The sequence below is a fragment of the Mesocricetus auratus genome, unplaced genomic scaffold (genome assembly GCF_017639785.1).
Source record: "Mesocricetus auratus isolate SY011 unplaced genomic scaffold, BCM_Maur_2.0 Super-Scaffold_100026, whole genome shotgun sequence".
In the NCBI taxonomy this organism is placed as follows: Eukaryota; Metazoa; Chordata; class Mammalia; order Rodentia; family Cricetidae; genus Mesocricetus; species Mesocricetus auratus.
The window spans coordinates 28,314,537-28,373,507 of NW_024429207.1; the positions used below are offsets into that span (position 1 = coordinate 28,314,537).

The 58,971-nt window shown below is 47.3% G+C and overlaps 2 protein-coding genes and 2 long non-coding RNA genes across 9 annotated transcripts; 2 read left to right on the forward strand and 2 right to left on the reverse strand.

Annotated features, from left to right (window-relative positions):
- Positions 1 to 3,439: 3,439 nt before the first annotated feature.
- Positions 3,440 to 4,957, reverse strand: LOC121134140. The gene is made up of 2 exons (XR_005871173.1): positions 4,670 to 4,957; positions 3,440 to 4,370 (listed from the first exon to the last, which is right to left on the reverse strand). It is a non-coding gene; the product is annotated as an uncharacterized LOC121134140 (long non-coding RNA).
- Positions 4,903 to 24,559, forward strand: Ap3m2 (adaptor related protein complex 3 subunit mu 2). 4 transcript variants are annotated; one of them, XM_040731868.1, is made up of 10 exons: positions 4,903 to 5,018; positions 6,226 to 6,465; positions 7,984 to 8,327; positions 10,688 to 10,859; positions 13,321 to 13,458; positions 17,190 to 17,275; positions 17,502 to 17,635; positions 20,795 to 21,002; positions 21,224 to 21,368; positions 22,427 to 24,559. In XM_040731868.1, the coding sequence occupies exons 3-10, from the start codon at positions 8,055 to 8,057 to the stop codon at positions 22,525 to 22,527; spliced, it is 1,257 nt and encodes a 418-aa protein (XP_040587802.1). In that variant the 5' UTR covers positions 4,903 to 5,018; positions 6,226 to 6,465; positions 7,984 to 8,054; the 3' UTR covers positions 22,528 to 24,559. The 4 variants fall into 4 exon arrangements, with proteins under 4 accessions (XP_040587802.1, XP_005066597.1, XP_040587799.1 ...); XM_005066540.4 differs by having other exon boundaries at positions 4,927 to 5,018; positions 6,161 to 6,465; XM_040731865.1 differs by having other exon boundaries at positions 4,929 to 5,127.
- Positions 24,560 to 25,940: 1,381 nt separating this feature from the next.
- On the forward strand, positions 25,941 to 31,152 carry LOC121134128. Of its 2 annotated transcripts, XR_005871163.1 has the most exons (3): positions 25,941 to 26,490; positions 27,682 to 27,810; positions 30,994 to 31,152. It is a non-coding gene; the product is annotated as an uncharacterized LOC121134128 (long non-coding RNA). The 2 variants fall into 2 exon arrangements; XR_005871162.1 differs by lacking the exon at positions 30,994 to 31,152 and having other exon boundaries at positions 27,682 to 28,198.
- Plat (plasminogen activator, tissue type) lies at positions 29,098 to 55,320 on the reverse strand. Of its 2 annotated transcripts, XM_013110872.3 has the most exons (14): positions 55,134 to 55,320; positions 44,860 to 44,953; positions 42,690 to 42,732; positions 40,209 to 40,346; positions 39,759 to 39,869; positions 39,252 to 39,426; positions 38,333 to 38,424; positions 36,750 to 36,924; positions 35,441 to 35,526; positions 33,377 to 33,572; positions 33,114 to 33,250; positions 32,886 to 33,026; positions 31,068 to 31,231; positions 29,098 to 29,944 (listed from the first exon to the last, which is right to left on the reverse strand). In XM_013110872.3, exons 2-14 carry the CDS (start codon positions 44,932 to 44,934, stop codon positions 29,786 to 29,788), a joined length of 1,692 nt encoding a protein of 563 aa, XP_012966326.1. In that variant the 5' UTR covers positions 44,935 to 44,953; positions 55,134 to 55,320; the 3' UTR covers positions 29,098 to 29,785. The 2 variants fall into 2 exon arrangements, with proteins under 2 accessions (XP_012966326.1, XP_021080762.1); XM_021225103.2 differs by lacking the exon at positions 40,209 to 40,346.
- Between the last annotated feature and the right edge of the window lie 3,651 nt (positions 55,321 to 58,971).

Genomic DNA, 58,971 nt, shown 5'->3' on the forward strand with positions numbered 1-58,971 from the left:
TCTGTGTTCTAACTGGATTTTGATTGTTATTTTTAATTTTTTACCCTCACCCTGTTTCTGCAGATATCCTAGGCTTAACCTCTGAAATTTTTCTTAGTTCTTGCTATTCTTTTTTCATATTATCTGGTTCTCATCTGTAATGTTTTACCACATTTTAATGGATGATATTTAACCATATTTCCCATTTCTTGTTATAATGAGACATTCTGATTGCCTTTTTCTTGAGTCTCTATTTGTAATTTATGTCCTGCTTGGAAAAGATATTTATATTTATTTCGATAGAACCCTATGAAGAAAACATTTATTTTCAAATCTTTCGTATAGCTGTGTTTATATGATTCATATTAGTTTGGATGAATTTCAACTCTTGTTAGCTTCATTTTTCTCCTCTTCCATTTTTATTTCCTCTATTTTAGTGAATAAATACTTAGCTCCTTGTGCCCTTATCATGAGATTTTGGTGAAATATGGAGTTGGGGTAGGGGTGCTATATCAGTATATTACTATGAAAAATATTACTGAGCTAAGAATGTCATTAAAGGCTAATTAGCTAAGTACAAAATGTTCCTTAGTCACTTCCTACTTTCTTTTGTCTATTTATATATGTGCTGAAATGCAGAGTTGAAATCAGTGAGGAGTTGGCAGCCATGGCAGAGGTGAAAACATATTTATCAAGATAAAGGAATGAACGTGGCAGCTTCAGCACTGCCCTGATTGTGTGGTCGGGCTCTTCAGGGACGTCTGCCAGATGACAGTGTGCAAAGACTGATGTACAGGAACAATTAAGGAATGGACATTTGAAAAGGAGTGGAGGGGTACAGCATTACACTCTTACGCGCAACTGGTGTTACAGCCATTCACTGACGACACAGTAATAATACTGGGAATTGTTTTATTAGAAAATACTTCCCCCAAAGTGTCTTCAAGCTCCAAGAAAAGGCCACCAAGATGATCTCAGTTTCTGAAATCCCATCTTGCATTTTTATCATTTATAATGTCCCTGTGATCTTAATTAATGAATTTTTGAGGGGGTAAATTATATATATGTTTTAAACAACAAAAAAAATCTAACAGTTCTCTAAATTTCAACCTGGTGTTTCCTCATAAAATTTGAGAAAATAGAGACTTTGGATCAGAATCTGACTTTTCTCCTAACATGATTAGAAAAACAAATTCAAACGTTATCAAAACTGTGAAAGAAATATAGGTACCCATGTACTAACCACCTGAATTCTATACTCAGGATTTAGGCTTTATCAGCTAGAAGCCACACTTTCCTTAGCTTATGAGGGACATTGAGTGGAGTTAATGTTCCACCATAATTACACAGAAGAATTCTCTGTGCTTCAAGAGCGTTCTGTACTATGGCCAAGTCCACGAACGCTTTCAAACAAGTCAACACAAGCCAGCTATTAGCCGGGTGGAGGAGCTTCCTCCCAGAGTTCTTCCCAGCTTAAAGAAACAAAGTTTCAAAGTCACCTGGCTTGCTGCCTAAGCACACTACAGCGTTGACTCTCAGAAGCAGGTGATAGCCACAGCAGAAACTTAGAACCTTCTTGGCTGGGCAGCAAGGGAGCAACTGCTACTGCTTTGTCCCCAAAAAGGGACCTAGACTATGGGAAGAGGAAGGTGGGAACTGGTCCACTTCCTCTCAACATCAATTTTTCTACCCGGGGTTTACAGGTAACTGTCAGCCTGGATAACACATGTTCTCTCCAAGTTTGCAAGATCTTCTTTGCTTTCCTGAGCAGTAATGTGTTGTAAAGGCTAACACAATTCCTTTCTTTACAATATTTAAGTGTGTGTGTGTGTGTGTGTGTGTGTGTGTGTGTGTGTGCTAGAGTGCATTACAAGCATGCAGGAGCACACAGGAGTCGGAAAAGGGCATCCGATCCCCTAGAACTGGAGATACAGGCAGTGTGTACTGGGAATCATACTCCAGTCCTCTGCAAGAACAAAAAGTGCTCTTAAAAACTACACCACCACCCATCCCCAATTCTTTTAAATATAAGGAAAGCAGTGGCAGTCACCTCTGTAAGCTGGTTCCAGCTATGGTATGTGACGTCTGAGGGCTGACTACAGAGTTCAGGTTTTCAGATATGAATTCAAACCCACACTGTAGCTGCCTTAGGTATGTGAAGTTAGAGCCATTAGAGAATATGACAGTCTCTTCCCTTGTAAAATAGGAAAAGTTTTATAGATGAAATAATACCCATCAAATTCTTAATGTGTTGCTCAATGAGTGACAAGTGTTCAATCTATGAAACTCAAAATCACTATTCATTGCTAAGGATATTACTTTTAAATTCTCTGACTTCTTTTCAAGCTCTTGTACATTTATACATCTACATATTTGTATCTTGAGCCTATTCCTTCTACCCTCCCTTAGCTTGCCTCTTCGGCCTCCTATTGGTCACCCTCGTCACCCTAAGGAAATTGCTTTCATCTGTATAGAAAGGTCATCGGTGTCATTGGAATTCAAAAGTTTATTATTGGGGCTGGCAAGGCGGCTCAGTGGGTAGCAGTGCTGTGTGCAGACCTATGAGCTGAGTTTCACCCCCAAATCCCAGGAGTGAACTGACTCCTGAGCACTGTCCTCCAGCCTCTCGTGTGCTGTGGATGTGTGTGCATGCACACACAAAAATAGCCAAATATACTTTTACTTTGATTATTTTCATTTGGTTGGGTCCTCCCCCACGACTCCTCCCAAGTCCTCCCCACCTCCTTACCCACCCAACCTCATGTTCTCTCTCTCCTCGTGTTATTTCTCTCTTTCTGAGATTCTTTAAAAGTTAATTATTTCACTGATAGTACACCATTTTGTAGTGAGAAAAATTGCTTCCATGTAATGTCTATATCTGCGTAATTTAGGGTCCCTGTGGTTACTTTGCTGTTACAATAGACAGAGTTAAGACGAGACCCCCACACACACCCAGTTTGATTCTCAGTTCCCGATGTGTTAGAAGGTGACTGAGTCGGGAAGAGGGGCCTACTGGAAGGAAAGAGAACGGGGTGTTGGAAGGTAGACCCCACCCTATCCCTGTCTTTGCTTCCCACTCTAACGAGAATAGCAAAGTAGCAGTTTTTCCACCATACTGCCTGATAAGTTTGGCCACAAGCCCCCAACCCGAGACCGTGGACCCAAACCTTTGAGACAACCCTTCGCTGCTTACGAACTGCCTCTAGAACTTCCGTGGTGAAGGAAAGCTGTCGTGGCTGGATTACGCAATGTGCTGCTCAAATGATCGAGGTCTCCTTCCACACCCTACAAGGCGAGAAGACAGGCAGGCTTTGCTGCTTGGCTTGCCTTTATGCCTGCTACCTTTACCTGTCTGTGGGCTGATGCTATTAGCTTATGCCCGCACACTTTAAAACACATTAAAGTAACAAATAAAGGTTCAGCTGCCCTCGAGTGTTCCAAATCCCATAGAAAGCGAGTCTTCAAACAGACGCAGCTTTATTTTAAATTCCTTGTTTAAACTTTTGCTTTTGCTTCTACAGACAACGCCAGGCAAAACTGAAACCTGCAGGCTGTTCGGAGAGTTTTCATTTCCCGGACGACAACCGCTGGTCTCACAGCTGCGCAAGCAACCACTTCCTGAAATGCAAACACACACACACACACACACACACACACACACACACACACACACACACACTACCCCATACCGTACACACTGGTGACTGAGTACTCGGGAAATCTGCACACCTTCAGTGCGTCACCAGCGACCGGCTCCCTTTCTGCTTTTCTTCCAAAGACGTGATTCGGAGTGGCTTTCCTGAGCCCGCTCGCCCAGCCCTTAGCGAGAATCTGCCGAGTCGCTGATGGGAAGCAGGTGTCTGGCGCCACCGGAGGGCAGGCCAGCGTGGGAGCCGCTTGTCCCCGCAGCGCATCCCAGGTGACTCCGGCCCGACCCGTCTTCCCTGGACCGAGGGCGTTTTAGAAGTACCTTAGAAACCGCACCACCCGTCATCTGGCTTCAAAACAAAGAGTCCTTTCAGCCGCTTCAGATGCTGGCTCGTCGCCATGGCAACCGTCCTCCGCCTTCCTCCTTCCCCCTCCCCTCTGCCGGACGCCCCGCAGCTGCGTGAGTGGAGGCGCCGCTTTGTCCCCGGGGGCCGGCTTTATTTCCCGCCTTTGTAGTGGACTAGAGAGGAGTCACCCCAGGGGATTCACTGTAGAAATCCCAAGTTTCTTTTCAGCTATCCTGGTTGGGTCCAGGGAGAGTCAGTCCCAATCCGGCCCAGCAGCGCCACCTTCCGAGGCGAAGAGCGCACTGCCCAGTCCGCCGCTGAGCCAAAGCCACAGGGCTCTGGCCATTGTCACTCTTCTAGTGGCGCTCAGTATCTGAGCAGCTAGAGCTTTCCTGGCTGCAAAGACAGAATGGTTATGTAAACAACCAGGACGTGTTTCCTGGTTTTCCTTTTCCCCAGATGCTTCCTATTTTAAATGATTATGTACTTTCAAAACTTTTGTATTAACTTTGACGAATTCCTCAGTGTTTACTTTCTCTTTTCTAGGGAGGAATTTTTTTTTAACATTAAAAATTTAAGGGAGCCAGAAATCAGTCTTTGACTGCTATGTGAATTTGGGAGTTTGGGGGTCCATATAGGTACACGTGTCTATAAGCTGTCTGGGGAATTCTAGAATGGGAACAGATGGGCCTTACCAGATCTGTTTAGAAATTTAAAACAAAACACAGTACAGCCTGAGCAGAAGATCACGAGAGAGAAGGCAGAGCAGTGTGCAGAGAAAGGCAGGCTGGTGCCCGTGTGTAGACGAACACGGCGCTACACACAATGAGTTATATGAAGTCACATTTCCGCTTCCGTCACCGTTTTCCTAACGTTGTAGGTCATCAAGGTAGATGCTGGGAGAAGAGTCCCAGGCAGCTGCGTCACAGTTCATTGAGTCAGCTTTTAATGAAATTTGAAAACAATCATTGCCAGTAGGTGAAAAGGCCACCTGAAACACTCCGGGAATGCCGCGTGAGCCGAACTGGGAAAGAAGTGCCGCGGGTGACTGACAGGGGGATGTTTCTCTGCTCTTCACCACAAAAAAACCACATTTGATGAACAGGAAGCAGCCGGGTCTGGCACACAGTAGACATGTGTTTGCAAAGCAGAGGTTTGGGTTTTCCTCCTGAGAGCAATCTTTATCTAAATGACTACTTAGAAAATAGGATGTTACTTGAAAACCTTTTCCCCAGTCCAAGCTCTTTTCTTCCCCCTGGAAAAATTTTCATTTGATGGATATCCCTTCCCTAATTTCAAACGGGAGTTATGCAGCAGTGTCACAAATTGCTCTTCTTATTTTTAGCTTTGAAATCATTTTTATTTATTTTATTTTACACTCAGACCTCGGAGCCCCAAGGCAGGGTGGACAGCTCAAACCTTTAATTCCAGGGCATGGGGGTGGGGTGGGGGATTGGGGAGGGTGGCGGGCAGAAAGAAGCAGTTCAAATTCAAGGCTAGTCTGGTTTACATATTGACTTTCAGACTACCCAGAGAAACTCTGCCTCAAAACAAAAGGGGGAATCCTTTTTTGTATGTATGAATTCGTGCATGGAAACCCTGTAGGAGTCAGAAGACGACCTTGACAGTCGCTCCTTGCCTTTCACCTTGTTTAAGAAGGGGCCTCTGCTTTTGTTTGTTTGGGGCACTGCCAGAGACGACCTGGAGACTAGGTTGGCACTGCCATCATCACCACAACTCGCTATTTTATCTTGCAATGCGCACAGCTTTCCTGCAAACCCCTTTCACACCTCATCTTACTGAATGCCTTGTTTTCGTATAACTGAAGGTTAGTGTTTCCTCTGACCTCTGCTTCACATCTTTCCGAGTCACAGTGACCCTGATCACTTTAAATTTAAAGTCCTTTCAGAGACCCACCCAACACCTTTATTTTACGATCGGGGAACTCAGATTCTGAAAGGAGAAGTGTCGGTCTCTGTCTCTCCTCTTCTGCCTCTGCTATTCTCCTCTCTTTTTCCCCCTTCTTTCGGACTTGGCTCTCCCTGTGTAGCCCAGGCTGGCCTCCAACTCCTGGGTGCTGGGATTAAAGACCTGCTTTTTAAGTGTAATGGAGGGTAGTTATGTTAATTATCTATGACGCACTAAATTAGATAAGTCGTATCCCGGGAATCATTCTACTCTTCCAGTCCCTTTCTAGCTTCCTGGAGACCCTTAGTGACTGGAGGACCGACCGTCTCCATCCTCCAATCAGGGCTTGGAGCCACAGGGCTACACCAATAGAAGGTTGCCGGACCTTCAACAAAGACCAATCGGATGCTTAGAACCTAGCAAGCGACGGGCGATCAATCAGAGCGCAGGTGCGAGGCCACGGAGCGGCGGGCCAATCAGCGTGCGAGCGGTGAAGAAGGGGCGGAGCCTTCGCGCAAGATGCAGTGCGCTTCGCGACTGCGCTGCGAGATCCGGAGCGGAGCCTGAGACCAGGTCGCGGCTGGTAGGGCTGGGCGCGCGGGTGGGAAGGGCCGGTTTGGGCGTCGCCAGGGAGAGGTGCGGGAGGAGTCGCGGGCTGCAGACGCTGCTGCCATGGCAACACAGGTGCACAGTCCTGGGGCCAGGGTCCCCGCTTCTGGACAGTTTTCAGGCTGCAGCCCCTAGGCCCACAGGGCCTCCAATACCCCAGGCTTGCAGGCTGCCAAGCTGTCTCCTCCCCACTGCCTGCCTTGGCAGCCTGCACACCTGCGATCCGGACTCTTCCCCCTGGGGCACCGGGAAAACAAGGCTTAGCAACAGGACCACTTGTGCTGGCTCTCAGACAGTTCGCCTCAAGGCCACCCCGTGGGGTGCAGCGCGTCTGCCTTATCCTGGAGACTTGTCACTGTGAGACAAACTAGGGTGTCTCCAGAGATTTTTTTAAGACACCCAACGAAGTGCTTTGTGCACAAATAATTCAGAGAATAGGGTCTGAGTGAATACGATCACAATGGCAAAGACTCCAGGAGCCAACTCTGCTCAGTATAAATAGACAGCGCATCATACGTGTTATTTTGCATAGGAACCATGCATAGTAGGGTAACAATATGTTAAAATTTGATATATTTTATTTGACCCGAACATATTACCAGTGTTAGATTAATGGCAAGATATTTAAAATTGTGCCCTTTTTGTCCACCCAGAGCCTCCCGATCCCTTGGGTATCTTACAGTAATGCCAGTTCCACTAGCCTCGTTTCAACCGCTCAGTGCCCATTTAGGTAGTGGCTGCCATCTTTGTTTAGTTAGGTTTTTGCGGGGGGGGGATGAGACAGGATCATGCTATGTAACCCAGGCTGGCCTTAAACTTGTGATCCTCCTGTCTCAGTTCCCAAGCATTGAGATTATAGGTATATACTGTACTGTTATGCTGGGCAAATTATTTTAAAAGAAATTAAGTAGTTTTGTGTGTGTGTGTGTGTGTGTGTGTGTGTGTGTGTGTGTGTGTATACACAATATGTAGTCAGTTCACCCTGCAGGTCCTGAATTTGTGTCCTGAGGCTTGCTGCAAGCCTCACCTGCTGAACCACCTCAGTAACCTGGAACTGGTGTTTTAAATGGATATAATTCAGGCAATGGTAACGATAACTGAAAAGATGCAACCGAAAAAGAAGAAGTTATTGTAGGATTTCAAGGGAAGGAACCTTTGGGCTCATGTAGTAGCAGGTATGTTCAGTCCGTGGCCTGCAGGCCACATGTGGCCCAGGACAGCTATGAATGTTGTGTAAACGCCACTCCAACACCAAAGTGTAAACTTCCATTATGAGACTCGTTTTTCCCATTGTGTTTTGTAACTGACTTGTATGGTTATTGAGAATATGCTTTGTGGGCGACACTGTTGTGTTACAATGTCAAAAGGTTAGATGCGCCTGTGAGAGGAGGACTTGAGTCTGGCCTCGAAAGAGGGTAAGTCTTGGACCAATGGAAAATAAGAACGTTGTTAACTCAGTGAAACTGAAAGGAGCCTCTTTTTTTTTTTTTAGGATTTAAAATTAGCTGAATCCAGAGGTTTGTGGACTAAAAAGGTGTTCCTCTCCCACCGGCAAGCTTCGCCATGATTCATAGTCTTTTCTTGATCAACTCCTCTGGAGATATTTTCCTGGAGAAACACTGGAAAAGCGTGGTCAGCCGTTCTGTTTGTGACTACTTCTTTGAGGCCCAAGAGAGGGCCACTGAGGCAGAAAATGTGCCTCCTGTTATCCCCACCCCGCACCACTACCTCTTGAGTGTTTACCGACACAAGATCTTTTTCGTGGCTGTGATTCAGACAGAGGTCCCGCCTCTGTTTGTCATTGAATTCCTTCACCGAGTAGTGGACACATTTCAGGTTTGTAAACGCGGGGAGGTTTGTGTCTATAAGCTATAAACCACACAAGAGCCGTGTGCTTGTGTGCACATGCCCTCTACACACACACACACACACACACACTCACACACTCACACACACACTCTCACACACATACTCACACACTCACACACACACTCACACACACACTCACACACACAGAGTCCCTTTGACAGTCTGTAGCCTCATATGTGCAGCAGTCTTCCTGCGTCAGTCTAGGTTCTGGGATTATAGGAATATGGCACCATACCATCTTGCAAAAATATTTTTATAGTCCTGTCTCCATTGTTTGTAGCTTGGGTTAAGAGCATTTAAAAAAAATCAAAACTGAACATTGCTCATTTCCTGTCTGATCTAAGATTCTTGCCTCTGTTTTCTTAGTTGGCTGCAAAAGGACCAGTTGGATGCTTTTAAGCCTCTCACATGAGAGCCGTCTGCTCCGCATGAGTGTGTAGTCTTGGGTTTGCTCCTATTGCTCACAAATTAGGGTTCAGGTTTTTGTTTTTTTCTTCTTTTATTCTTTTGAGACAGGGTTTCTCTGTAGCTCTGGAGCCTGTCCTGGAACTCTCTCTGTAGGCCAGGCTGGCCTCGAACTCACAGAGATCCACCTGTCTCTGCTGAGTGCTGGGATCAGAAGCGTGCACCACCACTTCCAGGCTTCATCTGTGAAGTTTATGCTAACTATTGTTAGCTATGTTGCTTTGAGTTGTAATCAAAAGCAGTGAGTGTGAAGTTTTCTGAAAGAACAAACAAGAAAAGCTAAGTTTATTTTAAGTGCCCCTGGTGAGTTCAGCCTTCAAATATTTGAGTGTGCTGAGTACAGGTAGCACATTTGCTGATAGGCCTTCTTGTTACAGTTTTCCCTTCTCATGAGAATGTGAGATACAGCATGGTTTTCATTTTGATTTGTAGCTCTGAGGCCATGGTTCTCAACCTGGGGGTTTCAACCCCTTTAGGGGTCACGTCTAAGATATCCTGCATATCAGATATTTGCATTACGATTCATAACAGTAGTAAAATTAGTTATGAGGTAGCAACAAAAATTATCTTATGGTTGGGGGAGGTATGTCACCACACCAGGAGGAACTGTGCAAAAGGTCAAGGTTGAGAACCACTGCTCTAAGGGAAGGTCAAGGTTGAGAACCATTGCTCTAAGGGAGCACAGATGTAGAGATGTAAGCACAGATCTAGACAGTCTTTGTCCCAGTGATCTCTCAACTTTAGCTGTGCGGCCATTTGCATAACTTGGATGTGAGCTAAAGAGCAGGGAGGGCTCTTTAACTGTTCTGTCATGTGAGGTCTGGAGTTAGTCACGTGTATACAAGGAGGAGTTAGGAAAGGGGAGGAGTCCGTGATTGACAGCTTGACAGTGGCAGCAAGTCTGTTCTGTCCATAGTGCTCACTCCCACGCCCACGAGACTAGAACTGTTTTCATTGGAAAGAGAATTAAAATACATCTTTACCTCCAAATATTGTTCTGGAATTCTAGTCCCCATGCTGCGTGCTAGTCACTTTGGAGTGACTACCTAAGATTACAAGCCCAGAATATGGAGGAAATGGAAGGATCTGGTAGTTAGCTTAAGCTATTCTACTTGGGTTCTGCCGTGAGGTCTATGTACTTTACCCACACACAAATTAACAGTCTTATTATCATACCAGTTACTGTATAACTTACTATAAACCTGGAAGTGAGAAAGGCTGTCTACTTAAAACCATAGAGGTGAAGACTTGAGAGAGGGCTCATCAACTGAAAACACCAGCTGCTGTTCCGAGGACCCCGGTTCCATTGCCAACACCCACATACTGGCTCACCTCACCGCTGCCTGTAACTTCAGTTCCAGGCGATCTGACGCCCTCTTCTGACCTCTGTGAACACTGCATAAGCATGTAATACCTGTACCTATAAAAGAAAAATTAACAACAAAAAATTAAAACCACAGAGGGAGTTATGAAGATAGAATAAAGATCAGTGTTGAAGCTACAGGTAAAAGTGGACCAGTGTGGAGCTTAGCATCTAGCTTAATGTTTGTTCTCTTGCAGCATTTTTTTCCTAGTTCTTGAAGGTAATGGAGTCCCAGCAGCAGAATTGCAACTGCTTTTGCTGTGGCACCTTGCATTGTAAGGTCTCTTTCCACAGTGTGTTTGATTTATAGGACCCCCTGAAATGAGTGCTTGTTTTTAAAATAAAATCACTGTTGGGAAAGAAACATGGTATTTTCCTCCAACTATGCTCTCTTTTTGTTTTAGGAATGTATTCTTTATTCTTAGTGAATTTATCAGGAACATTGTTTTACCTTTTTCTGCAGTCTGGGTGATGAATACATTTGTTATGTCTTCACTAGGACTATTTTGGAGTCTGTTCAGAACCAGTGATCAAAGACAACGTGGTTGTGGTCTACGAGGTATTGGAGGAGATGCTGGACAACGGGTTCCCCCTGGCTACTGAGTCAAACATCCTCAAAGAACTGATAAAGCCCCCCACCATTCTCCGGACAGTGGTCAACACCATCACAGGTGTGAGAGGTTTGTGGGTGTGGGCGGGGCTGCAGGAGGCCCGTGCTCCCTGAAAGTCCTGGCATCTCTGAGTCCTTGGGAATCCCACTTTACCTTTCGTGTGCTGTGAATCTAAATGGAAACTATAGTTATATGTGGAAAGTACTTCCATTTTTATGTGGCTCCCGGTGGTAGAGCACTTAGCATGTCATCTCTGTTCTGAAAAAAAGAAACTCGTTTAACAGATTTTCTTCCGATAAAAGGGGAAAATATGATTAGTTTGGAACCCTCAGAAACACAGAGCACAAGAAGAACATGAAAATCTCCAAAGTTAACTACTCTTTTAATATTTTTACACATATATGGTATGTGTATATATTTCTCCCTTCTAGATAGGTGAATGATGAGTAGATAGAATACATTTTAATGTAAATTTTATGTATATTAAATTTATGTTTTGCCTGCATGAAAGTTTGTGCACCACTTGTGTGTGTGGTTCCCTGAGGAGGCCAGAGGAGGACACCTAATCCCCCGGAACTGGAGTTGCAGACACTTGTGGGATGCTAGGTGGATGCTGGGAATTGAATCCCTGTCCTCTAGAAAAGCAGCCGTCTCTCGGGCACTCAGATAGAATACTTGTAAATAATGTGGATTTATTTTTTTTAAATCGTACCTCTTATTAAAGTTTCATGGCCATCCAATTGTGATACACTGCCATGATTGTTAGTGACCAGTGTTCTACGTTAGGTGGACCCTGACATTTCTCTAGCCCCTTTTTCGATGTTCCTGGTATTTTAACCTTTCAAAGACAAAGGACTCTCATGTTTGAGTCTTGTCTACTTGGTTCTAGGGATGCAGGAGCCAGGCTGAGATTCCCACACACCAGAACAGAAAAGTCATGGCAGCCTTTGCTTCCCACTGAAGAACCCATCGCTGTCATCAACCCTACTGACTTTTGAGGATGTGAGCCACTAGATACACACTCACTTGTTACTAGGGAAGGTTTCCGACCCGTATGGACTTTTCCCTCTGTTGTGACTTTTTTTTAATTGAGATGTTTCTGTCTCTTTCAACACTGACTTGGAAGGATGCCTTCTGTTGCTGGTTACCTCTGCTGCGGAAGTGTGCCTCTCGGTTAGCAGGCTGTCTCCGTTGAAAGCTGCATCCTCCATGTTCCCACAGCCTGCTGCGTCCACTTAGCTCTGTCATGGCATTCGCCGACCCGCATGTGAAATGATTGATTTAGGGAAGCTCATCGCCCTGATTCATTGCACTTTCACATGCTTCGTCTTGTTTACTGATGGAAATGGGGGTTTCAGAGAACTTGACAAACAGCTTTGAGAGGGTGTTACAGCAGGGTTGTTTCGCCCTGTCAGCCATCGAGACGAATTAAGTTCATGTGGCTCATTCGACAGAAACTCAGGGTAGTCACATTGGAAGAGAGAAGACAGATCTGCAATGTTCTTTTAAAAAGGAAAGTGAGAGAAAATGTTGCACAAGGTACATGCAGTGATGTTTAATGATTTAAAACACAGTACAGACCCAGTAACAGTTTGCTGTGTTTTTCGAAATATTCTGAGTTTAGTTTAAACCTTGGAGTCTTTGTGAGTGCTGTGTTAGAAAGTTTTTAGAGCCTCAGTCTCAGCTGCAGAAGAAGTTCCTCAAAACCCCCGTTTTGAGAAGCTGGAATGTTTTATACATTGCTGACTATCCGTGTGTTTGGGAGCTCTTTTTTTTTTTTTTTTTTTTTTTTGGTTTTTACGAGACAGGGTTTCTCTGTATTGTTTCGGAGGCTGTCGGTCCAGCCCGGCCTCGAACTCACAGAGATCCGCCTGCCTCTGCCTCCCGAGTGCTGGGATTAAAGGCGAGTGCCACCACCGCCCGGCCTGGGAGCTCTTTCTTTAGAGTAAAAAGATACAGGCGATGGGAAAAGAAACTAGGACAGTCATCAGCCAACTCTAAAATAAGCTCTGATGTCTGTGGGAGCCGTAGCGAGGAAAAAATGGCACACCGCTGTAAGGGAGGGCGGGATCCGCTGCATTCTCTCAGAGTTGGAATAAGACAGACCCCGCTGGTGTAAACACTTCCACCTTCCATTACTGTGCCCGAGAACCTGCCCTAAACTGAGTCCTGTGTCACTGCTGGTGACTGTTGTGTCGGTGTGGAGGTGCCCTACAGAAACACGGTATACTATCCAAGCTGTTGTGGAATTTGAGATCCTCCTCAGTCCTCATCACTCTCCAAACCAAAATATGATATCCGCTTCTCAGGTGGCTTCCCTTAGACCTTTACTCGATGCAGCAGCCCAGATGGCGGCGAAGGATCTTAGAATTAGACCAGGCTGTGCTGCAGAGGAGACGCGGAAGGGTTATCTTTCACATGGTATCACACGAGTAACAAGGGTGCAGAAACGTCGAGGGGAATGTTTGAATTGGCATTAAAATACCAACTTGATTTTAGTCACCAGTGTCAATTGTCGCAGGAAGCACCAATGTGGGGGACCAGCTTCCAACCGGGCAGCTGTCGGTGGTGCCTTGGCGGCGGACGGGGGTGAAGTATACCAACAACGAGGCCTATTTCGATGTAGTCGAAGAGATAGACGCCATCATCGACAAGTCAGGTGGGTGCCGCGAAGTTGTGCCGAGTGTGGAGAGAGAGGGGCTGCTTTTCTGGAGTGCGTGCGATGATGCAGCCGCTGTGGAACTTCTCTTGCAGGACAAAGAGGAGTCTCGGGGCTGAGGATTGCAGTGAGGCAGGGTGTGGGGAAGGGGGAATCAGTAAGGAGACCGAGTAGGGCAGTGCATACCCCTCACTGAATTGAGGGCAAGGTTTCCAGGCCATTTGGGGCTGTGCAGCCAGACCCTATTTCAAGAGACCACGAATGAAGTGGGGGAGGGGAGGAAATACAAAGTGAACTCCTGCTGGTTAGATTTTCTGTCTTAACGTATTGGATTCCCAGGTCTGGAGGCAGAGCCAGAGTCATAATGACAAGGTTTCTTTTCTGTTTTTCTTGTTTTGTTTCAGTTAATTAGAGAGAAGCAGGGAGTCCTGGGGCTGAGGACTTGGGAGTGCTTGCATTTACCCACCCACTGCCTGCTGCTGGGAACTTAGGAGAAACTGAGGCAGGTGTTAGTCTGTGCCCCTGGGAAAGTGATCCCGGTGAAAAAAAGTGCCGGCAGGTGGGCCCGGCCTCGCGCAGAGGCAACTGCTCGGTCAGCAGAGCGAATTAATGATGTCCTAACTACCGCACTGCTTGGGGTTCACAGAAATGAACTGGATTGAGGATCGTGAAGGGAAAGTAAATAATGAGACTTTTAAACTAGGGCGTCGCAGCTTGTCTTCATATTAACACAAATGAGAAATAGTATCAACAACAAAAAAGTGACTAGTAAGTCTTGATATAGTCACCCCGATGGAGTACTATACAGCAGTAAAAAAGAATAAATTACTGATCTACCCATCAGCATGTCTCTTACCCTGTTGAGAAAAAAGACGTATATGTTACTATATGCAGTGGATTGCATTTAGTGACACCTGAAAGCAGGAGCAATTTAAGGCAACAGAAGTCAGAATGAGGGGGAAGTGGGTTGTCATTAGCTAGGAAGGAGCGGGGGAGCATGTGTGTCATGTTGGAAAGTTTCCACATTTTATGTGAATGCTATTTAAATAGGTGTATGTATGCTCAAAACTTCACTGAGCTATAGGTTTTTTTTTTAAGATTTACTTATTTATTACATATACAATGTTCGGCCTACATGCCAGAAGAGGGCACCAGATTGAATTGTAGGTGATTGTGAGCCACCATGTGGTTGCTGGGAATTGAACTCAGGACCCCTAGAAGAGCAGTCAGTGCTCTTAACCTCTGAGCCATCTCTCCAGCCCGAGCTATAGGGTTTTTACATCTTGATATTTTATATCACTGCAAAAGAATTTATTTAATTGACACTAGAGAGATGGTTCAGCAGTTAGGAGCCTGTTTGATCCTCTGTAATGGGTTCAATTCCCAGCACTGTCTTTAGCTCCAGTCCCTTGTCTGGCCACTGTAGGCACCGGGCACGCACAGGCAGTGCACAAACATACAAGCAAGCAATAAATACACCCATGCACATGGGGTAAAAATGCCAGAAAAGTATTTTTTAAATTTACTGGAGTGGCAATCTGTGTCAGGCTTGATGGCATATACCTTTAATTCCAGCACTCTAGGGAGGCAGAGGTAGGTGGCCCTCTGAATTCCAGGCCAGCCTGATCTATATTGTGAGTTCTGGGCCAGTCAAGGTTAGATAGTGAGACCCTGTCTTAAAAAACGAACAAATAAAAAATTACACTGGCCAGTCGTGTTGCATTGTGGGAGGCTGATCTGCAGCGAGGTGGACTGGAGAAGCTGTATCTGAAGTCCTGGCCCAAGGTATAGGTGAATGAGCGTTCCTGGAGAGGGAGCAGTTGGTTCCCACACAGACGTGCTGGTTTGCTATCCCAGACTAGGAAGTGGGCAGAAGAAGCCAGTGTGAGGCTAGCCTGAGCTACAGAAATAGCATTTAACTAGGCATGGCAAGAGAAGAGGAGGGAATGGGTCATTGCTCGGGCAGCTGAATGGATAGCGTCACCTCAAGCACAGAAGTGGGAGCCATCAGGGATCAGGGCAAATTTGCCACTGGAAACAAGCTTGCAGCATTGGTGACACCTGGAGAGTCACCCACCAGTCAGCATTAAGGCCAAACTTGAATATGTAGTGTGCCACGGGGCCTGCACAGGTGCCAGCCAGTGGGGTCCCAGTGTGCCAGGGGCCTGCACAGGTGCCAGCCAGCCGGGGTCTCAGTGTGCCACGGGGTCTGCACAGGTGCCAGCCAGCCCGGGTCCCATGCTGTGATGGGAACTGGACGTGGCTCCCACCCCAGACCAGAAGCTACCTGCAATTGACAGCGACTTGCTGAGGAAAAATTAGTCTTCCACAATAGAGTCTCTCTGGGAATATTAACCACACTTAGGGCAGACTCTGAGCCTAGCAGGAGATGGCCAGTACAAAGTGAACTAAATGGTATTTTTGTTTCTTTATTTTTTTTTTGAGACAGGGTTTTTCTGTATTGCTTTGGAGCCTGTTCTGGAACTCTGTATGTAGACTAGGCTGGCCTGGAACTCACACAGATCCGCCTGCCTCTGCCTCCTGAATGCTGGGATTAAAGGCATGTGCCACCAACAATATTTTTGTTGACCTTGTCTCATATAGCTCCATTTTGGGATGCTTTGTTTTATTGAACTTTTCCTATCTTGGTTTCCCATTTTGTGGGGGGGTTTTGCTTACACTTTGACTGGTTTTTGTTGTTGTTGTTGTTTTTTTAGTACATGTGCTTCGGAAGTGAGCACGCTTTGCTTGTTTTTTTAAAGGGAGAGGGGGGGCATAGAGTTGGGTGGGTAGGGAGGTAGGTAGAATTTGGGAGGTGTTGTAAACCGTGATCAGAATATATTGTGTGGAAACTATTTTTTTCCAATTACAAAGAAGATGCACAGTGCAAATAATTGGGTGTGTGATAGAGACTAGAGCCTTGGGCAAGGCTAAGAACTGCAAGGAGATACAAGAGGGGAAGTCAAGGCCTGAGTACACATGTGGAGGCGTGTTAAAACATGCAGAGAGAGACCTGCATGTGCTGGGGAGACCAGCTAGGGACAGAGGGAAGGATGGGGGGGGAGAGAAAGGAGGGGGAGGGGAAGAGGAGAGGAAGGGAGAGGGGAGAAGGAGAGAGGGAGGGAGGGGGAGAGAGAGGGAGGGAGGGAGAGAGAGGGAGAGAGAGGGAGGGAGGGGGAGAGAGAGGGAGGGAGGGAGGGGGAGAGAGAGGGAGGGAGGAAGGGGGAGAGAGAGGGAGGGAGGGGAGAGAGAGGGAGGGAGGGAGGGAGGGGGAGAGAGAGGGAGGGAGGGAGGGAGGGGGGGGAGAGGATTGTTTTAGGGGGGAAAAACTGAAGATGTGTGGACAGAGACCTGTAGGCTGAGAACCACAGGCCACCTCTGCCTTGGTGGCTGAGCTCCCGGAGGGCAGCTTCTGCTAACAGAACTTCTGAAGCAAAGGTTAAGCTGCTGGCGCCTGTGCCTCTGGCACTAGATGGAAACCCTGTTAGGACACCCAGGCTCTCACTGGCCTCTGTTTCCACGTTTTTATCAGAGTTCTTAGACTTTAGTTTGGATGATGGACAGATGGACTAGACAGATGAAATGAGTGGCTAGACAGAAGAGAGGTGAGCAGGAGGGAGGGAGGGAGAGAGGGAGGCAGGGAGGGAGGGAGAGAGGGAGGCAGGGAGAACGGAGAGAAGAGCAGGAGGGACCCTGGCTTCTGCAGTCTCCAGTGTCCCTTTTCCTCTTAGGTTCCACAGTCACCGCGGAGATCCAGGGGGTGATTGACGCCTGTGTTAAGCTGACTGGGATGCCAGACCTCACTCTGTCCTTCATGGTAAAGTCCAGAGCCATTGTTAACCTTTTGGCACGGGAAATGGGTGTGTGTGGAAAGAGTAGAGAGACTGAAATAGCGCGAGCAGTAATGAGGGCGGCCATGGAGCCTACTACACCGGGTTCGGAAAGCTTGTGTGTGCTTGGTGAAAACGTCACCCGAATGGCTTTTCAAAGGAGACCCGGGAGCTGACTCCCACTTCTTGTTCTTCCTCCGCCTGGTTCTGCAGAACCCCAGGTTGCTGGACGATGTTAGCTTCCATCCCTGTGTCCGTTTCAAGCGCTGGGAATCTGAGCGCATCCTCTCCTTCATCCCTCCTGATGGCAACTTCCGCCTGCTCTCCTACCACGTCAGTGCACAGAAGTAAGCAACGGCCGTCCGGGAGCAGACTCGGTGTCCGTGGAAGTTATGTCTGTAGTGATTAGCTCCCGGGGCTCCATCTGCCTGGGACCAGGAGCAAACTCCATGTCTGTGGAAGTTATGTCTGTAGCACTTAACCCCCAGCTCTATTTACCTGGGTTCAGGTTCCAGCTCCTGAGGTTGCTAACTGTGTGGGTGCAGTGAGCTGCTTTCCCTCTCCCTCTGTTGCTTCTCCGGGGACAGCTTGTCTTTCTGTGAGAACTGTGTGGACAGTGCTTCTCTTCAGAGCGAGGGGTCACAGAGGCTGCCATCACTAGCTTCTGTGGGGTATCTGCTGAGTCAGCCTTGCTCTCTTAGGCCAGCCTTGACTGACTTTGAACTCACAGCCCTCCCGCTGGGCTTGCAGGTGTGGGTCACTAGCACAGCAGCTGTTTTATATGATTTGCCTCAGAATATCAGCGTGTCAGTATCAATCCCTGGAACTCCAAAAGGCAGTTGAAAGGGTATCGAAGGCAGTTGAGTCTGGGTCTCACATGCTTCCATCTTTGGGGGCTCTGGTTTGCAATAGAGAAGGTGTGTGGACCAAGTGGAGTTGGGATCCTGGGGGACTTGGGGCCAGTGCCTCTTCCCTGGTGACTCAGGGTCACTCACTTAGGAAAATGTCTGCCTGCCTGAATCCATTTGCCCCAACTGAAACCTCTCCTTTCCCTATAGATATAGCCAGGCAAGTTATTCAACCTCAGAGAAGCAGAAGAACATTCACATTCATGTAAAATTAATGCCTAGGCAGAACACAGAGTGTAAATGCTAGGAACAATGGTTTCTTTGAGCCCGTTTAAATGTCCCACATTGTGACAACCTACCCTGTCTCTGGGGCTCCGTGCAGGTCATGAGGAAAATAGATAAATGCACTCTCACAAAGGGTCTGGGTGATAGCTCTCAGCTCCTGTCTAACACCTATGCAACTCTAGGTTTAGTCCACAGTCCTGCTATGTAAACGAGCCATAAAAGGTCTGTGAGGTATGAGTAGTGTTGTCCTATATCCTAAACACAGCCCAGAAATGCTATAGCCCATGTCCTAAACACAGCCTAGAAATGTTATAGCCCATGTCCTAAACACAGCCTAGAAATGCTATAGCCCATGTCCTAAACACAGCCTAGAAATGCTATAGCCCATGTCCTAAACACAGCCCAGAAATGCTATAGCCCATGTCCTAAACACAGCCTAGAAATGTTATAGCCCATGTCCTAAACACAGCCTAGAAATGCTGTAGCCCATGTCCTAAACACAGCCTAGAAATGCTATAGCCCATGTCCTAAACACAGCCTAGAAATGCTATAGCCCATGTCCTAAACATAGCCCAGAAATGCTATAGCCCATGTCCTAAACACAGCCTAGAAATGTTATAGCCCATGTCCTAAACACAGCCCAGAAATGCTATAGCCCATGCCCTAAACACAGCCTAGAAATGCTATAGCCCATGTCCTAAACACAGCCTAGAAATGCTATAGCCCATGTCCTAAACACAGCCCAGAAATGCTATAGCCCATGTCCTAAACACAGCCCAGAAATGCTATAGCCCATGTCCTAAACACAGCCCAGAAATGCTATAGCCCATGTCCTAAACACAGCCCAGAAATGCTATAGCCCATGTCCTAAACACAGCCCAGAAATGCTATAGCCCATGTCCTAAACACAGCCCAGAAATGCTATAGCCCATGTCCTAAACACAGCCTAGAAATGCTATAGCCCATGTCCTAAACACAGCCTAGAAATGCTATAGCCCATGTCCTAAACACAGCCTAGAAATGTTATAGCCCATGTCCTAAACACAGCCCAGAAATGCTATAGCCCTAGCCCATGCCCTAAGTACAGCCCAGAGTGACCTCTTGCTACTTACTGCCCCTGTTGCTTCTCTAAGCGACTTGGTGCATAGCTTAGTTTTCTTCATTGTTACCCAAAGGGGCATCAGGGGAAGAACTTCATTTTTTAGGCACCATTTTCATTTTTCAAAAACAAAACTAATACCATCATTTTCTGCATTTGTTGTAAGATAAGGAATTCATTTTAGGATAAGTTGTAGATGAGGAGGAGAAGGTGCTAGCAGGACAAGGGAAACATACTAGGAGAAAATGGTGGCAGTCTAGCTCCTTAGTGAAGTGGAAAGCATTAAAAATGCAAAAATTAAAATAAATGAAAGAGGAGCCCATGAGATGTCTTAGTGGCTTTAAAACACTTGCAGTGAAGGTTGACCGCTTTGAGTTCAATCCTTGGAGCCCACACAAAAGACGGAGAGAACCGAATCTCTCGAAATCATCCTCTGAACTCCACACACATAAGCATAAATATACAGCACACATATGTACACACACACACACACACACACACGCACGCACGCACGCACGCACACATGTGAGCACACACACAAATAATACCTTTAAAAAATTAAAATAATTTTAAATAAATGAGAAAAGATATAAAGAGAACAGTGAAGGGAGTATTTAGTTAGTTTTAAGATTTATATATTTAATTATGTATACAGTAAATATTTATTATGTATAAATGCGTGCCACAAGAGGGCACCAGATCTCATTACAAATGGCTGTGAGCCAACCATGTGATTGCTAGGATTGAACTCAGGACCTCTGGAAGAAGTCAGTGCTCCTAACCTCTTGAGTCATCTCTCTAACCCAGGAGTGTTTAATTTTTAAAGATTTCTTTGCCTGTTTTCTGTGCCTGTGGAGGCCAGAAGAGGGTGTCAGATCCCGTAGAATTGGAATTCCCATGAGCATCCATGTGGGTGCTGGGAACCAAACCTGAGTCCTCTGTAAGAGAACAGCAGGATGTTTTTAGCTGCTGCTCCAGCTCTCCAGTCCTCAGAGGTTGTTTTCTTTTTTCTGATTTCTTTATTTTATCTTATTGTATGAGTGTTTCATTTATGTGTATGTATATACATCACATGCATGCCTGGAGCCTGCAGAGGTCAGAAGAGGGTGTCTGATACACTGGAATTGGAGTTATGGACAGTTGTGAGCTATTACAAGGGTGCTAGGAACCAAACCTGAGTCCTTTGCAAGAACAACCAGTGCTCCTAATTGCTGAGCCATCTCTCCAGCCCCTGGTGTTTTCTTTTTGAAGAGGGTGTTTTGTTTCTCTTGCAGCCTAGTTGCGATTCCGGTCTATGTCAAACATAACATCAGCTTCCGGGACAGTAGTTCACTTGGACGCTTTGAAATCACAGTGGGACCCAAGCAGACTATGGGAAAGACAATAGAGGGTGTGATTGTCACCAGCCAGATGCCCAAAGGAGTCCTGAATATGAGCCTCACTCCATCCCAGGGGACACACACGTTTGACCCTGTGACAAAGGTAGGGGACCCTCAACACAGGCTGTATACCTACCTGACTGGAAGGCAAGATTAATCAAAGGGACATGGTTCTAAAGACCTTTGACAGAGGCTTCTCTATGGAACCCTCCCCTCAGCAGAGATGGCTTATAGTGTAGAAGGCAGATGCCTTGAGGCTCTGAGTTCAGATGAAAACATCACTGTGATTGTGTGGGAAAACCCCCTTCTCTGTTTTCTTCCAAGATGCTGTCTTGGGATGTAGGAAAAATAAACCCACAAAAGCTACCAAGTTTGAAGGGGACAATGAGTCTTCAGGTCGGAGCTTCTAAACCAGATGAGAACCCCACAATTAACCTACAGTTTAAGATCCAGCAGCTGGCCATTTCTGGTGAGTGACACATCTTGAGTGGTTTTGAAAGGAGTGGAAATGGTTATCTTCTGCCAGGGGCGGACCTCAGTGTCTTCTGGGGCTCTCTGACAATAAGTCACACTAGGTCTGGTTCATACCCAGTATGCAATCCTCAGTGAGATCTTTCCCAGTTCAGACTACTTAGAAGTTAGCATTAAGACCCTGAGTCATAATGTCTGGGACCAGTAAGAAGTATGTCAGGGGAGGTCTTCCCACACCATTGTTGAATCGTGCCTATGTCCTTGATTTGAGCTGTCCAAGGTTTTCACTATGAGGGTACACCTATAATCTTCACCAGGAATGGGAAGAAATAAGCCCCACAATTCTCCCGGCTTCAGCAGACTTTGCTGTTTGCTCGTGCTGTCTTTAGACGTTGCCAGTCTTGACCAGTTTGACCGCACTTAAGAGCGTAATAAGAGATACCATTTTTCTGGGTATTTGTTATGTCCCATCTATCCCTAAGCATTTTTAAAAATTCTTGTTAGACTTTTAGAATGGCCTTCTGAAAGCCTGAGAAAGAAATGGGCTTTATCTTTAGAGAACACTCTTGGGTTTCTTTACTAAAAGATCTTTAACTTAAGTGATTAAAGTTAAGTGATATGTTCTTTCTCCTAAACCACTTAATAGGCCATAAATCTATCGACAAAATAATTTCTGTTCAGTTTGGCAAGACTGTTTAGGATGCCTTCATTGATCAATTCCTTTCATTATTCATTAATGCTTTTATCATTCATTCAGTCCAATAACTTGGGCGAAACACATTGTTATTTTTGTCCTCACCCTCGTTGCAATCTGTTTGACTCTCTGCCCTTCCCACTGAGAGGAGGTCTTCTCCCAGGAGAGCTGTTTGCTGACATAATCTTTGCTGCAAATGTACATAACAAGATGGCAGGGCTGTCTGCCTCTGCTTTGCAGAATGGGCTCCTTAGAAAGTCTCTTCCACAGTCTCTTCTGTACTAGCACAAACCCAGACAGCTGCCTGCTGCTGCTCCTGAGGGATGCTCGCCCCTTACTCCTCTCTTCCTTCTTCCCTCCAGGACTCAAAGTGAACCGCCTGGATATGTACGGAGAGAAGTACAAGCCTTTTAAGGGCATAAAATACATGACCAAAGCCGGCAAGTTCCAAGTTCGAACCTGAAGGGCGTGTGTTACTGGAGGAGCAGTCATGAACACTTTTTCATTTCTTACTTGTCTAAAAGTAAAATGTCAGCCTGTTTCTTAGGTCAGTTCCCTCCAGGCTCCGTCTGCTCCCTTTTGTCTCCAGTCTGCAGTGCCATGTAACTGATCAAGGGAGAAAAGGTTCATCGGGGAAAAGGTGGCCAAACCCAGCACGGCACTGACTGAGTTCTAGGGAAATGTATGGTGGAGAGCAGTGATACGTCACATTGTATTTCACTGCTTTTAACACGGTTGCCTCAGGGGCCAAACAAAACAAAACAAAACAACAGCATTTGCTGTATGTTTGGTTTTAATTATCTAAATCCAATTGAAGATGTCTCTATTGAATTTTTTTTTTAAGATAGAAAGATTTGAAAGACAAAAAGGATAAGTGTGAATCCAAGAAAGACCAGTTGCTGACTTAACGTGTGGGTCGGATTGTGACTCAGTGGTGGAGTGCTGGGGTAGGTTGTGTGCAAGCCCCCCCTGCTCATTCCTAACACCACCAGCAATGCAAAGCAGATCTGCTCTATGAGGGACAAGACAGAGAAGCTGGTATGAAGAGAGTTGTGATGAGATGCTACCGTGAAGGATTGGCCGGGAAAGCAAGCAGTGCGTGTTTCCACAGGGGCTACGAGGAGCAGAGTGCAGGGGTTTCTTTCTGCCCCTTCTCATGTATAGAAAACATTTGCACGTCCAGGACTTTCAGAGCTCAAGACCATCCTTGATGTGAACTTGCAATGGGATCAGTTTCCCTTGGAGACTGGAGAGCTATGTCCTGGTTTTTGTTTCTCGCTTAGACTTGCTATTTGGGCTGGCCCATCATCTTGGTCGGAAGGCGATCTGCCAGAGCAGGCTACGGTCTTTTGCCGGTTATCTGACTCCTCAGTGGGAACTCCCCCCAAACAGTGGTGCAGCCAGATTTTATGAATTATGGTAGTGGACTTGAGATGGGAACTCAGGTCCCACAGACGTGGACCATGCCTATATATGGTGATCTCCACTCGTGTTTGTCAGGCTGGACTGGCCCTAGGCCTTGCCCTTCCTGTCTGAAGGTTCCCATCAGAAGCCCCGAGTGGGCACAGGCACACTGAGGACATGAGTTCCTGAAGCTCATTCCCACTTCCTGTACACTGTCATCTATCTATCTATTGACAGCTCCCAGTCCACTTTTAAGGAGGTGTCTTGAACCTTTGGATAAAATCAAATGCCATAGGAAGGCAGGCTGTATTAGCTCCAGTAACCCACCAGTTTCAACCATGGCAACCGAAGGAGCTTGGCTTTCCTGAAGAGTATTTCTCAATCTGTTCCAGTGTGTCCATTACTCATTGTAATATCTACATAGATGGTGGGCTCTGTTGTTACAGCCTAGGGAGCATCTTTGCTCTGTGTTGTTCGTGGAGGGAAGGAAGGCCCGTTTCCTTCAGTTCACACAACTCTCCCCTAAAGTCCTGTTTGTAAGTACCTGTGCTTTATTTTTTATTTTAGTTTTCTGGCTAGTTTTCTCTTGCTGACCAGTACTTATTTTTTGCTGCTGAGTGGAGTTTCCTTGTGGTTTTCTTGTGGGGTGATGTGTGCTGTGTACAATCAGCTGATTCTTACTGCTCCACTCCAGAATCCGGACTAGTAACTCCGCACACCCAGCATGGAGGGAGACACTCTGCAGATGGCTTCCAGGACGTGAAGTCACTTCCACAGGCTCCTCAGGATTTCAAGGTTTCTTGTGTCACAGGAAACTATTGATATTGGTCCTTGAATATGTTTAGGTTCATAAGTGTGGTTCCATTATTCCATCTAGCACTGTATAGCTTGTCTACCTAGAAAGAAACAGTGTTGGAATATGGGACCTGCAGGCCTAGACATCGTGGATATAGCCAGGCCTGACTGTCCCCACCCAGTGACTGTCAGTTAGTAGGGGGGTAGTTCAGGGTGTCTCAGTAACTCCTCACTCTTGTGTGGTCCATGTGTGGAAGTAGCATTTCTGTTTAAGTCTTAATAAAGCTTTACCAGTCCTCCGGTCTCTGTCTGATTACTGAGATTACCAGTAGCTCTCTACTATGTTTCTCTAAGTAGAAGGTGCTTATTTGTGACATCTAAAGCCATGTGTAGAGTGACTCTCCATCCAGTCACCCCTGGGAGACAGGTCATGTAGGCGGAGTTTTCCGGTCCCAACCATCTGATCCCAAATAACCAGTCTTCATATTAATTATAAATGCTGGGCCAATAGCTCAGGCTTGCTACTAGCTAATTCTTACATTTTAAATTAACTCATACTTCTTATATACCCTCTGTCATGTGGTTCATGGCTTGTTAATTCATTTTCTACACGTCCTGACTGTGTGTCTGCTGGCGGTTTCCTTTGACTCTGCCCTCCTCCTTCCCAGCCTCCTCTGTGTCTGGCTAATCCCACCTATACTTCCTGTCTAACTGCAAGCCAGTCAGCTTTTTATTAAACCAATCCAAGTGACAAATCTCCACATTGTGCAGAAGGATTATTCCGTAGCAGGTCATGCTGGTGCCGGTGCTGTTTGTGAAGTTGGTGACATCTGAGGTCCAGAGGAATCTGATAATTTTCCTAGAGCCTCAGTGTTTTCCATGTCCTTGCTTCAGGAAGCAGAGCTGCAAGTCACAGATGTTTCTTGTAGAGGCTTCTGGGGTAGGTGGGCATCAGGGGTGCCTGTGACAAAACCCCATGACCAAGGCAGCTTATAAAATGAAACGCTTCATTGGGCTTACGGTTTCAGAGGCTTAGAGTCCACGATAGCCAAGCAAAGGCAAGGCTGTAAGAACAGCTGAGAGCTCACGTCTTGATCCACGAGCAGGAGGCAGACAGCACACTGGAAATGGTGCTGGCCTTTGAAATCTCAAAGCCCACTGCCAGTGACACACCTCCTAGTCCTTTCCACACAATCTCACCAACTGGGCACCAAGTATCCAGACATATGAGCCTGTGGGGAGCAATTCTCATTTGAACCGGACTCGGGGTCTATTGCTGCCAGTCAACAACAACATGCAGGCACATTTCTAAACTGAATTTTGACAGATTTCTGTTGACTCCTTGGAAGTATATGGTGCTCATTACAAGTTCAGTTTCTGTGTCTCTGAGACATTAACCTTGCATATGTATGTCTGTGTCTGTGGAAGCCGATGGGGGTTATATAAGCCACAGCCTGTATATGGGAATAAAGGGAGAGTTTGTGGGAGTCAGTTCTCTCCTTCCATTGTCTGAGTCTGGAGGACTAAACTCAAGTCATTGGGCTTGGTTGTAAGCACCTTTACTGATGGAACCAGTTTGTGACCACTTCTCTGACATTCTCTAGTACAGTACCCCCCCCCCACACACACACACTTCCCTAGCAACTGCATTCTGAGAATACAAAATGGAAAATTCCAGGGAAAGGTAACATCCAAGTTGTGTACCATCCTGAGCAGTCTGATGAAGTCTTTAACTGACCTCCATCCCATCCTACCCTATCAGATGCTGTCTTTCCCTGGACACAGGTCGTGTCCAGTGCCTACACTGCTTGCTGCTCACTAAGAGCCTGTCTTCACTCTTAATCAGCTCTCTTGCTGTCACACTCTGTGTTCAAGGAACCTTCACTCACAGAGTAGGAGTGCCAAGGGAGTCTGGAGAGGTCAAAGGAAAGCCAAGAAAGCTGAAAGAGAATGCTTCTTCTCATTGAGAAATTCAAAGATCCCAGTAAGAAAAACAATCACATGTGAAGTTTGCTGAGCTCTCAGCAAGAACAACCTTTCTAACGGAAGTTTTAAGCAGGAGAAAATGCGTACAATTCGACGCTGACGCTGCAGTGCCTTGGAGGTGATCGGCAAAGGCATCAGTATCATTGGGGGAGATGTGAAGAAAACAGTCCCCTGACTGCTGCTGTCCCTCCATGCTGAGCTGAGTCTGAGACTTAGGGATTCCCTGGAACAAGAGACACCTGTGAGTCTAACTGGTTCTACTCTGCCATTAGTGTCACTAATGCCTTACTGTATCTGGTTGTAATATACAATGTGGATACAACGTAGAGGAGAATCAGACTTTGTAGGGGTAGGTGCTATCAGTCTCCAGACATCCACTGGGATCTTAGAGCATGCTCCCTTCGGATCAGGGCTGACTGTTGTATTCTTGCCTCAGTCTGGATGGTTGGGGGGGGCATTGGCAGCAGGAAATGTTATCTACTTATGTTTCCTTCTATGCCGGTAGGTGATAACTAGATGCCATCAATACTGTTTCTAATTGGTAATGGCTTTAAAAAGGAAAGAGAAAGCCAAGCAGGTCTCAAATATTAAGGATTGTGTGCTCATCTTTTGTATATGGAGTTGATGTACAGGGCGGGGCTCTGGGGGGGGGGGGGGGCCAAGACCAGGGCTCTGTGCTCTTTAACAACCAAAAGCAACCCATACAGTTACCTGGGGCCTCACTTGCTCCTCAGTTCTGTTGGCCTCTTATTAATCAGTCAGGAATAATGGGAAACATTTACTTTCCTTTGACTCATTCCCTTCCTCTGGTGAATTCCAGACATCGAACCCCACATTTCTTAACGAATACTGGGCAGGGAGGGATGTGCCACTCTGACCCTTTGGGGTGATTCACACGACTGTCTTGTTGGACACTGCTCCACTAGAGTCAGCAATTGTCTTCATTTGTGTCTGGTTTCCAGGACTCCACACAGGAATGTTGGGGCCTTTTGACTTTGTATTCCCAGGAGGCTCTTCGGCTTCAGTTTCATCTGAAGAAACTCTTGTCCAGTGGGGGAAGGGTGAAGCCAGCTGCGATGATCGGCAGGCCTGGGGTGAGAGCCTTGCTTATAGCTGGGCTCAAGCTGTGTTTTCAGGAAAGGGATGAGATGTATTTCTGCCTAAAATCTTAGATCAAACCCTGAAGGCAGACTTGTGTGAAGTTAAGAAATCTGTGACTTAGTCTCTGATTCAAATTGATGGAACTGCTCTGGGGACTTCATAGATTTTGGGAAACCTCCCAACACTCCCGACATCAAGTTCTTGGGCTATGGTGAATTGCTTTTGTGAGTTTAAACTATTTTTCTTCTAAGAGCCTCCAACAGGGCAGTACTGACAAACCCTCAAGAGATAAGAAAGACCTTTCTTCCAATTTTTTTTTTTTTTTACCCAGCCACACCCGAGAGCAAGCATTGCATCATGAGACAGATTCTTGGAACTAAGATGTGGTAAAGAAAGCAGGAGACAATGGAGAGAGGTTGTATTCCACGACTGGTAAGACGTGTCCAAGGACCAGCAAGAGGTCAGCTTCAAAGAGTGCCCACGGCACAGGTCTAACGCTTCATCCTCCAACCTATGGCAGAAGGGGAGAGATGACTTCTGAAAGTTGTCCCCTGACCTTTACATCTGCGCTGTGGGTGGACACACCCTCAGACCCACGTCACACACACTAAAGGAGTTACTAGAGCAGCAGGACGCAAGCAGCATACTTGTGTGCAATGGTCTGTGAGCTAATTGTTTCTGAGGAGCAAAAAACAAAACAGAATGGGGAGGGAAAAAGCAACCCAGATAGTAGCATCTCGTATGAGCCATCAGTTGAGCCGTTGCTATGTTAGTAAGAGACGCTTTGGGGTTTTTCTGCCCTGTGTTGCTGTAGTTACTGTCCACAGAATCATGCGACTGTCTACTCAGACCGTGGTCATAGTGTGGATGATTTCACAGATTTTCATTTATCACCTCTTGGAGCAAAACACTCATTTTGGCCTTCAGAGTCCCTAGCCTCCGATCTACAGTCCTGATCAAGTTCAGATGAGGTTGGGGATATAGCTAGCTCAATGGTAGAGTACTTCTTTAACACACCCAAAGTTCTAAATCCAACCCCCCCCCAGCCCTGTGTTCGCAGGTGCCTGTGGCTAAGTCAGATAACCCGAGTCTAATCCCCAGGATCCATGTGGTGGAAACAAAGAACCAACTCTTGTGGGTATCCTCTGACCTTCACACATGCACCGGTAAACTTGCCCTCCCCCACACTCAATAAAAACTGTCACGGGGGGGGGGGCACGGGAGGAGGGGAGGGAAAGGGAGAGGGACCTGGAACTGACTTGTGAGGCAACTTTGTTTCTAATTTAAATTTAAATTTAAAACAGCAAACAAACAAACAAACAAAAAAACCTGTCACTCATTTCCTGTACTCTTTTGCCGCTTAGGCCACCAAGTCTTTGTTGTTGCAAGAGGGAAATTCTGGGTCTCAAGACTTGCCTGACTGCAACTGCCCTGTCTTACCCATTGGGTGAAGACCCTTCTGAATTTGTGAAAACCCTCCTCCTTCCCCTGATGGTCCCTTCCCACTCTCACAGCTGAGGTCCAGTGAGGTCTCTGCTGTGCTGGGACCGGCTCCATTCCACTTCACTTGTATGAATGCCCCTCGTCCGTGCCAGCTCTCCCCACCCCCATTTCTACTGTTGGTGGCACCATGCATATTGCCTTGGGGGTAAGCAGGATTTCCACATGTTGACTGAATGAAAGGAAGTCTTTCAACTGACTCAAAAAAAAAAGAATGTGAACACAAATAAGCCATGGTTACATACCATTTGAAAAGTGTGAAAAATACTTCTGGATTTATTATTTAAGTACAGTATAATACAGAGTTACGGTAACAAAGTAAACACTAAAATAGATTAATATATAAATATGCTGATGCTACTTCATCAATTATTGAAATCGCGCAGTTCTCCCAACCATCTATAAAGTTTATAAAGAAAAGATTTACACTGTATACAAAGGAATGCCTTCCAGGAGTCGAGGGGCGGGAAGGGGTGGAGAGTATGGGGCTGTGATCTAGCCAGCCAACATTTCTGTCTCCTAGAGGCCCTACTGGGTCCTCCTGTAACAGCTATAAGTACGTATTCTTGTCCCTAATGCAAACTTCCTCTCCTGAAAGATCAAGCCGTACTTTACTGTTGAGACATGATCTTGTGTCTCGTGGTGGACTTTGGTCTTCCCTTCCCTTTTAAATCCTAGAGTTATGGGAGGGCTGGTGTTTTCTCATCTTCTCATCAGACAGATTTTATCCCAAAATCAGACCTTCATCCCTGAAAACTTGCGTCAAGTACCTACCACAGATACATGCTACATCCTCTCCTATAGACCCTCCATCCCTCTGCCGAGGGGCAGTGTAGACGGATGATAGAGTAGAGGACACTTGGCCTGTTGGGTGTGTCTTCTACTGAAGAGGAAGGCAGATCCTCCTCCGGATCCAAGGAGCTGGGTTTTCTTGGTCATTGCTTCATGTTGTCTTGAATCCAGTCTAGGTAATTAGTGACCTTTGTGTATACCCCAGGGACATCCTTCTGCCCGCAGCCAATGCCCCAGCTGATGATGCCAACCAAGGTCATGTGTTTATTGACCATACACACCAGCGGTCCTCCCGAGTCACCCTGTGGAGAAGCATAGATCAGTTGTTTGTATGAACGGCACAGTATTAGGAAGAAAATTTGGATTGCTATTTGTAGTGTGAAGATCGTACTCCTCAAAGAACTTGGTTCTGGGAGGGAGACTTGAGACTATAGATTAGGCTGTATCTAAATTCTAGTAAAGCAGCATTAAAAGCCTGGCATGATGGCACACTCCTTTAATCACAGCATTCAAAAGACAGAGGGAGGTGGATTTCTGAGTTCAAGGCCAGCCTGGTCTACAAATAGGGTTCCATGCCACTCAGGACCACACAGTGAATGAGACTGCATCTCAAAATAAATAAATGAATAAATAAAAATATCCACTAAAACCCAAAACACACAGACTTAAGATAACTGTTCGGAGCTGGGGTATGGTTCAGCAGTGGAGCAGTTAAAAAGCCAAGAGCTCCATTCTCGGCACCCAGGAAACAAAAACTTCTCAAGTTTTATAAAAGCTGATTTGAGTGGGTACCATGGCAGTGCATGCCTTTAAGCCCATTACTTAGGAGGGAGAGACAGGTAGCTCCCTGTGAATCTGAGGTCAGCCAGGAACTTTAAAAAAATCTGATTTGGACTCTGCTACTAATTAGTTGTATGGTCTCAGTGAACTATGGTTCGCTTTTCTTCAATCGGGTGGTCACCATCTGGGTCTCAATGTCAGCTGTTGTCTGTGCTTGCCTCCTAGCTCCTTAGTAATCAGAAAATGTGAATTCCAAGTCCAGTGAGGACTCAGAACCTAAAATGCTTGGCTTCCCTGGCTGAAGCTGCACTTTGGGAACTCTTTCTCAACTCCTATCCTTATCTTGCATCCCAAGGGGATGCCTTTTCTCATCCTACAAAGCAGGCCCAAGTTCTCCAAGACCTTCAGAAGTCAAAGATTTAATCATGTTGTTTTACCTGTCATTTCAATGGGGCTTACAGGGAAATCCTGCGCTAGGCAGAGTTTCCTGTCCTCACACCCAGAAAATGCACTGCTATTTAGATTTCTTAAATTTGAGGAGTTTTGACCTTTATTGTTTTCTTCTTTGAAGCTCCACTTTTGAATGTCACACGCTCCACCATGGCTCCCACTTCCCCCTGCCCTTGGGACATTCATCACGTTTACCTGGCATGCATCATGGACATCTTGGTTGCCTCCACTTCGGGTGTCTCCAGCACAGAGCATATTGTTTGTGACGGTTTTGTTAGACAAATGCTGTGAAGTACAGCGACTCGATGGGTACAGCCTCACGTGGGCTTCCTTCAGCCGATCAGAGAAGAAAGGAGATGCTGAAAGAGAAGATACAGATGACTTAGGGTCTAAGTCTGACTTACAAGCCTTTTGGAAAGAGAAAGCTTAATTTCCTAGTCAGAGCTAACCCAAATCAGGTTGCCTCCTAGGACATGATCTACGTTTCACCATTTTGACTTCCAGCACTTTTCTAGGGTGAAGTCATGTTTCTCAGTAGCATAGCTGACAGTTGGGCTAGATAGTTATCCATCATGATGAGTGTCCTGTATACCACAGATGTTTGGCAGCCTCTCCCTCCTAACCAAAGGCCAGGATCAGCCTTCAGCCAGACATGTGACACCTTGGCCACAATGATTCCAGACACTGGCAATCATGGCCTGGGTGGTGAAATCGACCCAAGTGAGAACCATTGATTTAATCAAGCCTTCTGTCATTTATCCCTTATAATGTAATCAGGGTGTGTGCCCTGTTTCTACTTTGGCAGTGAGGAAACTGAGGCTTCAGTAATTAAAAAAAAATTAAAAAGTGTTTAAGCTCAATCTAATGGTCCACACCTATAACCCTGGGACACTGAGACTGCAAGTTGAAAACCAGTGTAGGAAACACCATGAGCCCCCATTCATAAAGTAACACAAATGCACATCTGACTTGGATAATCATTCCCTCAAAGGCCAGTGTGCTGAAGGCTAGACCTGCGGTGCTCTTCGGAGATGGTTGAGCTTTTAGGAAGTAGCTTTGGGAGAAGGAAGGTACAGTGTGGCAGAGATATTGAGACCCAGACTCCCTTTCCTCCCTTTGCTTGCGTGTTACTCCGAGGAACACATTTCTACTGCTGTAGGCGCCTCCTATGATGTATGGCTTTGGCACAGGCTCACAGACTGGGCCAACTGACCATGGTCTGAAACTTCCAAAGCCATTAGCACAAGCAAAGCTTTCCTGTCTTTAGGTTAATTTATCTCATGTTCGTTGACCTCATTAAAAAGCTGAATTGATGGGGGAAGTCCTGTGTTTATGTCAATAAAGCACTGTTGGCCAATAGGGAAGCAAGATAGGTGAGACTAGGAGTCTAGGAGGATTCTGGGAAATGTAGTGAAGAGAGTCGTTGCCATGTGATCCCTGGAAGAAAGAAGGCAAGTCTGGCGTTCTCTGAAAGATAAGTCCTTACAGAAATATATATTAGTAATTATGGGTTAATAATCAAACCAGAGCTAGCCGATAAGAAACCAAGCAAAGGCCAACAGCTTCATAATTAATATAGTGCCGTGTGTGTTATTTGGGGGCTGAAAGCAGCAACAGGAATCAGGCAGCGGGCAGGAAGAATGCCCGTTACACTGAATGACACAGCCAGGGCCCCACAGCTAAGCCAGATGCAAGCTTGGGATACAAATTCAGCTTGTACAACTCCAGTGTCTAAGAACACACATACCTTTACACCCTCCGTTTCTGTCTCTACTGGACTATAAAGCTCTTCAGAGCACTTCCCTGTCCCAAATTTCTGTGACCAACACGCAGTGTCCCCGCAATGCAAGGAAGCAGGTAGCAGCCTCTCATCATACGGACAGGCAGAGTTCCGTCTGCGTTTTTCTGTGTCATGCCACAATTGGGACCAGAACATTGTGTGACCACGTCCCCTCCGTCTGCTTGACTACCACTTGACAGATAAGGGCGGGACCAAGACTTCCTTCCACTTACATTCCTCGTGCTTGCCGTAGCCAGACAGCTCACACTCCGTCCAGTCGGGAAGCTGCAGGTTGGGGTCAGGAAGGCAGGCGGTGCTGACAGAGCTGCTTTCCCGGGCACACTGCCTGGTATCTGACCTCAGCTGCAGTAATGCTGGGAGAGACAGAGAGGACAGGAGTGACTCAGCCAGGGGAGGGACGGCGTGACAAGGAAGGGTGTGTGAATATAATGGCCTTTTACCGATGTCATTGTCGTAAGTGTCATCATCAAATTCATCGTGGACTATATATTTTTCGATCTCAAATGTCTGCTCCGCCTCTCCAGGCACCACCCTGTATGTTCTTCCCAAGACCACTTTAAGATCCTGGGGAGGAGACCTGGGCAGAAAAAAACAGCATGAAGATGTTTTGTAATTTAAAAAAAAAAACAAACTGTTGTTGGTTTTTGCCTTGAGTGACATCCGAGGACTGGCTCCAACGCGTCAGAGACCGGGCAGTCCATACCTCTCCACAAAGCAGTGGGCGGCAGATAGCACCCAGCAGGAATTGATCAGCACCCCTCCACACAGGAATCTCTCTCCAGGAAACCTCCTGTTCTTGACGAAGATGGCAGCCTGCCAAGGGTGCGAGGTGATGTCCGTGAAAAGTCCTCCTTTAATTCGAAACTGCGGCTGTTTGTATTGCCTCAGGCCACAGGTGGCTGGAGAGAAGGAAAAGAGGAGGGGGTGGGTCAGACCTGTAGTGTGGGGACAGGGATGAGAGAATCCCACATAGCTTTCTTTCCTCTTCCTCTTCCTCTTCCTCTTCCTCTTCTTCCTCTTCCTCTTCCTCTTCCTCTTCCTCTTCCTCTTCCTCTTCCTCTTCCTCTTCCTCTTCTTCTTCTTCTTCTTCTTCTTCTTCTTCTTCTTCTTCTTCTTCTTCTTCTTCTTCTTTTTTGGTTTTTCAAGACAGGTTTTTCTCTGTATTGTTTGGGAGGCTGTCCTGGAACTCGCTCTGTAGACCAGGCTGGCTTCGAACTCACAGAGATCCACCTGCCTCTGCCTCCCGAGTGCTGGGATTAAAGGTGTGCGCCACCAATGCCCGGCCCCACATAGCTTTCTTTACCTGTTAGAACCTTGATTTCTGCAGGCTACTGCCCTGCAGCATGCTGATACAGAATGATTTAACTGTCTCAATGATGGTGAAAGCTACAACTTTCCTTTGTTGAGCACAGTGACATACCAAATGTTATATATGTGGTATCTGCGTCCTTCCCAATACTAAATTGTAGGAAGGCAGGGAAACCTCCATTGAAGGCCACAGAGACACCCGGATTAGAAGCCAAGTCCGTCTGACTCCAAAAGCAGGGGTCTTTCTTCTGTGCATCGTCCCTTCCTGCCTTGCCAACAGTGATTTCTTGGTTTAAGGTATCATTCAGTCTTGCAGACTTCCTTCTGAAAACCCTTTTCTTTTCCATCTACTTGGCCCGATCCATCCTCCAAGGTCAAGTCAAGCCCCACCTCATCACAGGGCTCTAGTTAACATCAGGGCCTCTGAGGTCCTTGTGGACTTCCTGAGAGGAACCCATCACAAACGACCTTGGCTGGGACCTCAGTTTGTGTCTTACTTTCCAATTAGAGTCTGTTCTTTGAGGAACACTCTGGCTTATCTCTGTGTGTTTGTGGGGACTGAGTAGTAATCTATTCTTGGGCAATTTCCAAGCTAAACTTTCACACTGGGGACTTGTGCCAACTTGAATTTTCTGTCTCCTGCCCTCTATGATCAACTCAGTTCCCCTGTGTTAACTGGGCTCCATGGGGATGTTGGAAGTGCACAGAACTTGGTGGGTCACATGATTTCTGAGGGCATTTTGAATAATTGGACACTGGAGTCTCCCTGTCACCAGGCTACTGGAGAAATGTAACAACTGTTACCTAGGGAGCCACAACGTGAGGCCCCTTTCTCTTCAGGGTCACCAGGACTATCACCACCTCCCTCAGAGGTAGCCAGAGAGAAAAGTCGGAGCCTGTTGCATTTGAAAAGAATCTTATGCATCGGTCTTCCTTTCTGTCCCTCCCTATCACCCCCACAGATCTAGGCAAGTATGAATGTTACCATGTAGGCAAATGAAAACCTGGCTTCGCCTCTTGGGGACCCGGCAGGCAGTACTCAAGTCTGCATGCAGGTGCGAATGTCCCTTTAAGAGGCAAGCTCTGCCCGCTTCTTTCTGCCTTTCCTCTGAGGAGGCAGCCCTATCTTTCTCTCGCTCTTTCTCTCTTCTCTCTCCCCTTCCCTTACTCCCTTACTTTCCACCAGTAAACTTTCTGTATAAGCTACATCTGCAGGTCTCTCTGTCTGTCGCATCAACTGTTTGTCTCTCACCTGCCCTGAGGCCTTACAAGGTCCCCCCCCCACCTTGCACGGTATCATAACAATGACTGCCTACCATCATTTCAGTCATGAAAGCTCCCTGCCCAAAGGCCCCGTGTCCAGAAGCTGCAGAAGCTAAGACAGTGGTGAAAACACAGGATATGGCAGAGAAAGTAGTGAAGAGATGAGCCTGGGGGTGGGGGGAAGAGTGGCCCTTACAGCACGGGGGCACATCACAGTACTCCCATGTCAGCTTTCCATTCTTCATCACATGGCACCAGGGCTTGGCGTCCCCATCTGGATTCCTGTAAAACAAGAGTTTGACAACTTCACTGACAGTCACATCTCAGGAGTAGAAGGAGATTAGGTAGGCCCATGGCAGAACCAAGAAGCCAGGAGCAGGGGTGCCAAACTCCTCTTGACTCTAGCAGCCCCCCCCCGGAAGATAATTCCTTTTAGCTTCTATTTGTTCTGTCAGTGACACAGTATTGGGAAGAGCTAGAGCTGCCTGGTGGAGAGATTTTTACAATACAATATTACGGCAGTGCAAAGAATAGGGGTTTTGTTTGCACAATCTATTCATCCTGGGGGGGGAAGATGACTCACTGGGTAAAGTGCCTGTGGCACTCGCATGAGAACCTGAGTCTGAATTCCCAGAACTCACATAAAAAGCCAGCAGTTCTGTGTGTGGTGGAGCACACCTTTCATCCCAGCGTCTGGGAGACAGAGGCAGGCAAATCTCTGCCTGCATCGTAAGTTCCGGGCTAGCCTTGTCTACATAGTGAGCTCCAGGCATTCCAGGGCTACATAGTGAGGACTTGTCTGGAAAAATAAAAAAGCCAGGTATGGCAACCTGCTCCTGTAGTCCCAGTGAGGGACAGAGAGTAGGGGGCAGAGAGTAGGTCTCTGAAATTCATGGGACAGCTTAGTCTAATGGATTAGCTTCAGGTTCAGTAAAAGACTCTGTCTCTAAAAGTAAAAGTAGAGATTGATGAGAAAAAAAAGACACACACACACACACACACACACACCTATGAATGTATATACATGGACTTTCATGGATGTGCATACACCCACATTAACAAGTACACATATACCCCATTCCCACCCAAAATAAGAAAACTGATGTATCTTGTTTCTCAAAAACAAGTCTAGGGCTGTAGAACCAACTCAGTTGTTGAGAGGTCCTGAGTTCAATTCCCAGCAACCACATGGTGGTTCACAGTTGTCTCTAATGGGATCTGATGCCCTCTTTTGGCAAGCAAGTGTACTTGCAGAAAGAGCACCATATACAAAAAAAAATCAATGTTTACAAAAAGACTATGTATGTATGTATGTATGTATGTATGTATGTATGTATACATACATACACACACACACACACACACACATTCTAATGGTAGAAAAGTAACAGGTTTGGCTAGATCATGTCCATCGTCATCTACGTAATGCTTAACATTGACTCTTCTCTTACCAGATAACCCAGGTCTCTGCTGGGAGCTGACTCCCTTAGATCATAGCTACCTACCGGCAATAATTATGTCTGCCCAGGCCGAGTGCCTGTGAGTTGGTCCTCCATGCTGTGTAACTCTTGCCTATCAGGGTCATGGAATTCCACGGGAGGCAGGAGGTCCTAGATGTGGTGAGGCTGTGGGTACCACGATAGGTTAACCCTTTTCCAACATAGCAGTCCTCACTTCTTCCTGGAACACCAAAGTGGTTAAGCATTGATGTAGCAAGTTGCAGGGGTTCAGCAGGAAGGGGTGAGTCCTGTCGGCGGTGATGGTGCTGGGAGATGCTGTGGAGGCATTAGAGGAGTCGCCATGATAGGCTGCAACGGGAGCAGGCTGGCAGTCAGGCTCTCTCAGCTTTGCTCTGTCAACCTCGCCCTCTTCCGTCTATTTGCCCCATCCTGCTCTCGTTCCCCTCTGTGTGAAACTGACCACGTCTGCCTCTCTACTTCACTACAGTTGAAAAGGCACCTGTAGAGCTGCCTTGATCCTTGAACTCTGATGCTGACCAGGTGAGGAGGAAGGGATCAGCAAGAGAAGCCATGCTTGGTGCAGGAAACCTAGCCAGCTACTCAGGGCCACTGAAGTCATGGATCTTGGAGGGGAACCTATAACCTTCACTGAACCAGCATAATCCCTAACTACATTCTAAGTATTTGTTCTTATACCCAGAAGTAAGTGTAGTCCTGACCCCTCATCAAGGAAACTCCTCTTGGGAACAGATGGAGAGGTCATTACAGAAAGAAACTGCGACCAGTCAAAATGGCGAGTTGTGGAGGCCAGTCGCAATGGATACTGTATGTAAGGCTTGGGAATCGTTTCGGAAGAGGGGGTGGAAAGACTGTGTGAGAGCCAGAGGGTCCAGGAGTTTCCTATGAGAATGCATCTCCTAGGAAAGTCAGAAGCTATGCTCATAAAGTCTCACCACCATGACCGCCTAAACATAAGGTGGACAAGGACAACAACAATAGGTCTGCCAAGCAGATTCGAGAAAGTCCATAGGGCCCCAACCCCGCACAGAGAGAGCCACAGGCAAATGAGGAATGCCGAGAAAGAGCAAAACAGTCTTCCCCCAGAGAAGAGCACAGCAATTGGTAATCAGTACCAAATAGCCTGAAAACATACTTACAAGTAACGAATGTTAGAAATATATATGTACATGAGTTGTATAGAGGAATATATATATGTATATATATGCCATGTAACAACAATTAATGAAAAAAGAGGTCATTGATTTTAAAAAGAGCAACAAAGTGCATATGGGAGGGTTTGGAGACAGGAAAGGGATGGGGAAATGATATAATAATTATAATCTCAAAAAATAAAACTATTTTTTAAAACCAAAAGGCCCAGAATCCATGGGTTCAGTTTCATTCTATGCTTTACGGATGAGGGTATTGGCGGGAGGTAGGGAATGGGCCCAAGGCTAAGCAAATAGTAGAAGACAGGCTGGATGAGGATACCACCTTCTCACAAGCTACCACACAGCTCCTAGCCTGCCCCTTTCCTGTGGGGCATGGAAGTCTGTTAGATTTTACCATCCCAGATGCTCCTGCCTTGGGGATACTTCAGGGAAAGGTGCAGGGTAGATGTCACTTACCCTTAGGACAAGCTGGTGTGCTGCAGAACTCTGGGGTATACATCCCTGCCTTAAAGACATAGCACCAGGGCTTGGAGTCTCGGTCTGGGTTTCTGAAAAATCAGCCAGGGAGGACCAGTGAGGGTTGAACAGGACACCTCCCCTCCTGGACCAAGGACTAGGATGCTGTTGGGGACAGGGTTAGTGCATCTTGGGCTGAATACTGTCAAGTTTTATCATGTTAGACAGAAATATGATTCCACTGTGCTTTTTATTGGGGGATTAAGCACATTATAAGGAAATGTGTAAGGGAGACAAGTTGACAAGGGTGTACAATAACCACCCGTGTGTCAACACAGCTGACCTATAGTCTCAGGCACATAATTAAACTGTGATCCAGGCACTGCTATAAAGATGTTTTGTAGCTGTGGCTAACATCCACAATCAGTTGAGTTTAAATTATCCCAGACAAGGCGGGTGCACGTTGTCTAGGCAGTTTAAGGCCCAACAGCATCAAGACAACAATAGTAATTCCTATCTGAGTTCCCAGCCTGTTGGTCTGCCCTACAGTTACAGATTCAGATCCTACACAGAGATATGAATGTCAATTCATGTCAGCCTTCAAATCAACCTCTATCTCCATACCTACCATCGAAGTGTCAATCTACCAGTCACTGATATATGAATGCACTGATGCTATCGCCTATCTATGTATGCATACATGTATCATCTCTTACACGTCTGCATATTATTTATACATGCATTTTATATATCTAGGTAGCTACCTATATACCTGTCTAAGGGTCATCAGCTCTGCTTTTCTAGAATCCATGACTGATGACCAGATCTTCCCCTGAATGTAATATTTCGTATCACACACACACACACACACACACACACACACACACACACACACACCGCTGTGGAAGACACCTCTCACCTGCAGTAATTATGATTCCCCAGGCCCAACTTGATGGCATCTGGCCTCCTTGCGTTGTAAGGCTTCAGGGACAGAACACTGCTATTCCAGTTGATGCACTCAGCCCCATTTTCTGCTGAGCTCCATGTGCCCCTGTAGGTGATGCCCTGGCCCTCAAAGCATGCTGCTCTGGTATCTGATTGACAAAAAAACAAACAAACAAACAAACAAAAAAACACCAAAGGGCTCACAAGGGAACTCTGCCTTCCCTCAGCACAGTGGAGCAGGCTGGCTGCTGAAGCCTCTGGAGCTCACAGAGAGCCGGGTGGACAGGGTCACTCACAATACTGTGTCTGAGCTAGACCGTGGGTTGTCAGTGCAGGCTCTGACCACATGGCCCACTACCGTCATTCCCAAAATGACCTTATCTCCCCTCCCCTGGACCCCGCCCTCCAGCAAACATTTCCTGGACTGTTTGACAGGAAGGATTTCAGAAGGTCTCTCACACCCATCCACCAAAGCACTCACCTATGTCACAGCGTTTCCCAACAAATCCATCAGGGCACTGGCAGACAAAGTCGGAGAAATACAGGGCCTGCTGACATATACCCCCATTGAAGCATCTTGGCTCACTGCAACCTGTCAAAAGAGTGTAGACAAGGAAACCCCTAACTACTTTCAAAGTAGCTCCAAGAATACAGGAGTTAGAATTGCAAAAATATTCTGCACGTCAGCCACTGTTCCACAGTTGATAGCGCGGCTAACCCCAGTGTCAGCCTCAAAGTATGAGTATTACTTCCCACGTCACATATGTGGACGCTGAGGCTGGGCAAGTGAAGGCTCTCCCCCGCCTCAGTTTTCTGAAGTGCTTTCACCTCTGCCTGGGCAGATCACACCCAGAATATGGGCAGAAGATCTGAATGTGCCAGGAACCATGAAGGAAGGGTTTGGGCCCTGAGCTCGAGGCCGGGTACGTACTTTTGACGGGCACCGAGTGGCACTGCGTGGAGCCACCGTTACACCGGCAGTATTCCACCCGATTGCTTCTAAGCATGGGGCGCAGCCACGACTGGCGGTGTTGGTAAGTTGTCTGTGTCTGTTCATCTCTGCAGGTCACTGCAACACAAAACAGGCTTGTCTTTTCCGGACAGACACAAGACGGGGAAAGCCTGGCTCTGCTTCCAACACACAGTAAACCCTCCGTAGCTCTGCGTTCTGTAGTGAGGTTACAGTGGCCCTGTGGTGAGGCCTCTAGTCCGTCCTGAACATGTGTGGTTTTTGTTGTCATTATTCCTTACAAAATATGTCATAATGCCCCATTATTTTTATATCTGGGGCCACAGTACGTGTAGTATATTAGATATCATGGATAATCTAGAAGTGGCTGAAAGTATATGGGAAGATGGGTTTTGCACAAATACCAGGTCATTTTACGAAAGAGATTTAAGCATCTGTGGATTTTGGTACCCCGGGGAAGCCCTAGAACCAACCTCTGCTAGATACAGGTGACTATCATCTATTGTGTATTCTTTAGGAATATGATAGTGATAATAAATGCTTATTTTTTCATGAAAACTCTCTTATTATTATTATTATTATCTTCCTTTGATGAACCTTTATTTTTAGATAATTTGACTATGAAAATAAATTTATATTAATTGTCTATTTTCCCACTTTAATCAGTCAAAAATAAGGCTGAGGTGGTAGTGGTAAATGCCTTTAATCCCAGTACTCAGGAGACAGAAGTAGGCAGATCTCTGGATTCAAGGCCAGTCTGGTCTACAGAGCAAGTTGTAGAAAAGCCAGGGCTACACAGAGAAACCCTATCTTGCGAAAACAAACCAACCAACCAAACAAACAAAAATCAGTGAAAACAATACCTCTCTGCGTAACTGACTACCAGGTTTCTAATCTATAGACTATTACCATTCAGAATAAGGAAAACTAGCACTTACACCTGTCAGAAAATGTGCTGCTTTCAGTAGTATTTGTCATGCAATGAAAATATAGCAGGCATTTAGCAGCTGCTTTTCTAAAACAGAATTGACTTGGACCACAGGGTGAGGTGATGCGAGTGGGGTGGGAACGGGCATATCCTCCTTGTCATGTCTGTCTCCTTTGCTTTGAGTCAGACACCGACTCCACTGAGGGATTTTACTCATGCGGTATCCACCCCAAAAAAGCAGTGATAGCAAGGCGGTCTATCTAGATTAGAGTACCTGAGACTCCAGATCCCAAAAGGGTCTCCAATCATCTTCCTAAACTTGGCTTCCAGTAACAGCAGAGCCTTGCAGGACAGATGAGCCCCACCCCAGCCAGAACTGTCATCCACTAAGTGGGGGGCTGGGCCTATAAGCTGGGCAGCATCTCAGCGGGGTTCAGGCTCTCCTCTCAGGCCACAGAGCTGTGCAGTCTGCACAGCCCTAGCCTCTGCTCCAGTTCCTCCTCTACCAAAAACAGCAGCTCCAAAAGCACCACAAGGGACAGTCTTGGGACACTGAACCCTTTTATTTGTTCTTCGGAGTTTAGAGAAGTGTTCCAAAGCGGGGCTTGGCGATATCCGCCTGTAATCTCAGCTCTTAGGAGGCTGAGACAGGAGGATTGCTGGGTTTGAAGCCTATATTAGTTACACACTCAGTCCAAGACTGGGCTATTAAAATGAGACTCTAACTCCAAAGCCAAAATAAAAAAAAATCATAAAATTAAAAAGAAAGAAAATAAAATGAGACATGGAGAAAGGCCTAGTGCCTCCTCACCTCCACCAAAGAAAGAATGAGGGAGAGGAAGGGAGGGAGAGGCAGAGAAAGAGGAGAGAAAAGGAGAGGTGGGGGGAGGGAGTTGGGAAGGAAAGAAGGAGGGAGGGGAGAGATAGAGATAGTGAGAGAGAGGGGTGGAGGGTGGAAGGGTGTTGGTAGGGTGGAGGGTGGGGAGGGGGGTTGATAGGGTGGAGGGTGGGGTGGGGGGGTTGGTAAGGACCTGAAGCTGGACTTAGTGGACACTGGTGAGCCCACAGTCCAGGAACACTGAGAGGACTGGGCACTCTGCCTTCCCACGTTCTGCTGGGGGTCCTTTGGCAGCCTCAGTGAGTGGGTCAGCTCCTCCCATCAGGGCTGTTTCCTCATCTCTGCATCAAATACTTTGAGCCATGTTGAGACAGGGTCTTGCTGTGCAGCCCAGACTGGCCTTGAATCCATGATCCCCCTGTCTCAGCCTCCCAGGTGCTGGGATTGTAGACATGCGCCACCCCCACCAGCTTTACTATCCTCTGACAGTCTGATTAGGTTGCCCCTGGGAGCCGGGCTGGCTGGCCCCAGCTGACTGACAAGTAGAGAGCAGGCAGACATTTCCACAAAAGCACCTGGAAAGATCTCATAACCATCCCGCAAGTGGAAGACTGATTCCCCTGACAACCAAAAGCATTACGAGGCCTGGGCCCCCGCTTCCCCCTCTACCCCTCACCTCTGTAGGACCGGGCTCCTCTTCTGAACCTGCTGTGCATTCCCTGTAGAGAGACCAGGATGGAGGAGGGGTCAGCTCAGACTGGGGAAGATGGACCAGGAGCCACCTGCTCGGGAGCACCTCCTTCGGGTGAGTGACCCAGCTACAGCATGCTTTTCTTACCCTTTTGTCAAGTCTCTGCTCTTTCTACACACCTAGTGTCACCCAGAAGAACTCCGGGCACAACAGAAACGCTTCCAATTTGTGTTGTCCAATGCCTTAGTCACTAATCCCACATAGCCACAGAGTACATAAAATGTAGCGAATGTGGCTGATGAACTGCAATTCCAATTCTGTAGGTCATTTTAAATTTAAGTAGTGGTGCATGGGTAGCGGATTCCAGAGGATGGTAAGGCTGCAGCTCCTTGTGTCCATTGTGTAGCCATTGGGACGCTATATAATGAGAAGTCTTTGCGCCCCAGTGTTGCCCAATTGGCCTTTTACAGTACCCCGTGTTGAGGTGAGGTTTTGGAAAGTGGGCACAGTCTCTGTCCCCCTACTTCAGTAGTTCGTGATGCCTGTCTTTTCTTAGTACCCTATGGATGCATTCAAGTACATTTTTTTTTCCTGGGCTGGGGACCACAGTCCAGGCCCTGTGCAAGCTCTTTCCCCTGAGCCTCACCCCAGGCCTTGGTCCTTTGAAGCCTATGCTAATGTTAAGGTGTGATCTCCCCACCTCACCACCCTTCTCACTGGCTAACAAACTGGCTCTAAAAAAGGCCGTCAAAGGCACAGAAGCAGCATCCAGAATTGTTCAGTCTAAGACACGCTTGGATTCTGCTGCTGGGATTTGAACTCTAAGTACCCTACCCAGAGGGGAGTGTGCACAGTGTTTCTGTGACCACTCCCGGGAACCTCTCCCATCCTGACATGAAAGCATGAACACTGGGTCACACCATGAACATCTGTGAGCTTGGTGGCCCAATGGGGTGATGGGTGATGGGGAATGTTATTTTCAGGTGGCTTTTGCTTATGCTGCATTTGTTTGACTCTGTGAAGCTGTGTTACCGTGCCTGTCTAAACACCTGATGGTCTAATAAAGAGATGAACGGCCAATAGCGAGGCAGCAGCAAGGATAGGTGGGGCTGGCAGGCAGAGAGGACAAATAGAAGTAGGAGCTGAGGATTGGAGGAGCAAGAGAACAAGGAGAGGAGGATGTCAGGGGCCAGCCAACCAGCCACCCAGCCACACAGCCAGCCAGCCAGCCAGCCACCCAGCCACACAGCCAGCCAGCCACCCAGCCACCCAGCCAGCCACCCAGCCACACAGCCAGCCAGCCACCCAGCCACCCAGCCAGCCACCCAGCCACACAGCCACACAGCCACCCAGCCACACAGCCAGCCAGCCACACAGCCACCCAGCCAGCCACCCAGCCACACAGCCAGCCAGCCACCCAGCCAGCCACCCAGCCACACAGCCAGCCAGCCACCCAGCCACCCAGCCAGCCACCCAGCCACACAGCCACACAGCCACCCAGCCACCCAGCCACCCAGCCACACAGCCAGCCAGCCACACAGCCACCCGGCCAGCCACCCAGCCACACAGCCAGCCAGCCACCCAGCCAGCCACCCAGCCACCCAGCCACACAGCCACCCAGCCACACAGCCAGCCAGCCACACAGCCACCCAGCCAGCCACCCAGCCACACAGCCAGCCAGCCACCCAGCCACCCAGCCACCCAGCCAGCCACCCAGCCACCCAGCCACACAGCCACCCAGCCACACAGCCAGCCAGCCACACAGCCACCCAGCCAGCCACCCAGCCACACAGCCACCAAGCCACCCAGCCACCCAGCCAGCCACCCAGCCACACAGCCACCCAGCCACACAGCCACCCAGCCACCCAGCCAGCCACACAGCCACTCAGCCAGCCACACAGCCACTCAGCCAGCCACCCAGCCAGCCACAGAGTAAGATGGAAAGTAAGATACAGATATAAGAAAGCTAAAAGCCCAGAGGGGAAAGGGAGATGGGTTAATTTAAGAAAAGGTGGCTAGCAACAAGCCAAGCTAAGGCCGGGCATTCATAAGTAAGAGTATGCCTCCATGTGTGATTTATCTGGGAGCTGGGCCCCTCAAAGAGTCAAAAGAGTAAAACATTGCACAACGGGGTGAGGCACGGAGGAGGACCCACCTGGCCAGGCACGGTGAAAAGCACTCCGAAAAGCAGCAGTACACACAACAGCTCCGTCTTCATCTTGTTCCCCATCTCTTCTGTGCCCCTTAAGCTTCAGAGGAAAAATAAAAGCAATTAACGTGGGAGGGCAAAGGGCCATAGAAAATTCAGGGCCCTGTGACTTTATTTCAGGGGACCCTTTCAGAATTGACTCAGACATCAGAAGATTTTTACACACATCTGTCTGTCTATATAGATATATAGATACGGCTATAGATATAGGTGTGTGTGCGAGCGTGCGTGCATGCTTGCGTGCATAGAGAAAGTGTACAGCTACATTAGAATTACCACCATAATTATGAAACATTCATCTCAGTGGCATTAAACATATGCACACTGCTATGCACTCATCTTCCAGAACTTTATCCTGGTGAAAACCGATATCCTTTGCTCTCCCAACCCCTGGCCACTACCGTTCTACCTTCTGTGTCTGTGATTCTGACTACATTGCATACATCACAGACATGGAGTGACACGGTGTCTGTCCTTTATAGGTGTAGTCACTCAGCACAATGTACCGCAAGGTCATTCATCTACACTGTAGAACCCTTGCCCTTTTGGAGGCAGAATGATACTCCATTGTTCCGGCACCTTTTGCTTATGTAGTTATCTGCTGAAAGACAGTGGTTGATGTAAGCGGCTTTTCCCAAAGATTCCTGTGGGCTGAAGAGTAAGTAAACCCATCCCTGGCTCTTCTTGGTCACCAGGGGCCTGACTTCCTGGGAAGGAAACCCTGTCCTGGGATGAGCTAGGAGTCACAGTATTGTCCTCTCTGGCTATCTCAGAGGTCGTTGTAGGGTTTCTATCACTGGCCTGTCATGGTGCCAGGTCACCTGCCTCAGATGTCACAGCTTTGGTAATTTTAATGAAGGCTCCCTCCATGTTAGTCTTAGTTCCCTTTGGAGTATCTGTGTCCTTTTTTTTATAGACACACGGATCTGGTGAAGAGCAGATCTGCAGAAACAGAGGCAGCCTCTGCTGTTTGGTCACTGAACTCCCTTGATGCCCCCCCATCCAGTTTCCACTTGCCTTCCCCCATGCTTTCTGCTTTTGGTGGCCGAAAGTAGGTTAGTTGGCCCGGTTCCTCTGTGGTCTGGCAAGCCCTCTCACTCCTCCGTCCCCAGCATCAAAGCAGGACTTTCCTTCACCCTGACTCATTTCCCTTCAGTCACAACAACTCTGGTTCCCACTCCTATCCTGTCAGGCCCCCACAAACCACTGGCTTAGACGCTCCCAGGATCCATCCTGCCCACAGCTGGCTCTGGCCTCTGCTCTTTGAAAAGAACTGACTTTTGGGAGACCTGCCTAGCTTCCTCACGTGCCCCAAGATCCCTTCAGCTCCAAGATGCAAACAGAAAGGGAGGTTGAGCTGGGGGACTCCTGCCTGCTGCGTCCATCTGGGGTGCAGGGGTGGAGTGCAGAGCCGAGTGGAGAAAAAGCGGCCCTTAGATAGGAAAGGGCGTGTCGGGATGATGGTGACCCAGGGGAAGGAAACAAAGAGCTGTGGGGCCTGACGGACCCAGGGTCTTTGCTCTTCTTGACCTACGCCTACCAGCGTTGACAGGGGGGGGGGAGGGGGCGCGGCTGTGCAAGACGCTGGACTACTGTATCTTTCTGCCGTTGGCAACTCCAGAAGGAAGGAAGCGGCAATGGAGGCCGCCTGAACAGGCGTGTGGAATCTTGTCATGGGTAATTTCCCCTTTCTTGGCTTCCTTTAACTTTTCCCTTTCCCAGCTTCCCCAAAATTCCACTTAAATTCACCCTTAATTCTATGTCAGGAGAGTTAACTGTAGATACCCCCCCCCCCGACTTTCCTGTCCTTACTACCTGGTGGCCTAGAGCACAGGAAGAAACTGACCATTTTTGCAAGTGTGATTCCATGACTCAACCCCTATTCCTTTTCACACCAATCAGCCCATTCAAGGGGGGCTTTTAGAGTCTTTGTTCTTGACACCTACTAAGTTACTGGGGTTGTTTTTGTGGTTCTGAGATAGGATCTTGCTGTGTAGACCGTTGGGTCTTGATGACAGGGAAATGGTCCAATCCTGCTTCAGCATGTGGAATGCTGGGTGTCTTAGTTACTTTTCTATTACTGGAGAGACACAGTGCCAAGCCCAAGGGGATTTAGAAAAGAAAACATTTAACTGGGGGATATCTTAAAGTTTCAGAGGGTGAGTTCATGACCAGCATAGAAGGGAGTGTGGCAGCAAGCAGGCTGGGCTCTGGAGAAGTAGCTGAGACCTTTCATCTTGATCCATAAGCATGAGGCAGAGATGGAGGTGGGGGCTAGCTGGGAATAGTGTGGGGTTTTGAAACCTCAAAGCCCACCTCCAGTGACACACCTCCTGCAACAAGGCCATGCCTTCTAAGCCTTCTCAAACAATTCCACCAGCTTTGGATCCAGCATCCAAATATGAGTCTGTGGGGGTCATTCTTGTTCAAACCACCACAGTGGGATTACAGGAATTCCCCACCATGCCCAACTAACTCAAAGCTCTCTTGATGTCAATTACAGAGTAAAAAGTGCACCGCTGAGCCGGGCAGTGGTGGCGCACGCCTTTAATCCCAGCACTCGGGAGACAGAGGCAGGCGGATCTCTGTGAGTTCGAGGCCTGGCTGGACCGATAGCCTCCAAAACAATACAGAGAAACCCTGTCTCGTAAAAACCAAAAAAAAAAAAAAAAAAGTGCACCGCTGATTCCTATGCACACCCTCCTCTCCCCAAGAGGCCAACTCTTTTCCTGACCAATAGGACAGAAGGAACAACAGGTAAAGAGACCGAGCTCATGGACAGGGCTGCATTGCATCATGGTAAGCCCTTCTCTACAGGAGGGACAGGAGCTCAGACGTTAAGGACTGTCACTTATCTGCATCTGGGCTTTTGGCCTTGCTTAGCCATGAACTAGAGAAGATGAATTGCACACAGGCAGCGAATAGCTCTTTCCACACTCTGCAGAGACAATCCTAGCAAGCTGTTGGATGGGCCACATGGCCTAAGAGGATGACAGGGAAATTAGTCACATGCCAGATGAAAAACAGTGCAGTCCCAAAGCAGGAGAAAGAGGGGGAGGGGAACTTGGAAACTTGGTTTGATTTTGTGGAAAATGTGGGTCTTGAGGTCACGAGCCATGCTGGGACAAAGCATAAAGTAGAGGCATGGACCTAAATTCAATGCCCAGAGGGTGAGAATTTGACTCCATAGATTCTGGGCACCCACCAGAGGGGTTCATGGGTGCTAGTGGGTGGGATTTAAGGAATATATCTGAGGCTTGCTTTATGAGTACAAATACATAAGTGTTTCTGTGTTCTCTTCATGTTGCATATACAGTAATTTTCTAGGATTATTAAAGAACTAAAATGAAACAAAACAAGCAAGCAAAAAGAAGGAAGGAAGGGAGGGAGGGAGAGAGGAAGGGAAGAAGGAAGGAAGGGAGGGAGGAAGGGAGGAAGGGAGGAAGGGAGGAAGGGAGGAAGGGAGGAGGAAGGCAGGGAATGTGACTGTCTTAACTTTTGTTGGGCTGTTGTCCCTGAATACTAAGAGGGGTGACAGAATGTAAGACCTGTCATCTCCAAGTCCCAAAGACCCAGCCACAGCAGGCTCACCCTGCACAGAATTGAATCTAATGGATTAGAAAGAAGCTCTTTCTTTAGAGATAGTCCATCAGGCTTGGGACTTGGCAAGTCATTGCAGCTTCTGCATAAATTAGAAAACTCGGGGTATACGGCTTTGCCAACAACACTCCGTCTAGGTTTCCAGGAAGTGTGTGCTGACAGGCATTTTTGTGTAGTATGCCACCTGCACATGTGCAATCTATCAGTCGTGTCTTCCTCTGAAATACATGCTCATCTCGTGGGCAACTCGGCCCTTCCTGCCTGCGCGCCAGGTGAAGTTCTGTCAGCTGCTGCAGCGACCATGACACTGTCGCTTGCCCCCTCATCTGCAAATGATGGGAGACAGGGAAGGCGATAGGGGACTTTCAATAAGCTGGCTCTCCTTGGAGATGGACCGTTTCCAAGATCCAGAAATGTGGACCACTTTGAGAGAGTGGAGATTGTGTCAGGAGTATGCCACATGGAGGAATAGCACTCCATGGATGCCAGGCGATAACTGCTGGCGTCTGGATCGGACAAAGCTACTGGAACAGCAATAAAGTGATTGGCAGAAAGTTTTGGAAAAGGCAAATGACATGTCCCCAGGGCCTTTTCATGGCCCTGTCCTCTTTGCATCCCTCACACAACCATCTTTACCCAAGAAAATCTGCTCTCATGAAGGAATTTAATAACCCATTCACAGAAAGAAAAAATCACCGGATGAAAAGATGATTAATAATGCTGCTCCCCATATTGAGATAGAAATGAGCTCCCAGCAAAGAAAAAAAAAGACTAGCTAGACTCTTGGAGTCCTCCTCCAGAGCTAGTTTTCTGGGGCTTCTGATGTAACATAAGAGATGACACTCACGTAAATGGATAAAGTGCTCTCACTCATACCCTGGCCACAGTTCTCTTCTTTATACGTATATAGGAAAGAGATTTGTAATAAAGGAACCATGTACATACATGTGGTCAACTGAATGCACTCAGTCTGAGATTTTGTGCAAGCTATGCTGCTGTTCATTTAGAGGCTGGGGCACTGGGGGCTTGTACTTGCGCAAGGGAGCTAGCTGGTTAGAGGAGGCCTGACCGGGAAAAACCACTGGGAAGCCACACTGCTGTCAAATTTTGTACCATATGCTAGTCTGAAATGCTTCCATCTTTGCAAGGACACTCCAGGTTCTTATTGCTTTGCTGAAAAATGATTTCCTCAGAGATTTGAGTCGGGGAGTCAGTTTTTAAGAGTAACAATAACCCTAAAACAACACATGGCCTTGAAGCCATACTTCACCCACACTCTGCCACCACAGCCCAGAAAACCATAAGAAGTCTCCAGAACAACTGCAACATCACAGACACGTTTCTAGAACAGGTAAAGAGGTGAGGTGAATTGCTTTCAGAGAGAGTGGTCTAGAAAAAGGCAGCAGGTTACCATAGCGGTTCCTCTCTGGGCCTCTGGCCTAGTGGCACACACCCAGAGCCCTAGCACTTAGTGGCAGAGGGAAAAGGACCACAACAACTTTGAGGCCAATCTAGACTGCATATCGAGGTCCAGCCACACAGAGACCCTGACTCAAAAGAAAGGAAAAACAGCTTACCTTTCCTTGTCCAAGCAGAGACAGTCCACCTCACAGACAGTGGATTTTATTTGCCTCCTTTTGAGGGAGTGAATGTACTGGTGATTTAAAAAGCATGCTGAGCAAGCTAGACTCTACCATTGACGTACTTTCCTAGTCCTTGGTTTTTGTAATTTTTTTTCTTCTTTCTAGGGCTTCTTCTTCTTTGTTGTTGTTTTGTTTTATGTAACCCTGGCTGGCTTAGAACTTGCTGTATCCTTCAGGCTGGTCTTGAAGTTTTGACCTTCCTGTGTTTGTTTACTGGATGCCTGTATGATAGGCATGCACCACCACACCCAGGCAAACTATTTGCAAAATCTGCCAGCAAATAAGAAACTCTAGGGATGACAAGATGCTTCAGCAGGTTAAGGCCATGATGACCTGAGTTCAAGCCCAGAGACGCACATGGTGAAGAAGAGAATCAACTCCTGAAAGTTGTTCTCTGATATCAAGAACACACACACACACACACACACACACACACACACACACACACACACACACGAATAAACAAATGTGATTTTCAAAAGCAATTCTTCTCAAAAAAATTTTTCCCCACAGGTCAATACTTATTTTCTCTTTTCAATTTTGAACAGAGTTCTTTATAACAATGAGAAAAGAGTTTCTCCTTCCTTCCTTTCCTTCCTTCCTTCCATCTTTCCTTCCTCCCTCCCTCCCTTCCTTCCTTCTTTCCTTCCTCCTCCCTCTGCGTGCGTGCGTGCATGTGTGTGTGTGTGTGTGTGTGTGTGTGTGTGTGTGTGTGTGTGTGTTGATACAGGGTCTCATGTAACAAAGGCTGGCCTTAAATTTGCTATATAACTGAGGCTAACCCTGAACTCCTGAACCTCTTGGCTCCATCTCCCAAGGGCTTGGAAGAGTCTGCCTCCTGATATAATTTGACAAGGACATGAAAGATGAATAGAACCCTCTGATGCCCCACCTATCAGGATAGGCATAGCGTTTTTAGCAAGTCGGCATGCCTGTGTCTAAGCTACATGGAATTAGCCTAGGGAAGATCTGCACCAACCATGTTGACTCTTCTGCTCTACCTCCTACCAAATGACCTGGTTGTTGGAAGAAGTAAGCAAGTGTTGGTTGTGGGTGTAGGGAGTGTGTCCTGCATCCTTTTGGGATAAAAACAAAAGAAACTTTCTTAAATGACCTCATAGCCTGCTGAGGAAAAGGCGAGCCCAGCCAGTCAGTGCCATGCAATGCCCACTCCAAAGCTGGAGACTAAATAAAGAGAGTCCAGTATCCATCTGAACTCCCGGCTCCTTTCAGTCCCTAAAGCAAACGCCACCCTACCCAGGTATAATGAATTAACAGTGAAATAATGTGGTAATCCCTCAGTCTGCCTCTGGATGCTAACACTCTCAAATCAGGTCATGATCACAAGTGTTTGTCATGCCCTTTCATGAATGAATCTGAATTTTACCAGCCTTTCCAGAGGGTAGAGCTGCAGTGAATGAGACATGTGCATACTCAGCAGAGATCTTAATGCCTGTCCCTTGCCTGGCATTGGGTTTTCAAAGCACCTTCTGTTCATTAATCACTTAAGACAACATATCTCACTTTACAGATATGAAACCAAGACAGAACTTCAAAAGCACTCCCCGACATGGTAGCTTGGGGGCTGACCCCTGACCCCTGCCTCCTGAGCTATCCCAGTCTCCGAGCTCTTCCCTCTTCGTGTCTGCATGACACCTGCTCATGACATACTTAAAAAAAATTTCTGGTGCTGTGGATTGCACCCAGAATCTTGCACATGCTAAACATGCTTAGCCACTGAGCCACAACCCAGCCCTATGAATAACATTTTTACAGTGACCGGAGGAACATGGCCCCTGAACTCTCAACTTGGACCCGTCAACTGCCACTTACAGGTCTGGGTGGGCAGATCTGTTGTTTCTTCGAGCCTTAGTTCCCTGAGCTTCCTAATGAGCTAATGCTTTCCATCTTGTGTATTTTCCAAAAGCTAGAGAATAGATAAGGATCCTGGATGTCTGACGCCTGGCAGGTGTACACTACACTTATCATGGATGCCTTCATCAACAAGAGCTCAAATTGCTTGAAGCCACTGCAAAAGAAGAGGTGCCAGGCTCTCAGAGGTCCTTATGGTCTTCAAGGGTTAATAACAAATTTTCCTAGCTCGTATGGCATGTGATACAAATTGTCATGCCCTTCACCAGTGTTCAGAGAGCAGTATGAACAGGAGCCATTACTTCCTGAAAGCAGAGTGATATCTTGTAACCCATCCTTAATCTGTTTTCTTATTTGTCTTTTTCAAGCCAATTTACACCACACAACGGGGCCTCTGGAACTTTGGGAATTTGGAATTAGCAGTTGACACATCTAGCTGCTTCCGTGTGGCGTCCTTAATCCTTAGGTGTGAACTAACAGATCATTTGCGTCCACATAGCAGACTTTCAGTACTAAAGTCTACAGTGTGTGGGGCCAGCCTAAGCTTGCACTGATAGCTGCAGAGGCTCCAGGTGGACTCAGGTCTTCTAGGTCAGTCCCCAAAGAAAATTCTAGGGACCTCTGTCTGACGTGTGTCAGGAGCATCTCATAGTCAGTCTGTATACCTCAGTCGGACCTGTCAATCACAGGTCACCCCCAGAATCTTGGCCAGTGGCATGGCACGCACTGCTAAGGACACCCAGTTCTTTACAGCGGATGCTGAGGACAGCTGGTCCGTGTTTCCTGGGATGTGCTGACACAGCTCTCCTGGGCTGCCCCTTCAAACATGCCAGAGAAATGAGTGCTGCATGACCAGCAATCTGCTTCAGTCTCTTTCCCAGTAGCCAGGAACTGAGCTTAATCCTATCTAGAAAAGTTTGTCTCCCATACAAGGTGAAAGAAGACAGCTGGGCCAGTATTAGACGACAATGATGCATAACCAAGGCTCTGAGAGTCTCTACTTGTAATTTCCTTTTTCTTTCCTTCATTTCCTCCTTCTCTCTCTATCTCCCTCTTTCTTTCTTTGAGATAAGATCTCATTGTTTCCCAGGCCATCCCTGAACCTCTGATCTTCTTTCCTCCATCTCCTGAGTGCCAGGGATTAGAGGTGTTCACCACCACATCCAGTCTATGCTGGGAGTGAAATCTAAAGACTCCCTGCATGCTAGGCGAACACTGTCCGCTAAGCCATGGCCCCAACTCTAGCTCCAATTTTCTATAAATCTGGGCCATCAGCACTCTGATTGGGTTTGAAGTGAGACCCGTCACATGGCGAGACCCATCACGTGAATAGCTCAAAGCTGGCATTCATTCTTGGTTTCTGTGTTTAGTCGCTTCATCCAGAATTTTCTGCCTGTATGGCCAAAGCTAATGCCCCCCAAAAAGGGAATTAACAGAATATTCCAGCTTCTCATGACCCGATTTTACCGGACCAGAGCTGACATCACACAGAGAAACCAAGCAAAAAAACTATTCTGAGACAATAGATGCACAGTTGCCAAGTAGTCAGATGGGATTGACTGTTTCAACTCAGGCTGCAAAAGGCTCTCCCCCACAGAGACTTGCTGTCTCAGAGAAGGGTGGCGATTTTACAGTTCGAATGGAGCTAAGCCCCCTGCCGATGAGTCAAAGTTGAAGCCTCCTCCACCATGAGACTGAAAACAACCACAGGTGCTTTCGGCTCAAACTCACACCAGTCCTTCCAGCTGATGAGCCCTGCAGGACTCTGGGAGTCATTCTCACACCCCTGGCTGAGCACACTGCTCAGCGAGCAGCTTCCTCTCACCGGTCCCCAAAGCCTTGGCAGAAGCACCGATGCTCCTCAGCTCCTTCTGGCTGCACCAAGCATCCTTGGTCTGGGAGGAAGCACACAGACCGCTGTACATCTCTCGGGAGGCTTCCCAAATGATCTGGGGGGTGTCCTCATGATCCAGCTTAGGTGTGTGTGTGTGTGTGGTGAGGGATGCAGCTAGTATTGCTTCCACCAAGATACAGGCTAGCTCTCCTGACAGCACTTTGAGTGGAATACACCGATGGGCAGAGGGAACTATTTTAGTGTTTCCAGAATCCAGTCTGGGATTGAATATGACTTAACCCCCACTGGATGTATGCACTCAGCATGCCGCTGACCTGCATTGATTGGTTCTGCCTTGGTCAGGCTCTGCAGCTCAGAAGGAAAAAAAAATCCCTAAGTAGCCTTGCAGTAAGTGTACTCCCGTTGTCTTTGTGATGCGCTCATGGGATTGTAAACTCCCACCTCCACCACACCCCTGCCCTATTATCCGCTTCAGCAGACCAAACTGGCCACCAGATAAACCATTGCTACCGCGTTTCTTTGCACTGAAGTTTGTCCTTGGTTATCTGGGAGCGCCGCATACTTTCCCTCCCTCATCCAGCCTGCTCCTCCCCGCGCTGTCTCTCTAAGGTTAGGAAAACAAAGGTCCCGAGAGAATGCAGAGAGCTTTAGCATTTTCCTGCTGCAGCATGAGAAAGCAAGGGGTCAAACCGACGGGTCAAGCCTTGAGAGGATGTGATGAGCGCCCTGAGGGACCAGAGCAGCTTTGCATCCTCACTCCAAGTGCTCATAAGAGGTTCCTAAAAGTCCCGACTTCTCTCGCCCAGAACTTCCTGCCTAGTTAATCATGCTGTCCTGGCAATCCCCCTCCTTGATGCCCAGCCTGTTTCTTAGTGGGTCCACTAGGAAAGAAGGCGACCATAGAACACCCGCCAGGACTCTCGCTCTCCAATGTAGTTACTGCCCGTTAATGCTGCTCCCATTGTCTGTGCAAAGAACCCGAGTCATTCTTTACTTTCTCCCCTTACTGTGCAAGCAAGACTTCTGCAAGAAAGGCATCTCTCCTATCCTCTCCCTCTAGGAATCACTTCAGTTTACCCGGAGTCATTGCAAAGTGCTCCCCCTTCTGTGTGGACGCTAGGTGGTCCTCTTTCTGCCTGAATTACAAGTCTGTGCTTCGGTTAAGCATTCCTTCGTTGCCTCAGTTTCCCCCCAAACATTTCAAAGGGACAGAAGAGGGGTCCGCTGTTAGGTGCAGACATCCGGCTTACCGCGAGTTCTTGCTTCTTTCCCAGTCTCGCAGGGGCTTCTTCTTGCCGCTGAGCTGTTGGGTCGCTGCAGGCTCTGTCTCCCTGAGCTGTTCAAGCCAATTTTAAGGGAGAAGGAGGGGTGGGGCCAGTGGCTCTGTGTGGGCGGGTTTCTCCTGTGCCGGTGGGTGCCGGGTGGACCGGGCCACCGGGGAGCCAATGGAGCAGCCTGTGTCTCTAAGGAGGGGGAGGAAGTGCGCGCGCAGGAGCACAGCCTGTCTTGGCGTGGCGCCAGCTTGATTATTCACCATACTGACATCATCCAATCGTAGGAATTTTCAGAGTTGGAAGGGACTTAAGAATCATCCTGTTGTAAAATCCTGGTCTCAAAGGCCTAAAAGGGACTCGCAGGATCGAGTGCTCTAAGCCCCTGTCTTGACCATGAGTTTATAGTCCTAAACAGCCCCGCCCGACTAGGGGCTTCTTCTGGAATCTGAAGAAGTAACTACCCCTCAGGACACACGGAGGGACGCTGTGCCGGGTTGGGAGTGACTGGGGACAGTAAGCACATGACGTCAGGGCTGTTGCTGATCTCCCTACCTCTGACCTGCTGCTCTCTCTCCCTAGGCCCCTGGGCTGGGGCGCTTCCTGGCCACTTCTCAGCGGAGGGCTCTCAGGGAACTAAGAAAAGTGAAGGCATGGAGCAGGAATTCCATCACACGCCATCCTTCTCCTAGAGGGGGCTCCACGAAAGCTCCTGGGAGCTGCCATTCTGATAGTCTATACCCTTTCACAACCTACAGAAGCCTCAATAGTCCCGGGGCATCAAGCCCCCCCCCCATTCCAGTCTTCCTCTGCAGCTGTGTGCACATCAGAGAGGCTCAGCAAGTTACCTCTGTCTGTTACTCTTGGCTGGGGGTAGCCGAGAGGAGCGTTTCTCAGCAGTCATAGTTGCCCCCGCTTTGCTGATAGAGAGCAGCTAAAACCGACAGCTCCAGAAACCTCGGCTTTTGTGTTTCTACCATCTGTGAGTTTATTTCCCTTGTCGGACTCCAGGGGAGATCCGGCAGCCAGAGGCAAGGGAAGTTGAGGCCCTGACAATGGGGACTTTGAATTTAGTCAAAGGTCTGCCGCGGGGTGGGAAAAAGAAAATAAATCTTGGCGACATCACACCCTGGGAAAATTGCCTAGAAGCCCTTTGCTCTCAAGAGAAATAAAATCCAAGTCCCGATAACATGGGGACGGGTGGGTAAGGAGAAGTGTGGAAGAAAGAGTCCCTACGGGCTGGCTTCTGCAGTGGGGGTGGGGGTGGGGTTCTCTCTGTAGAGAGTGTGCCACCTGTTGGAGGTAGAGGGCAGGGGACAGCTGATGGGGCCCCGGGACTGAGACCAGGATGACACTAAACACTAAATAAGTTGTGTGGTCTAAGAAAAGCCCAAAGGGAAGAGAGGTGGGTGGTGAGACTCTGGTAGTGGGGTCTGTTTGCTGTGAGGGCCTCCTCTTAAAGGGAAACTGAGTTTTCAAGGATAACGGAGGGAAACATCCAAATGGAGCATACTGTGGTGCTGTGCCCCTCATGGCATGCCACTGCTGGTCCTGTCTTGAAAGTAGACCCTACCAAGATGCAAGGCTCACAGACCTGCCCCTCCCTGCCCCACTTCTGCAGGAAGATGTATGGGTTGTTAACAAATGCTGCAGTGGCGAGGGACTTTTCTTCTGTGATATAGTTGACTGTACTTCCATAGCTCACCCTCGCCCAGACGCCTCTAAGTAACCCGAGTTAAACTTTTCTCTAAGCTACACTCATGGAATTGGTGTGTGTGTGTGTGTGTGTGTGTGTGTGTGTGTGTGTATGTGTGTGTGTGTGTGTGTCTGTCTGTCCTCAGTAATGTGTCTGGGGTGAATAGACATTTGTTCCTGTCTCCTTAGAAGTTAATGCATCATATGTTGTCTAGGCCTTCTTCTAGACTGGAGACTTGCACTGGCCATCTGGGCCAGGTGTGTGAATTGCACACTCACACACACCCTGGGAAGCAACAGATGTGACAAAGGGGAGTATGAAAGTAGCCCTTAGAAATGGTGATGCCTATGAGGAGTTAATTTGTCACTAGGCTGTACTGGAGGGCTTTGCATTTTTCTTTCAAATCTCTAGTAAGCTTGAAATGACAAAAATTAAAAGTTTAAAATCAGGTAATTCTCTTGGAGCAGTAACTCTTTGAAATTTTTAATCTAATAATACTAAGTTTTAAAATTCCACACATGATTATAATAGCTCTAAAACATTGGGTTCTGTTTGTTTTGAGACTAGCTATGTAGCTCAGGCTGACGTTGAACTTCCAAAAGTGCATAATCAAGCCTGGTGTAAAACACTGTTTTGAGAATGTGACACTGGAAACAATTAAGTCAAAAATAGAGAAACTGTCATATGATGTATCAGCATAGTCCAGTATTGTATAGTATTAGGATGATTGATAGCCAATTATATAGACATATCAAAACTGGTAATAGCACCTTGCCCCCCAAGTACGTGGAAAACAAACTTGTGTGTGAGCTGTGATGTGACTTCTGTACATTCCACAGGAATAAGTGGGAAAAGATTAAAACAGGACATCAGTGTTTGAGCACTGTAGCAACGGGTGGGTTATTTTCAGTTCCCTTCATGGTACCTGCACCCTGCCCTGAGAAAGTTAAGTGACTCCATACTGGATGCATGCAGGTCTGAATGTGCCCAGCCCGTGACTCTCTCTGACACAGGCATGAGGAAGCAATGGCTGTCCATAGGAGCAGGTTCCAGTGATAGAAATGTGCCTTTAATAACTAATCATGGACTTGTTCATGGATTTATTCAACTTCCTTCCAAATGCTTTCTATTTTCAGGTCATCCCTTGATAGTGTGGATCAAGTTTCTTTGCTCTTCAAAGTTGGATTCCCTTTCTTTGGACTTACCGCCCCTCGGATGAGTTTCTAATACAGCGGACAGTCACCCTTGAGCTATGTGGCCCATTAAGAGACCAGGGTTGGACACCAGGAAGTTTGTTCTGGTCTCTGTTTGCCTTGTGTTTAAATTTGCTTTCTTGTGTTTCAAATGAGAGTGGTGGAGTCATAGGCTTGTTATGTGACTCAAATAGGACACCATGGGAAAGAAAATGCTTTTTGATGCATGATTTGCTGTTGGGGGTTTAATAAATGACTTTTCCAGGGCTGGGGATGTGGGTCAATGGCAAGGTGATTGTCTCTGTTCGGGTGGAAAGCCCTTTGGAAGGGAAGGTTCTTTGTCTTTCCAGAGATGGCAAAGGGACCTTTACAGACTTCTCACCTCAAGTTTTCTCAAAGCATCTTCTAAGCAACATTGCTGTCACACACATAAACAAAACCACTGCGCCCAATGCAAGGTAATAAGAGGGGAAACTGTGGAGGAGAAGAGATGTGTGGGAACTCTGTGCCTTCTACTTGACTTTTCTTTTATCTTAAGACTGCCCTCAGAGGGCTAGAGGGACGGCTCAGTAGTTGGGAGCGCACACTGCTCTTGCAGAGGTCCTGAGGTTGATTCTCCACACCCACATGTAACTCCACAACTGCCTATAACTCCAGCTCCAGGGGCTCCAATGTCGCTAGCATGTGTACAAACACGATTAAAAAATAATAAAATATAAAACCAAGTCATTTTAAAAACTGCTCTAAGAAATGTCTGTTTTAAAAGTGCTTGAAATGTATACTAGAGTCATTTCAGACATTGAAATAGATATATAAAACATTTGCTATTACATATTATACAAAAGGTCTTGCTTATTTTGATGAGATAGGTGAGATCATTCACTGCCCTTCCCCCGTTTCCATGCCAGCATATTTCATGCCTATGTCA

Coding starts and splice junctions, on each gene's coding strand:
- Ap3m2 (XM_040731868.1), top strand. CDS start 8,055: ATGATTCATAGTCTTTTCTTGATCAACTCCTCTGGAGATATTTTCCTG. Junction 13,459..17,189: donor CGCCATCATCGACAAGTCAG/GTGGGTGCCGCG, acceptor TTTTCCTCTTAG/GTTCCACAGTCACCGCGGAG. Junction 17,276..17,501: donor ACCTCACTCTGTCCTTCATG/GTAAAGTCCAGA, acceptor CTGGTTCTGCAG/AACCCCAGGTTGCTGGACGA.
- Plat (XM_013110872.3), bottom strand. CDS start 44,934: ATGGGGAACAAGATGAAGACGGAGCTGTTGTGTGTACTGCTGCTTTTC. Junction 40,347..42,689: donor AGGAGCCCGGTCCTACAGAG/GTGAGGGGTAGA, acceptor TTTGTGTTGCAG/TGACCTGCAGAGATGAACAG. Junction 36,925..38,332: donor CACACCAGCTTGTCCTAAGG/GTAAGTGACATC, acceptor TTGGTGTTCCAG/GAAGAAGTGAGGACTGCTAT.